Source organism: Amborella trichopoda, chromosome 7 (assembly GCF_054954075.1).
Source record: "Amborella trichopoda isolate Santa Cruz 75 chromosome 7, AtrichopodaSantaCruz75HAP2 v2.0, whole genome shotgun sequence".
NCBI lineage: Eukaryota > Viridiplantae > Streptophyta > Magnoliopsida > Amborellales > Amborellaceae > Amborella > Amborella trichopoda.
In genome coordinates this window covers 2,161,455-2,233,162 of record NC_142342.1, presented here as the reverse complement: position 1 = coordinate 2,233,162, position 71,708 = coordinate 2,161,455, and the positions used below count along the sequence as shown (strand labels likewise).

The window sequence follows — 71,708 nt, the reverse complement described above, 5'->3', positions numbered from 1 at the left end:
TGGGTCGGATCCAAGTCCAAGTTAGACTAGTCCAGCTAGGGTAACATGGACGTGAGCCAACCTGCTGCCACCCGTACCCCACATGTTCCTTGATGGAAATTCTTAAGGGGAATATGATCGCTTTAGACCCTTCCCGTTGCATGCACCCGTTGTTGGTTAGTTCAAAAGTGTTAAGGGTTGTATTCACACGTGTGTGTTAATCATTGACCAAGAGAAAGAGATATGGGGAGAAATAACATTAAAACTGCAAAATATGTCAAAAACCCAATAAAAACTAATCAAAACTTCAAATAATATAAAAAGTATTTTGAAAATTATGTTTAAAAGAAGAGTTTAGGGTAAGGAGCCTCTAAATGTTGTTGTCTGATCTCTAGCATATTTATAATTCAATATAATAAGATGATGCATATCAGTCTCTTCTCTCTTTATCTCAAAATTCACAGCTATGCACCATTCAAATTAAAAGAAAAAAAAAAATTAAATATCCATACGAGATTAATTATGTAACACTTGACTCATTTGCAACCATTTCACCTTAAAAATCATGTGTTTTATATGTATTTTTAATTAAACAAAAAATGTGGGAACATGCTAAATCATAAATCTCTTATAAATATTTTGATAAATTTCCCTTAAAACAAATGCAAAGAGCATAACACGCATCTTATCTAGTGCCCTAGGGAGCGAATATAAAAACTCAGGCTACATTCATATTTCGATATTATTTCTGGATCAGGTTTTTTCTTGAACCGGTTCATTCTCATGTTATAATCAAAGTTCGGTGCACGTGCCAAATGGATGGACACGTGCTTCACGACAAGTGAGGATTCAATCAAATTTACAAAAATCAAAATTTACTTTTTTTTAAAATTGTTAACTTGGACATAGTACACGTGCCCTTGTTCCATTTGTTGGGCGGCCAACATGGCATAAAAGGCACTTTTGTTTTTTAAGAGTGAGTACCACCTACGAAGTGCTCACTGTACATATAAGGCATATCTCTAAATTTTGTCATCACTTTGGTGTTGGTAAACCTTAGGATAACTTGTAAATCCAGATTCAACCCATTATGAAATTTAAAATTTCACAAATGGTGCATATCAAGTTTATCTATAAAGTAAAAAGTTTATGTAAGAATGCAACATTAAAATTTAGAATTAAGATGCACCTCATAAATCTATCATAAAAGGTTCTCGACATTGAGATGTATGACTATGAAAAGAAAAAATATATATCGAGTCTTAAAAATAGTGTATCTTGGAATACATTATTTAGGCCGTTGATTTTCAAGATTTTTAAGTGTTTATATATCTATTTAATTTGAATTGTTTTTAGAGTTTAAGATTTTATAATTAGAGATGAAAATAGATTCTCAAGCCATCTTAAGAATTTTCCACACCAATATGAATTTTTGGAAACCAACTGAAAATGATTATTTTCAAAATAACAAATTGAAAATTTGATCGGTTTCTATTCAATCTTGAGATATTACTTTTTCTAGTACATAAGAAATTCAATTGGAAAATTATTTGTGCCCAGGTTAATCTTTGAGTTGAAAAGGTTAGATCCCCAAAATTCGCGGTTTTAAAATTGCTCGTATGTTGGGTCTTACTCAAGGGAGTAAATGGACAGTATACTCCCACAGGAGTAAAAGAATTTTTTTTTTTTTTTGGGGGTCTCTTAGTTGTGGAGGTTGCATCCGTAAAAGTTTAGACGGTATCTTTAGGAGTGAACGGATGGATGATATGCTTCCGCGATATCTTACAATCATTTAACATTTAAATAGTTGTAGCCAATCATGATAACATTCACGTTTGTAACATGGTTCTAATGTGGTTACCGACACTCTAATGGTTTCAATCCGGATCAAGTGCATCGTGATAACATTCACGTTTGTAACATGGTTCTAATGTGGTTACCGACACTCTAATGGTTTCAATCCGGATCAAGTGCATTTCTCTCTATCTTTTGCGAAACACAATCTCATCCTACCTTTCTAAGGTTGGCTACGAAATCTTTGAGGACTTTTTGTTTAGGAGGAAGGTGACATTAGGGGCCAACTATGGAACCTTTGACAACTTTATTTTGGAAAAGCGGTATTTTTTAAACCTCCCTCCCTCCCTTACTCTCTCTCCAAACAAAAAAAAAAAACCTTTCAATTGAGAAGATGATGCATTGAGCCAGACTCCAAAGCTGGCTAAGGACCCAGCTCGAGCAACCGATCAACCCGGCCTGCTCAACTGGCCTGATCGGGCAGGTTCTGGCCATTCCAAATAGTGTTAAAAATAAAAAATAAAAAAATATGAAAAAATATTTAAAGCATATAACCAAAACACATCCAAATGAAGTTGAAAAGTAGTGAAAAATGAATTTTAAAAAATCGATTTGTGCCCAAAGGTATTTTTGAAAATTTTCAAAATATATAGAAAAATGTAAAATAAGTAGAGAAAATGACCTTTACCCCCCTCGCTGAAACTACCATCCCTATTAGCCCTTGGGTTTACAAAAATCCCTTGTATCCCCTCAAATTTAAAACTTTGAGACTGTTGGCCCCCTAATTGTATTTTTTTTTTCCTTTTTTCTTTTTTCTTTTTTTCTTTTTACAAATTTGATCTTTTTATTTTATGAAATGCTTCCTTCTCTTTCTCTTCCATTGCCTAAAACCAATCTTACCTTCGTGGATCCCACTCTATAAATTTAGACATGAAAAGAAATGAATTTTTTTTTAATATTATGACCTATTTTACAATTACATCAATATCTTTTGAACTTAAAAATGATTAATCAAGATATTTGGTATTATTGTTAATGGATTATTATTATTTATTTATTCGTTTATTAAAAAATTATCAAAATATCTATAAGATATGAAATATTTAACAATTCATACATTATTGTTGTTATTATTGTTATTAATTAATTATAATAACTATAATAAATATCATCAATAAAATTTGTAAGAATATGGATGGCTAATGTATGGGTTTGTCATTTTGTAACCAAATAAATCAAATTTGTAAAAAGAACAAAGAAAAACATAATTAGGGAGCTAATGCTCCTAAAGTTTTGTACTTGAGGGGGTGCAAGGGATCTTGGTTAGCCAAATGGGCTAATAAGAATGGAAATTTTAGAGAGGGTGTTAGAAGTCATTGTCCCAAATAAGTATTTATAATTAAAACACTTTTTAATCTTTGCAAACAAAAAACATTCAAAAACACATTACAAACAAATCCTTTTGTTTTTTTGGGATTTTATGTATATATATATATTTTTTAAAATATTTAGCCGGACAATGTAAATCAACCAAAATCAAATCGGCTAGCGCCTAATTCCAGTTTGACCGGCCAACTTTGCAAACACCGGATGACACAAGGAAGCCGAATATCTCTCTTCAAAAAAAAGAAAAACAAGAGAAAAAAAAACATTTCAATAACTTTATTTGGGAAGAGGATAACACAAAGAAGCCAAGATATCTCTCTCCTAAAAAAAAGAAAAAGAAAAAACTTTCAATAACTTTATTTGGGAAGAAAATGACACCAGTGGTCGACAAATCGAACCAAACTCAGAATCTGGCCACGGGCCAGGTTTGAGTAACCGGTAAACTAGCATGTTCAATTGGCCTAACCAGGTAAGTTCTGTCTAGTCCAAATGGTACTAAAAAATAAAAAAATCTAAAAAACTATGGAAAGTATATATATCAAGTATAATAAACAAAGCACTCCAAATGAAGTTGAAAAGTATTGAAAAATTAAATTTTAGAAAATGGATTTGTGTCCAAGAGCATTTTTTTATTTTTTTAAAAAATGATGGAAAAATGTAAAATGAGTATTGATGGCTAAAACACTTTTCAATCTTTGCAAATAAAAAACATTAAAAAACACATTACAAACAAATCCCTTGTGTTTTTTGAGATTTTATTTTTTTTGAATTTTTTAAAACATTCAGCCAGACCACCTAAACCAGCCAAAATCGAATCAACTAGTGCCTGATTCCAATTTGACCAGCCAACATTGCGAACGATGACACAGGAAGCCGAATCTCTCTCTCTAAAAAAAAGAAAAGCAAAACCTTTCAATAACTTTATTTGGGAAGATGATGACACCAGTAGTCGACAAATCAAACCAGAGTCGAAAGCTGGCCACGGGCTAGGTCTGAGTAACCGATAAACCAGCCTAACTGGGGAGGTCCTGACTGGTCCAAATAGAAATAAAAAATAAAAAATATATAAAAATTACATATAAAGCATAATAAACAAAGCACATCCAAGTGAAATTGAAAAGTAATAAAAAAAATGAATTTAAAAAAATTGATTTGTATCCAAAGGTATTTTTGAAATTTTTTAAAAAAGATGGAAAAATATGAAATAAATATTCATGGCTAAAACACTTTTCAATCTTTGCAAACAAAAAACATTCAAAAACACATTACAAACAAATCCCTTGTTTTTTGGGATTTTATATTTTTTTGAATTTTTTTAAAACATTCAATCGGACCACCTAAACCAGCCAAAAGCGAATCGGCTAGCGCCCAATTCCAGTTTGATCGGCCAACTTTGCGAGCAGTGGATTACACAAGAAAGCAGACATCCCTCTCTACCAAAAAAAAAAAAAAAAGGAAAACCTTTCAATAACTTTATTTGGGTAAAGGATGACATAAGGAAGCCAACATCTCTTTCTTTCTCTCTCAAACCTTTTGAAGGACTACTTTGAAAGACGATGACAGGGGAGCCAACATTCTATCTCTCTCTCTTGGGAAACCTCCTACTACTTCACTTTGGAAGAAAATGGAACTGGGAAGGGCCACATTACGTTTTAGTCACAATTCTAAAAGTAATTGTGCAATGATTTATGGCATTATTCATGAATGTTAAGTCTTTTCTGCTTTTTCGTTTTTCGTTTTCCAATACGTCTTTTTCGTTTTCTCCTTTTCCGTTTTCCAATATGTCTTTTCGTTTGTTATTTCTCATAAACCAATTCAAGCAAACTATATACTAACATGCTTTCTAATGGGGGTCCACTTTATGAAAGTGCTTTTTATGTGCATGATGCCCACTAAAAACCTTAAAATGCAGCTGCATATTAGCTGTATCAAAAATTTGAGACTTTTCTTTTATTGAGAAGACCGAAAATGCAATGGACCCTGGTATGCAGTAAGATATATTCCAAGTGAAGCAGCCAAAGACGAAAAAACGAGAAATTAAGTAATTAATAATAATCATGGTGCATGATATCATCATAGCTGACGAGAGTAATAAAGACTACGGCAATGGACACTACACTGTAGCTGCTAATTGTAGACACAGACTTTCAAATCATAGGTGGATCGTTTCATCACATCTATTGTCAAGCAAACATGGTAGCGGATATACTCGCCAAGAAGGGAATATCTCTCTCTGATGCCGTATTGTGGCGTTTTAGGCTTCCGGATTTTATTTCTGTCTTTATTTAATGATTTGGTAGAGTTAAAATGTGATATCTATTTTTTCCATTTTTAGTTAATAAAAACAAAACTCGATAGGAAGCCTTCTCCCCACTAACTTATGCAAGCAAAAACGTAAAAACTAGGACATGCTTAAGTTTTTTATTTATTTTATTTTTTTATTTATTTTATTTGATTAATTTATGGTTTCGCATGTACTAAGTCCTTGTCGAATTTTTACTTTTTTCTTCCTTAGTTGCTTTCTTTTATTTTTATTTTTTCTAAAGTAATAGTTTATTCACATCAACTGCTAAGCACTCAAGTCTAAACTTGATTCTTGAAAAGAGAAAAAAAAAGATAAAAAAATATCATAATCTCACTTCTTATTTTTCCATTCTATGCTTGGTCATGAGCTTTGGCAGAAATGAAGACTAAGAGCCTCATAAGGTAGGACATGGACCTTAGTAGGGTCTAGGGTTTTGAGCCTCTATAGGGATTAACCAAGACATAATCCTTAATCCCTACAAGGTTTAGGTCAGCATGGTTCACCGGGACCCTGATCTAGTGGTCAGGCATGACCAAGACCATCAAAGGAAGGGGAACCCCATGCTTATTGGTAGGGTCTCATGTGGCCATCTAGATTATTTCAAGTTTATAATGGTAGACTTGATGAGAGGGACACATCAAGTCCTAAATGAGCTAGACATAATTATGTTGTGCGTGGAAGCTCTAAATCCGATGGGTTGATTTTTAGCAAATAAAGTACGATAATTAAAACATGAAATACATACACAAGAACACAAATATTGATGTGGTTCACCCCAAAAGGGCTACATCCACGGGCACGGCAAACTAAAATCCACTATACCAATAAAAGTTACATCAAACATTTTGGAACAAACGTCGACAAAAACATAGTCGAGAAAACCCTTTTAAACGACTCTACCTTCTTTCTCTATACTTTTGGCAACCATTACCGACAACACCAGATAGAAACGTGAAAGCAACATTGACTTTCTCTTTAACTAAAAGGGAAACAACCCAAAATCTCAATGGGAACAACTTTTCTAGAAGAAACCAACCTCTCACTTTACAGCAATTTTTAGGAGGCACCATCAATGTTTCTCCTCATAGGAAGCTATCTTCTCTATTTCTCTTCATAGGAAGCTCTCTTCTCTATTTCTCTTCTATTTCTTTTCATAAGAAGCTGTCTTCTCTAAGAAGAAATTGCATCTTATGCGCAAGACGCTCTGCCTCCCTCGTTCTCTAGAGGAACCACCATTCCCATATAGTGATCAAAATATGGCACATGAATTATGTGCACTTCCATCCTATATATATAAGATTAGGAGTCCATAATAAATAAGAAATTTGCTATAGATCTTATATATATCTCAAAACCAGGAGATATATCCAAGAGTCTTAATCTTTTTGGATTTCTACTTCCTTTAAAAAACCTATCAATATCAATCTCACTCCCACATAATATGGAAATATCTCAATCCCACATAATATGGGAATATCTCACTCCTACGTAATATGGGAATATCTCAAACCCATATAATATGATAGTTTATAATGTGGGTGATTTTGGATAGTACCAAATCCAATAAATTAGTCATTTCCCAATAAAGGATCTGGTCTCCATATGGTCTCAAAATACCTCAAAACCCTATTGGAAAATGTAGTATATGGATTGGAAATATTTGTGAGAGCCTTAAAAGCCTTCTAGGTAATGTTGTTTGTGTTCTGCAAATCATTGTGATAGCACGCAAATCTACTTCTATCCCATGCTATATAATTTGAAGCTCTAAAAATGGCGTTGAATCTAACAGATCCGTGGACATCTGTAATGGGAGGTTCGAAAAATATACTGCAGGATAATAATTTTTAGCACATGCATCCATTTTTGTTTAGATCCTTGGTTGTCTTGCTCTATATGATCAATTTACATAGTTTCTTATGCTAGAATGGTATTTTTAGTGAGATATAATGTGCAACTTTATAAAGCGGCAACCTTGAACAAAAGGGGAAAAAAAAGGGGATGGGGAGAGAGAGTCCGCAAAATAATCTATCACCCCCGACAAAGAGACCATTTTCTTTTAGTATAAGGAGATCACAAACACTCTTATTCGGATTTTAAATCGGATGGTTGTAAGAGTATCACTAATTAAACTTAAAGTTAAGAAAAAAAAACATTCTCAAACTTCGGCGACATGCTTCATGCCATCTAATTGCTAGGAGTACTTGTCACCTCTTTTAACAAAGAATAATGATTTCATAATATACAATTTCATAAATAAATAAATAAGAAAAAAAGAGGTATTGGAGTTTGACATAAATAAGAGGTCATCATTTTCTTTATTTACTCCTACAATGCGCCTTTTTTAATCACACCCTTTGATTTTGAGAGAATCACAAAGAGATTTCGTTTGCATGCTTTTCAACCAATCTCCGTCCCAAGAAGAAAATTTGAATGAGGGTTCACAAGTTTCATTAAAAGAATGTTTTAAGATTGAGCAACTTTTCATGATTACAAAAACTATAGGATCAAGTGGACATTAGATTCAAATACAAAATGCTTGCAAGTTAGAGCCAAAGACTTTTCAAAAGTGTTAAATGAGATAAGGCACACGTGAGAGGACGTCATAATGTTATGACATGACAGAATCTCTCTAAACAAGGACGTCTCCCTCTCTCTCTCTCTCGTTCTAAGCTTAACTTCCCATAAGAAAAGAACGAAAAATAAGAGATTTAAATTATTGTATAAAATAATTATTTTAAAAGAAAGTAGTTTGATAGGGCTGCAGTTCTGTCAAAAGAAGTAAAACCCCGTATCATAATTCATAAAAAATTATAATGTAATTATTGGAAAACCTTTATATCGATCATCTCGGCTTGAACATATTAGTTGTAAAAATAATTTATGATTTTAAGCCTTCACATATATTGTAACAAATTATGTAGATCATCTATTTTACCCTAAAATTAAGTGTTCATAGATCCACAAAATGTATACCATTTTTTTAATTTCAAATTTTATTATCGGAGTTGGAAATTGATTTAAGTCCATCATGGAGTTTTTTGTTGTTGGAGGTGCTTTCCTGACAAGGATTTGAGACGTTTCATAAAGCCTAGGCCCTATAAAAGGGATTGAAAGATCCAATTTATTGTTGCAGACTTTTCAAATATCGTTTTGTTAAAGTATTTTCCCAAACATTGAAGTTATTCACGGTTGGGAAAATAAAAGTAGAAATATCCCAAAATATCTCTAATTATTCAGGGCTAGGATTATGAAATTTAAAAGTAGGCCCTTCCATTATAATGGGATCTTTTTTATCATTCTATTTGATTCTGAAAAATAATTTAAGCCCTTTAATGATATCTTCCCCGAAAATATAGAAGACTGACGATTTTTACAGCATTATTAACAAAATTTTATTTAAAAATTTATGAGCATTACGTCGTTTAGAGTTCAAACAGCCAATAGTGAGAGAGTTTCTTTTTCCATCAAAGAAAATTCATTACGCCACAAGCATCTTGACCACATAGCATTTACTTGTGCAAAGTTTCTAAGAGGAAAATACACATTCCACACTCCTTTAGTCTACAACCATACATATGAATGGTGCGTCATTTCTTTTAACATAATCTTCCACTTCAATTTCTTAATTCATGATGGATATGTAGATAGTTTTTTTTGTGTGAATCTCTCTCTCTCTCTCTTTTAGAGGGAAAAAAAGTAAAAAGTTGAGGAATTTATGTTAAAATAGTATGACATGTCAAAAAAGCTAGTCAAGTGTCAAACGGTATTTGCTATAATACTGATTAAAGAAGACTAAGGCACATTACTTTCATCTTAATTATAGACATAAGGTGCTACTAAGACTTCAATGAAAAAAATAGTGACCTTATTTGACTTAACATTAAATCAAATGAAGCCCCAATAATGAACTAGGGTAGTACCCTAAGAGACAATACTAACAAAGATCCATCAATTACTTCCAGGACAAAGCTATTGCGCCAGCAATACGACCAAAATGCGTAAGCAATTTACAATACAAATTAAAGTTGCATCTTAAAACCCTAGTTCTAGCACCGGAATTTACAATACAAAGTAAAGTTGCATCTTAAAACCCTAGTTCTAGCACTGGAAACTTTAGGTATGAAAATCTATTTTCACTTCTAATTATAAAATTTGAAGCTCTAAACAAGTGATAAATTTGGTTGATTTATGAACACTTAGATACACTATTGTTAAGGATTTTAAGATTTTTGACGTTGTAATAATATATTTTAAGGGTTTTCCATCACCTGAATTATAATTTCTTGCAAGATTTATCCTGCTCTTTTTTAAAGAAATAGAATTTGAAATAAATATATTAAAAAACATTTAGGTGTCACACCAATAGGTGATAATATAAAAGAGAGTAGAATTAGGTGGACTGGCTATGTGTGGTACAAACCCACTACAATACCTATTACGGTGTGCAAGTTAGCTTAAGTGGAAGGCTAATAAATGATAAGGAGTATCTCAAAAGGACATGATTAAAAATAGAGAGAAAAGATATAATGATTTATGGCTTCATTGAAAGTACAATCCTTAATAGAGTATAATAGTGGACTAAGACTCATGTAGCTGAATCCAATTAGTGTAAAAAAGGTTTTGACGATGATGATAATGGCCTTTCAATAACCTAGATTCAACTAGTATGAAAAAGGCTTTGACGATGATAATAATGACCTTTCAATAACCTTTTCAGGTTATAATCGATCTTAACTCCTACCCATAGTTTAGATTTCCTTTTATGATCCATCTTAACCACTACTCAATACTATATGGATTAGTAGGGACCCATTAAAGATTAAATCAAAACTATAGTTATTTGATTTGTGTCCTCTGATTTCAAAGGCCTACATTCTCTAAACAAAACTTGGACAGCTGTTAGGGTGTTCTTTTCTAGGGTTTTGTTGTTTTGGATATGCACAAAAAGCTTTGGGACCATGCCCCCATGTAAGAGGTGCAAAGGGTTGACAGGTTGGGGGACAGTTTCACACTAGAATCAAATTGGCAAAAAATATATTCAAAGGGCATTTCAAAAGTCAAGGAATCACACCAAATTCTTTAGTGGATTACAGAGAGAGAAAGGCCACTTGTCTAATTTAGGGGTTTGTTTATCAACCAATTTTGTCTACTTTTCACTCTCCAAGTGTGAAAACACGGTTAAAATGTCCACCCCAAACCATGGACTTCAGCATTTGTGTGCGTCAGAGGTGGTGAGAGTACGCTCCGTGATACAGTGTGTACTTGCAATAGTCCGCCAGGGAAAAGCTTTTTTCTGTCCCTCTAGGCTAGGCGTCTGGGAAATTTGAAGGGTCCCCGCGCACTCACTTTCTCTAGTGTACGAGTGAGAAACGACCGAGAGGTTATAAAACCATATTCGTCAATACCGGACCGACACGGTTGTGTGGCCAGTCCAACCGCTGGCCAGTGTCATGATTGGTATGGTAGAGAATAAATATCGGGTTGGATCAAATTTTGATTGAAGGTAATATTTTATTAGTTTTAATTAATTAGACAAGTCGGTTTTCAATTATTTACTTAAAAAAACAGATAATTTTTTTCTAATATGTTTATATTTTTTTAAACTATTACTTATATTTTTTAATATTTTTAAGGTCTGGTTAAAGATTTTTTTCTATATGATATAGATTCAACATTTTGTAGCCTAACCCTAAAAAGTAAGGCTTGGGCCACAAACTTTGATACGAGGGGCAAGCTAGGGGTGGCAACAGACCCAGACCTGAGTGGTAGACCCAATCTGAGTCTCGATATGGATCAAACACCATTTGGGTTCGGGTCTGAGTCCAGTTAGATCTCGATTCGAGTCTGTCAATATTTTTCGACTCCCAATATATAAAATATATTTAAATGTATAGATATTTTAATTTTTGGAACAATTCCAATCAGGTCTAGTTGAATTTGGGTCTGGGTCCCACATTATACTTTCAAGTTTAGGTCCCATATCATTTTTCAAGTCCAGGTCTAGTTCTGGCCAGGCCAACCCGTTGCCACCACTAGGGCAGGGCAAAATGCCAGAGTGCTAGCTTGAGCCCAAGCTGGTGCCACAGTATTGCCAACCTAGGCCGAGATAGAGCTTCCACAACTGCTAGGCTCTATCCAAGGTTGGCCGAGCCAAAGCACAGGATCTAGACTATCCAAGGTCAAGACAGTGGATGGGCCACTTGGTCGAGTAACCTGTGGCTCGGAATTGGGAAATACCATCTTATAATGTTACGATTACTATTAATATTTTTTTTAAAAGAATGTTCCGATTATTTTCCCTTTTTTGTGACACAGTTTTTATGCGAACCCGCATATTGTTAATATATGGGCTTGGCAATAAATATATTTTTTAAATATAATTTGATGTTAACATTTAGAGAATATATAATATTTAACAAGGTGATTATGAATATGGAAAAAAATAATTGAAAAATAAAAATAATAATTATATTAAGAAAACATTTGGACCGCTAGTTATACTCATCTTCAGATGGAACACCTATTTGCATCTATCTTAAAAATGGATACCTCTAGACCGCATATTGTAGAAATGCGATCCAGCCCGCATGAAACAATTTTCTTTTTGGTATTTGAAAAATTACGTTCCAGCAGTTCATCTACTCAAAAAACAAAAAGTACGGAGACCAACTTGAAAGCGGGCAAATTGACATGACTCAGGCTTGGTTTGGAATCGGGTAGGGGTGGACCCAAACCCGATTGGGTCCAAGGTACCCGGATTTAGACTAGGACCTAAATTGATTATGGGAGACATGGACTCGACTTGAAAATAAATTTTAGGGACAACCCGGTTCCAAGAGTCTATTTTTGTCTCTAACCATAAAAATTTAAACTCAAAAAGGTGTTCGAGTCGAACACATCTATAAAAACATGAAAATCTTAAAAATGGACAGTCAAAATAATGTATTGTGAGATGTATCATTTTAGGGACTTGAAACTTTCAAGAAATAAACTAAAATTTTTACTGGTCTGTTCACTTTGGCCATAATTAACTAAAATATGTCATAAATGTTTTTGGAGTAATTCAATGGAAAAGACATTTCACTCGTCTGTTCACTTTAGTGGGGTGATGTTAATAGGAATGAAAACCACAACGTGGTAACTAACGTGTTGGGGGGTACTAACAACATACAAATTTGGCAATGGTATGACTAGGAATCCATTCTCTTTCCCCAACAAAAACAAGTTTTCTGATTTATCCTTAATTTCAAGGTTGTTCAATTTTTTAATATGGGTTAACATAGAGTGAGGCTAATTTTGACTGCATTAATCCTGCTAACAGTGTTTTTGATCTCGATAAAGATTGTTTCAGATAGATTAATATTGTAATATTCAACGATTTACCCGAACACTAAAGCCAACATCAAATCTGTAAAATTCGATCCACAAAAACAAACAAACTTAATTTTTAAGGGGTTTTTTCCGGCATGGGCTTGATTAACAAGTTAAAATGGTTATTTATTATATCTCAAGTTCGATTTCTACCGCTGAACTAAAGGAAATCATGCAGAGATAGATAGGGGAAGGGAGGCAACATTTCAAGCTGCCCACAATTTCGAACAGACCAATAACTGTCAATTTTTAGTTGGGTAAATCTCCCTTTCTCGTATGGAAACATTCCTCTTATAAAATCATGCAAGTTTATTAATATGATTAAATAGAGATGTTACACTGCACGAATATTAGGAATTTTCAATAGTATAAAATCCATGTGTCCCAATGCTAGGTGGATTATCAAAAGTCAAATAAGGACCTAACCTCAATGAGTTTCACCTAACAAGAAGTTGGTAAAAATTTGGAAAAAGTCACATTCCAAAAATAAAAATAAAAAATAAAAAATTGGAAATAGTCTTAGTTGTACTAATTAAGAAAGTGGATTTTGGATTGGTCCAATTTCTCTAATTAAAAGAAAGTATCAATTAGGTGAGAACCCTTCCAAATACGCGGTTGTATACAACCATAGTCCAAGACAACTAACTTAAGCAACCATAGTTTATAACATTCTAAATTAATAAACAATTAAGCAGTTGATTAATTAATCCAAAAATGAATAGTTAAACTAAATGTTATTTTTCTCATGCTTATGATTTGTGAATAGGGGTTTTGTGTGGCCCCACCACACAAGTAGCGTTCGTGCATTGCAAGTGTGTTAGACGAGTCATTAATTCTATAAATTGGGAAATTAATCGTGTTAAGATTTCATAAATTGGCAGAGGTCCCTGGACGGACCACTGGGCTCGTTAGCATGCCGGGTTTGGCCCATTAACACGTATGCAATAAGTGTTAATGTCAATAATTTTGTAAATATGCAACTAATTAGTACATTTATATGCGATAAGGGACAACATAAATAATCATATAATTTTGTAAGTGTGTGGTTATGATGGTTTAACAATCTATCATTCAATATGGATTTTTTTTATTCTTGCGATACGTATCCATCCTTTAATTTTAGATTAACAATGTAGTATAGACTTAGATATATATATAAATATAAATAAATAAATATCACATAAATTATATTGTACTTTTTTGCAAAAATACAATATATGAAAGAGTATATTTTTTATTTTTTATTATTTATATAATATTGTATTTTTAATGCCTTTTTAGGCTCTAGAAACCATTTGTGTTGAATTTTGTATAATTTTATTATGATTTCTTAAATCCTTAAAACGGTTATTTTGTTTTTAATCCTGAATATAATTTCCTTTTTTTTTATTTGAATTGTTTTTAAATCTTCTACCCCTTCTTATATTTTTAATTGTGCATATAAATTCAAATTTATAACACTCAAATAGGTAGTATTTTAAATATCAACTCACATGACCACGTCTTAATAAGATTGCAACTTTAAAATGTAGAACTACGGATGCACCTTAAAAATCCATTGAAAAATATTGTTTTAATATTGAAAAACCCTCTAATTGATAATCTCAACATCAAGATCAATGACTATTTAAAAAAACAGGATTTTGAGTCCTAGAAATGGTGCATCTTATAGCACATTATTCTTGACTGTCTATTTTCAAGATTTTCATATATTAATAGATCTACCTGATTTTAATCATTTTTGGAGTTTAAAATTTTATAATTAGATATGAAGATAGATTTTGAGATAATCTTAAGAATATTTTACCTCAAAATTATATATTCTGATAAAATTTGAAGGTGCACAATAAATGGATTGTTTAAGGTTGCAACCTTATGGAAACCATACCCAATAACTAAAGGAAAAAGTATATATGAGGTTGCAACTTTAAAATGTAGAATTACACATGCACTTCAAAAACCCATTGGAAAATTTTATTTTAATGTTAAAAAACCTCTAATTGATCATCTCGACAACGAGATGCATGAATATCAAAAAAAAAAAAAAAGATTTTGAGTCCCAAAAACAATGTATCTTGTAATACATTATCTAGACCTTCCATTTTCAAGATTTTCATATGTCTATAAATCTATTTAATTTTAACCATTTTTAGAGTTTAAAATTTCATAATTAGATATGAAAATAGATTTTTAGATAATCCTAAGAAATTTTAATATCAAATATGCATGTCATGTTAAAATTTGGAGGTGCACCTTAATTGGATTGTTTAAGGTTGCAACGTTATAGAAACCACACCCATAACTAAATTGCTATAGGCAAGCCCTCTATTAAACTCGCACTAGTGAAAAATGACCAAAATACCCTTGTAAGTTTCAAGGGGTATTTTGGTCATTATATTTTATGGAAAAATTATTTTTAATATTTTTTATAGGTGCTTCCCAATGAGAAGATGACATGTACCAAATTTCATATTCATACAATTTGTATAAAAAAAATAAAAATAAAATAGTTTGAGACGTCAGATCTTATATCAAACGGTGAGTGGCTCTCTTGATCAAAATTGAATGGCTTGATGGTAGGGGAAGCATAAGTCTTCTATGTTGTAGGAGAAGTATAGAAACATTTTCCAATTTTTATATGTAGTATCAAATTATATAATTAAATTTGATATTTTTTATTTCTTAGTACTTTCCATGCGTGATTTGCCATAGTTTCGTATTTTTTATGTTATTTTTGGAAAGTTACCATAATATTTGTGCATCATTTGAAAATTTTACGTATTTCACAACGTCAGGCCCCTCTGTACTTTTTTTTTTTGTCATTTGGTGTAATTATTAAAAGAGTAATAAACATATGAGACCTTCCCACACCCATGTGTATAGGACTCTAAAGGATCGCCATTAAATTTAACACAAATATCTAGAAAAGTCAAATCTCATACCATGTAATAACTTTTCTAGAGAACTATGCCAAATTTCATGGTGATCTTTTGGGGTCCTACACACATAAGTGTAGGAGGGTCTCATAGGATCAATACTCTTATTAAAAATATCTATTTTTCTAAAACATTTAAAAAACCCAAATTCTTTGAAATCTACAACTCCATACCTTTTGGCTTATATCAATTTGGAAAAATAAACAATCTCAATATATAAATAAATGGCAATAGGAATTTCATATAATATACGATAAATATGTATTTCCCTTATAACTTATCCAACTCATCACAATCTAACGAAATAAACATTGTCCTACACCAAATGGTGTTCCCAAATGGGATGTTTAGGATCCTAATGGAATGTCAAATAAAAAATTAAATAAGATGCCTAAAAAAGAATGAGAAGGGGATCATGCAAGTGTGCACCTTATGTCTAAAAATAAGTCCAATAGAAAAATAGTTAAAATACAAAACCATGACTTTATTCTTTATCCACCTAATGAAATAAGGAAAAGTATATAAAGAGATTACTTATTTTTTATATAAATAATTTTAAAAATTTTATTTTAGACTTTATGCTCAACTTTATTTCCTTTTTTGAACATTTATACATGGGTATTCATCGTGATTTAGCACCCCATTCCCTATCCTGACATTTTAAGCTATTCTTATGCAAATGACTTGTTTCTTCTTAGAGTTCTGAATTGATAATTTTGCTTTTACGTCATCCATGACATTATCAGAAAATTTTTAGAAACTAGATATCTTGAAATGCATTGGGTTTTATTGAAATTCATTAAAATTATTAGAAAATTTCAAGATAATAAAATAAATTAGTTATAATATAATTGTCCCTTGTGATCTCCAGGTAACACCTCAACAGATACGGGTAGCAACGGTTTGGGTTGGGTCTAGGTCCGATTGGACCCGACTAAAAAATAATAATAAAATATATGTTTCAATATATTTACATATTATATTAAATATATACATGTATTATTTAAATATTATAAATCAAAATACATAATTATAATTATTTAAAGGGTGTGGTTTCTATAATGTTGAAACCTTAAACAATCCCATTATGGCACACCTCCAAATTTTATCATAACATGTAATTTTGTTGTAAACAATTCTTAGGATTATCTTAAAATCTATTTTTATATCTAATTAAAAAATTTTAAACTTCAAAAATAATTAAAATCAAGTAGATCTAGAAACATATGAAAATCTTGAAAATAGATGGTCTAGATAATGTGTTGCAAGATGCACAATTTCTAAGACTCAAATTTTTTTTTTTTTTTTCATATACATGCATCTGAATATCGAGATGTTCAATTAGATTGTTTTTAAAGATTAAAACAACCATTCCGATATATTTTTGAGGTGCATCTGTAATTCTATATTTTAAGGTTGCAACCTTATATAAACTTTTTTCTTATTTAAATACTCTAAAATATTATACATTAGATATTATTTAAATAATAACACTATTCTGGTAAGATCCACTTGGATTTAGATCCAGAGCCGAATAGTTTTAAAGTTCGACGTTTGGACTTGGAATCCGTCGGATCCAATTTTTTAACCCAACCCAGGTCCGGTCGTCGGGACCCAGGGCCATTACCACCCCAATTAATAATAGCAGCGGTTCCCCTCCTTTCCTCTCTCTCTCTCTCAAACGTTGTTGGGCTTTTGGCTGCAACCAACATTGCCCTCCTAACAACGTTAATCTCCTCATCTTTCTCTCTCTTCCCCCACTCTCTCTCTAACCTTATTGTGCTCAGTGTGGGCCTCTCTTTCTCTCTCTAACCTGCTTGAGCTCACTGCCTACAAAAAAACGTCAGCATTTTAATGCGAGTTGGTCTTACACACAATTGACACAACTCTCAGCATTCTCCCTCTCTCAGTCTCAATGATTTGAGAGAGACTCGATGGAGCCAAATACACGCCCCAAATCCATCATTGTGCCAACTTTTTAACATGAAATTTATCAAGAATTTGAACTTCAGAGGATTTTTATGCGAATTAAGGAGAAAGGTCAAAAATAGGGGCAGGCTTTTGTTGACAACTTTTTGTCTCTTTTTATTGGTTGTGAGCTTTTCTTGACGACGGTTAAGGACCATGAAGTTTATTTGTTTTGTTTTGTAACACTAATAACTTCTTTTGTATACAATTATACAAAATAGTTGTTTTCTCTTTGATAGTTTAAAAATGGGTTATGTTCGGGTACTATGTGTATCCTAACACAATCCTTTGAAAATTAGTTATTTGCAAAATAACTATATCTTGATATGTTAATATATAATAGTTTTTTGCTAATTTCTTTGTTTTCATAATAATGGTTGTTTAATAGAAATCTTATATTAATATATAAGATTTTAATTCTAATAATTTACTGATATATTAATATATAAGATTTTTTGCTAATATTTTTTTTTTGTTTGTTTTCTTTATGATATCTCTGGTTGTTGTTTTTAGGGTTCAAAGCAAAGGTTATTTTTCCTTTCTTATATTATAGGGCTTCGTTTTTAAATTAATTTTCTCCTTTTTATTTCCTAAAAATAAATAGAATTGGGAAAAATTTATATAAGGTTGCGCTTTTAATTGTCAAGTAATATTACAGTGATCTATATTGTCTATTTTATTTAAATGATGTAGATATCGTACTATATTAAAAGACATGTCATATTTTGATGTTGTCTTTTGAGACATGTCAAATCAGTACCATCCAACTAAATAGACAATTTAAAACATCATAAGACTTTATATAATAAAGTGTAGTCTACTCCGGTTAGAAGTTACTGTCCCTTTTTTTTTTTTTTTCATTAAAACATTTTTTCTTTACAATCAATTTTGATATAAAATTTAGGGTTTCATAAATAAAAAAGATGTGAACTAGAAAAATAAAGGAAAATCATATATACTTAATTAAAAATCTCAAAAACTAAATTAAAAAAAAAAATAAAAGAAAAAGAAGGTTGTAAGGACTCGGTGGTCTAAGATTTATGAGTATCTAAGGGGGGCAATGGACGGGCTCCCCCCGCCTGCCCAAGGCCTGGTCCAGGAATGGAATATTGGCATGTGCTCTAACTTGGACCATGGGTCATGAGCTGGCCTGCCCCGCCCATACTTTTTTCGTTTTCTTATTTATATAATTGGCCTTGCTCGGCCCAGCCCAAACCATCGATGACGATAGGTTGGCAATCCTGTAAAATTGTCCACAATGAGTTCTTTACCATGAGCACAAGGACTTATCAGGAGATCACCCATCCTAGTACTACTTTTGTTAAAGCGCGTTTAACGTCGGAGCTTAGATGGGATGCGGTGCATTAGTACTAGTATAACCGCACCTTGTAAAGTTTATTTTTAATACAAAATATCATAAGATCATTAAAATTCAAGATCTAATGGATTAAATAGCAATTAAACATAAGGATAATCAAAAGTAATGTGCTAGCTTTGTTAGGACTTTAACCAAACCCCACATGGGCATGGTTGGTGTAGGTTGATCGGACCTAGTTTGGTTTGGGCTGAACCTATATTTGTTCAGATCCAAGACTCGTGCAAGTACATATTAGTTACGTTCGGACCAAACCTAGGTCCAGTCGACCTGACCTGATCATTATCTCAAACCTTGCAACCTTAGCAATGGGCCGGCCAACTAGCCTAATACAGTTGGCATGGCTGTGGGTAGGGTTGAGAATGCGTGGGATCGGATCTGGATCCATGGGGATTCAGATTTGGATAATCCAAATCCAAATCTAAATATGATCGGATCTAAAATATTTGGATCCAAAAAGTATACGGGATTTGGATCGAGACATCAGATCCAAAAAATTTATTTTATATATTATTTTATATCTACAAAATAATATATAATAAAAAATACTATATAATATATAGTATATTAATAATCGGGTCGAAATCGGATCAGATATACTTGTATCCACATTCTATCTGGATTACTATTCAGATCCATATTGGATCCATATATTGACTCAAATAGCTCCCAAAGACAGAAAAGGCAACATTATCCAAAATTTTGATCAATATCTTGCCTCTTTCTTTGACCTTTCGTGGCCCTCAAAAAGAAAAGAAAAAAAGAAACCGTCGCAATAAAAGCACATTTCAAACGCTCACTTGTATTGTTCCTAAGCACTCCACATGACGCCTTCCTTTCTCTCTTCCTCTCACTAAAAGCCCCACTTTCTCTCTACACACACACACACACTCTCTCTCTCTCCTCTTTTTAAAATCCCAACACACGTTCTTTGACCGAGGACGCAATTACCACGTCTAAAAATGCCCGCAACTTGTATCCACTTTAAAAAGAAGAGGCCGACGCCGTGTTTCTCTCTCTGTACTCCCTATACCCTTTAACGGCTTAAAATATATCCCTCGAGCCATCTTCCTAGAAAACCCACCGTGGGCCTTAAATAATAGCCCACGTTGATAAAATCCACGTCAGGGATTGTAATTTAATATTACTTTCTCGCCTTGTGCCTTTAAATACCACACTGCGAGGGAGAGGGATTTTCAGGCCTCGGGGTTTAGAGAGAGAAAGATGGGGAGAGCTCCTTGTTGTGAGAAGATGGGTCTCAAGAAAGGACCATGGACACCAGAAGAAGATCAAGTTTTAATTGCTTATATACAAAAATATGGCCATGGAAACTGGAGAGCTCTTCCTAAACAAGCTGGTAATTCTCATTTTCTTTCAGAAGTGGGCTGCAATCCCCAAACCTTCAAAAACCCAAATGGGAGTTTCAGCTTTAGAGAGAGAGAGAGATGAATCAAGAGGGTGTTGGTTTTCTCAATTCTCGCTACATGTAGAGAGAGAGAGAGAGAGAGAGAGAGTAATTGTCTTCTCCTGTACTTCATGAGAGAGATTAAAATGTGTTCTCTTTTTACTTTCTGAGGGGAGAGAGAGCAAATGTCTTCTCTTTTTAATTCATTTGTTTGGAACTTGGAACCCGAAGATTTTATGTTATTTGAGGATTTGATTATGATTCTTACAGTTTCTTATGGTGTATGAATAGGTCTCTTGAGGTGTGGAAAGAGTTGTCGACTGAGATGGACAAATTATTTGAGACCAGATATTAAAAGGGGGAATTTCAGCAGAGACGAGGAGGAAACCATTATTAAACTACACGAATTGCTTGGCAACAGGTAATTCTCCAATTTCCATTTTTTTTTAATTTCCTCACTCCTTAGCCGAACAAACATAAACACACTCAAAATTTCAAGTGTGAATGCTCTCTACGTAATCTTTCTCTCTCTGTCTCATTTAAGAATTTTAATTTCCTCACTCCTTACCCGAACGTATACTCTCTCTCAATAATTCAATATATGAATGTTTCTTCTGCTAAAGATTATTTACTTTTTCATTTTTTTTATTCGCAAGCTTCCTTTCTCCTCCATAAACACAAACCCTATCTCAAATTTTATTCTAAATTTCCATCACATTAAGCACAAGTTTGGTTTGTGTGAAAATATTTTTATATGAAAAAAATATTTCATATAGAGCATTTTTCATGTAAAAACATTTTCACATCAATCAAACGTGTCATTCACTTTACTCTTTTTGAAAGTTCAAAAAACTTTACTCTTGGTCTCTCTCTCAACATCACCATTTAACCTCTTTGGCTATCAAACTTAATAATTCTCTCTCTCTCTCTCTCTCTCTCTCTCGTAATTATCACTCAATTTCAACATATAATCTCCTTAGTTTTCTCGCACAGTAGCCCTCTTCCCTGTCCGTAACTATCAAACTCAGTAATTCGCTTTCCCTGTCTTAGTTCTCAATAAACTTCGATTTATAATCTCCTTAGGTACCAGACAATAATTCTCTCTCTCTCTCTCTCTCTCTTTTAATTATCAGATGGTCTGCAATTGCTGCAAGACTGCCAGGAAGGACAGACAATGAAATCAAAAACGTGTGGCACACTCACCTCAAAAAGCGTCTACCAAAAACCGAGTCCTCCGAAAACAAGAAACTCTATCTGGAAATTCCAAAGGCCGACGCCCAGCTACAGAGTGAAAATCTACAGAGAGAAACCCAAGTCATGGCCACCCAACAAAGTTTCCAATACTCTAACCAAAACCCAGTTTCCCCCCAACAATCTTCGAGCACCGATTCCTCCATTCTCACATCCGAAAACTGCGGCGAATACTGGCCCGAAACTTCGATTGGGATCGATGATTTCCTGGTAGATGATCCCCGTGTCTCAATTTCCGGCAACCTCGAGAAGTTTTCCGGCTACTACACCAACTTCTCCGAAGACTATTCTAACGTTTCCGGCGACCACGCCGTGCAATTATCGGTCGCTCCAGTATCCGTAGGGGGGGCTGCATGGCCGTACAGTACGGAACAGGACGACGGGATGGACTTTTGGGTTAATGTTTTGATGGGAGCTGAACACGTGTCCCTAATACCGGAATTTTAACCGGTTATCGCCGGCGTTTTCTCATTTTTCCCGGGGAATTCAAATTTTGGGGGGTTTTGGACGTTTGTGGAATTTAGAGAGAAAAAGAAGAAAGAGAAAGAAGAAGTTTCCTGGCAAAATCGAAAAGTAAATATAAATATTATAAAATTAAAAAAAAAAATTCAAATTTTTAATTTGGATTTTAGCCCGTGTCCAAGAGCGGAAGGCGGATAGAAGTGAGAGAGAGTCAAGAGTGGTGACAAATTTTAATTTTAATTTTAAATTTTTTTTTTTTTTAAAGTTTGTAAAGAAAAGTCATAGACTTTAACATGAGAGAGAAGTAAGTCTTAAACTTTAGAGGAAGGCCAAGGCCAACAAAGCAAAGTGGGCCGGTGCCACACAGATTTGAAATGACTTATTTTTCTGTACTTCTAACTAAATCTTAATCTCATCACGACTTTGTCTATCTACAATGTCTTTCTCTCTCTATCATCACTCTCTATTTCCTCCCTTTTTCTCTGTCATGATTCTCTCTTCCCCTCTGTTTATCTATTATTCTTTTTTTTAGAAAAATAGTTTGAGAGGGCTGCAATTTTATCAAAATAAGTAAATCTTCACCTCGTTACTCATCAAAGATTGCAAAGACAAGCACAGGAAAATCGTTATATCGATCTCAACGTGAGTGTTATAGTTGTGAAAAAAAATTAAGATTTCAAGCTCTAAAAGTAATTTATATTATTAAAAAAAAATATCTAAGCTATATATTTTACTATAAAAATAATTGTTCACAAATCCACAAGATTTGTACTAGTTTTTAAGTTTCAAATTTTATTATCGGTGTTGAAAATTGATTTTAAAGCCATTATAAAGATTTTCGTCACCAAAAATACTTTCTAGATGAGGAGTTGAGGTGAGGCTTTATTTTGTTTTCATAATGCCTATTCTTTATAGAAACCTCATCCTTTTGACATTCTTCCTCTCTTTTATGAATGTTGCACATCACTCTCTCTCTATCTTGACTCTTTCTTTCCCCCCCCCTCTCTCTCATGAGTCTCTTTCGCTTAATCTCGCTCTTACGTGAATCTCGTTCTTATGTGTATCTTTCGTCTCCATTCATTACTCTCGTTGGGCTTCACTGGCTCCATCAATTCCATTTATTTTTATCAGGTTGAGATAGAGATATATGGATATGAAGAAGAAAAGTATTTGAAGTTCTAAAAATAATGTATTATAACAAATTATTTGGACCATCTACTCTCAAGAGTTTATAAATCAGATCTATATGTACCATTTTAAAATTTTCAAAATTCATTAAGTACGGATAAAAGTAAAATGTAAAGCCATCATAAGATTTAGATATTGGAACTACACACACTTTACTTCTATAGTATAAAGCGGGCGCCTTAGACAAACCTCACCCATTATATATATATATATATGTGTGTGTGTGTGCATATAAAAAATTATGCTAGCCTATAAACTAGATTGTACAAGTTCTCTTAAGGTGTTGGTGCATTTTTTGGAGTCATTTACATAGAATGGCCCCCAAAAAGCTTGATGAATAATTCAAAGAAATTGATTTGAAGCACATCTAACTATATTTAGCTTAAAAGCAAAGCAAAAGGCACACCTTACACTAAATTCACTCCTTTTGAAAAATTAGTTTTTGGTAGGCTTGCATGTACGTATCTTTGTACATATTTATATTAGTGATCACATACAATAAATATGTAATTTGGAACAGTAACCCACAACTTCCAAAGCTATTGGATGTAGAATGCAATGGGTTATTTCATCATCGTCAAAACTTTTAAAGTATAATGGTTTATTTCATTATCGTCAAAACCTTTTCTCCGTTAATTGAAGTAAAAAATTTAGTGCTCTCGTTGTAGACATCTCCTTTCCTCCATTCCTCTCTACACTCACCATCTGTAATATCGATGGTAGTAGTCTATTCTCTCTTAAATATTAATCTCACCCATAACTTCTCATCCATAACTTTGCTGTCATGGAAGCATACTGTCTGTTTGTTATTCGGGTCACTGTCATATTGTCTATTTAATCTCTCGGGTAACAAAAATCTGGACTAAGAGTATGGATTTAACGTTTTAAACCTAGCAACCAACCTCATAAAAAATTAAAAATTTTACCTGAATATGTGAGTGTCTGAAAAAGCCAATGCGAAAATATTGAATATGTACCACCGAAAAATTTTAAAAATACATAATTAATTTTTCTTGTTTTTAGAAAATAATTGTGATTCTTAAGTGGATCACAAAATTTTAAATCGAAAACATCTCCTAAGCACTTAGGGAATAAGTTGACAGCATGCACCCTCAAGAGCACTATGTACACACCACTCATTTATATCCCCTTTCTGTCTCTCGTGGTTCTATTATCGATCACATCCTTAGCCATGTCTAGTGTTCAACGGACTCTGCGAGTGCCTGTAGCATCTCATTTCACTACGTTATGAGTGGGACTCGCCGAGTCCCTAGAAGCGTCTTAAAATGTCTCAAAATTTTGGGAAAGTTCAGGATTAAGAAGAGGGAATTCACAAAATATGGAAATATCATAAACATAGGATTAGGGATAAATTTAAATGGTGGATAAACCTAGGGTTGCAAAAAACATACAAGAAAACATATTATGCCAAACCCTAGTTTGGAAAAAGGAAAGAAAAAATGAAAACGCATAAATATGTGGTTTTTGAAATTTTTGTTGAATTTGATGCTTGGATTCGATAGAGGATGCAAAAGTATGCCTCGGATGAATTCCAAGAGAGATTTGAGTTCAAATGTATAAGGAAATATAAGGAGGGGGTTCACATTTACGGGGTATTTTTTTTCTATTATTATTATTTTTAGGGTAAAAAGCTCTACCCATAACCGTGTTACTAGTGTCGTGATAATCAAGGTTCTTTGGAACATTACTCTAGGAATAATACCGTGATGGTTCAACGCGTTATTTTATAGACCAACACGGGGACTATCACAATACTAATGGTCCATAATCCGTGGCGATCCATAAAATAGGGCATTGAACCATCATGGTACTATTAGTTGAGAGGTAGTGTATAAAACAACTTGAGGTGTGAGAGTTGGATACGGGGTCATCATAGTTCTAATAAAACCATATAGTGTATTTCTGATAAAAATTATGGAAAGTTAAAAAATGGGAATAAATATAGTTTTCAAAAAATATAAGTATTTTGAAAATTTATTAAAAAAAAATTGTTTCATATGGGTTGGACCCCATTTTTACATATGCAGTATAGAAAGTGTAAAGCATCCATCTTAAATATGAATACAAGTAGGTGTTCCATCTAAAAACAATGGAAACTAACGATCGAAATATTTTATTATTAGAATTATTATTTTAAATTTTTTAAATTTATTTATTTATTAATATTCATGATCTCCATTTTAGAGATTACATATCTTAAAAATTAAGTTTTAAGATCCAAACTAAAAACAGATTTATTAAGAGGCCCGTATTTCTACATATGCGGGATTATATGCATAAAAACCGGGTCCTTTATTAAAAAAATAAATTTTAATCATTACTCAACAAAAAAAGTTAAAAAGCAAGTTGAAAGATCTAGCTTATATAATCAACAGGTGTTCCACTTTGAGCCAATCCTTTCAGTTGCTTTGGAAGATTTTGGACAGCTTCTTACGCTAGGACTAGGTGAACTGAAATGATGAGTTATTGGTTAGAGAGTGGGTCTCTAATGTTTGGCACGAGCAAAAGAGAGTGCACTCCAAAAAAATTGAGGTCCTAAATAAAGCACGATTAATTTGCTTCCAAGAACTTTTTGAGGTACAATTCAAGGAAGATGTAGCATATCATTTGTGTCATGAAAAGTAAGACCGAATGGATAGTCCTACACAAAGTCACCACCAAATGTCGCATACCACTTTTCTCTCGAGGATCATTCATGTCTTTCTTTCTCTAGGATGATTCCTCTCTCTCTCTTTTATGGGTGGCAAATCGGATCTGATTGGACCGACCCAAAAATAAAAAATATATTTTAATATATTTAAATATTATATAAAATATATACATATATTATTTTAATATTGTAACTAAAAATATGCCATTATATTCATTCAAATATTATTATATTTAAATAGTATTTAAATAATAATACTATTTAGATTGGGTCCACATGGACTCGGATGACACGAATAGTATTCAGGTCTAGTGTTTGAACCTAGACCCGACCCATTAGGCCCGAATATCTCTCTCCCGAATACTATTCGTGTCATCCGAGTCCATTATATTGTATATGTATGGATGTGAAAATAAAAAAGATTTTATGTCTTAATGTGCAACATTTTTAGAACTTTAAATTGTCATCAATAGTGACAAAAATAGATATTTAGGTCATCAAAGAGGTTTTCGGCACTAAGACTGCATCTTTAGTAGTGTTTGAAAGTGTGCCTTACTTTGGTTGTTTGAAAGTTAATGCCTTATATAAACCACACCTATAAACAAATATTTGAAATAAATGCATACCGTCTTATTTATTTATGTTGGGTTTATGTGGCCTTTAAAGGCTTTATGAGTGCTTGTAAAATGAAATGATATAGTAGAACATGAACTCAGTGGGAGTGTGGTCCATCGTAGATCATACTAAGCAAATGATAGTTTGCTGATACCGATCTGTGTTTAACGATCTAAGCCAGTCGGTTAGGAAAAACCCATTTTACCTGGGCATGAAGAACAAACCGATGAGGGTTTATGGGTTAGCCCTTGATGAGGTCGGAGAACATGCCCGGATGAGTGAGTCGAGGGACTGTGTAACCCTTGTGTGTGATGGTGGCCTACTGAGATGGGGGCCAAAACTTCATCATGTTCCATCACCGGCATACATATTGATAGATCGTTCGGAAAAACCAAATATTCACCTTTGGGTGAAGCGTATGCATGTGCGAGAGATATCCCTATGTGTCATAGAGCCGTGGTCGCATCAAGTCGTGGTGATCTTGACTCGTCTCTAGGGGAGGACCTGTAATCCACACACTGGGATTGCGACCCCTTGATTCATCGACCTAACTTTGGTGACCCGCTAATGAGCCCCTGCTTGGACTGTGGGTCATGGGAAATACTGGGTCGATTCGATAAAGCTACTGTGGTTTGTAGTCCACAGTTGAAGGTGGAGTACCCCGTTATTACATATTGGATTCCTAAAACCATATGGATCATTTTCCCATCATATTAATTTAATTGTGTTCTTTTTATTATTGAAATGATTTTAGTTTTATTATTTGAATTTTTATGAATTTCTCAATATTTTATTTGTGAATTTTGGACTTATAAAAATACAATTATTGTTCTTATAAAGTTATAAAAATTCAAATATATATTTTAAATTGCTTTATTCAATTTTAAAAATAATTTTTTATATAATATTCCATGTGGGCCCATAGTACACATGAGCCACCATGGGGCATGTGGGTGGCGGCCCACATGTGCCACAAAAGGGTGGCACACCCCACCCTCTTTGAATTCACTTGTTTGTTTTTAAGATAAATTCTCTTGTTTGCTTTTAAGATAATGTTAGTTTGATTTGACCCTCTTTGGATTCACTTGTTTGTTTTTAAGATAAATTTTCTTGTTTGCTTTTAAGATAATGTTAGTTTGATTTGTGGCATGTGGGCAAATCTTTAGAAGGGATATATTGATCATGGCTTTATCTATTTTGTAGCAAGTTTGTTTTAAAGAGATATGGTCAATTTGAATTGATATGGATCTTATCTTATCTATATTTGGTAGTATTTATCTACTTGATATTATTTGACATATCCTTATGGAATATGTGACATGGGTCGTGCAATTTCATAGAATGCATGATATTTCTTTTATTTAAATATATTGATGGGAAAATGGTTTAGGAAAGGGGGATAATGGTCCATGCACATTCCATAATGTTGATGACCCATCTATGGAATGGATGACTCAAATCTCTCACGCCATAAGTCATCCTAGATCGATGGTCTATTTAATCTCACAAGAAGAGGCAAGTTAAGGAAAACCCTAAGAGACCCTAATCTTATTGAAAGCCGATAAAAATGGATTGTCTCTACCCAAAAATCTCTATACCTTATCTCTTGTACCTAATTCCCATCTTTTTTTCTATCTCAAACTAGATTGCTAAGAGAATTCACCTAGGGTTTGAGTTTGTGAGGGTTTTAGGGTTTAGCAAAAAGAGAATCCATCTCTCTCAAACTAGGTTGCTAAGAGAATTCCCCTAGGGTTTGAGTTTGTGATCAAAGGTTTCGCCGAAATTTGCTTTCTTGATTCGAGATTGAAGCTAGGCCGTTGATCTCTCACCATCGGATGGTGGTGACTCAGTGTGGGGTATAATAAGCCTGGTTGAGGTAATCTCACATACTCTTCTTTTTATTTTATTGCAATCTTATCTTTTTTTCTTAAGCATAGTGCATCAAGTTGTTAAGATCTTTGTTTTATTGTTACGTTGATTTTATTTTGAAATTTATCTTATTATAATAAAGACCACCTATAAGTGATCTTTTGCCAAAAAAAAAAAAAAAGTATTCCTTGGTAAAAGATCACATAGGTCTATCTTTCAATTTAACGTGTCCTAAATTTAACCCCTAGCCAACCTATTGGCCCATTATTTGTGACCTTGGTTATAGACTGTTTTGGGTTCAGCCTGCTCATTTTTTTTTAAGAAAACCAAACATTATTATATTTTATCTTTTGTCGAGAAAAATGTTCAAAGAGAGTTTAAAAGATTGCCTAAGTTTTATTCTTTTTCATTAGTTTCCCCAAATGAATTAAGAATTTTAGTCTTGATTTATTAGTTGATTAAATACATTATGAACTACAACTGCGTTTCTTAAGGTAAGTATAAATGACCGCCCTTCCCTCACACACATATAAACTAATGGCCATATATACACCTTATTTTTAACTCCATTTTTTAAGTTGAATTCGAATGAATCACATTTTTTCACTCAATGAGTTTTTAGAGTTCTATTTCTTTGAGTTGGTTTTCGGGTTCCACTTTTTTTGAGAAAACCAAATTTAAAACTGATGTTTTGGTTTGCCGATATATTCTCTTTACGTACAGAACACTGCTGAATACGCATCGAACTTGCATTCGAATTAGGTTGAACCCGAAAGTTGTTCCATTGCATGTTCTTTAGAACAAAATGAAATTACATTTTAATTAAAAAAAAAAAAAAAGAAGAAGAAAAAATTGCTTGTTTAAACAATGTATTTTTCTTTGCAATTTCCAAACTTAATATATGGTTTATTTAAAAATTATATTGTTAGCACTTAAAAACATACTGGTGGGGTTTAACCATATTTATTTATTTGACCAATGGGGTTTAATCATTTTTAAATTTATTCACTTGTAAAAAATAAAATGCTTTGTACTTTTTTATGATTTATTATTTATGTATTTATGAGAAAATATCATATAGGATCCTCCCCCATCTATGTGTGTAGGGCCCCAAAGGATCACCATTAAATTTGACACGGATCTTTAAAAAGTCAAGTCCCATACGATCCGTGCCAAATTTAATGGTCGTCTTTTGAGGTCCTACACTCATAGGTGGGGGAAAGTCTTATAGGATCATTACTCTTTATTTATTTATTTTGTCTTTCAAAAATCATATATCTCTCGGCTTTTTTAAAAAATAAAAAGCAAATTGGCCAGTGCTTTACATAGTTAGACAAACATAGTAGTTTACTGGCAAACCAAAATATCAAATATTAATTCGGTTTTGCTCGAAGAAATAGGCAAAAAATTTGACCTAAAGAGGATGTGCGCCAAAGGACTGTTGAATGAAAAAAAGAAAAGAAAAAGGATTTGTCTAAAAATGGAGTAAAAAACGCACACGTATATATATGCATTGTTTTTAGTAGAAGAGGTTATCTCTAAACCATCAAATTTGAGCCTATCTCAAAAATTTCCCTAGAAGAGGTTGTTTTGATGCTCAAATATCTTCAAATTGATCATCTCGACGTCAAGAAGCATGGACATGAGAAAAAAATGTATTTCAAGTTTTAAAAATAGTGTATTTTATAACACATTTTTGGACCGTCAATTTTCAGTTTTCACAGATCTGTCGATATACACTATTTTTGAAGCTTTAAACTCTATAAATAAATATAAAAATATATTTTAAGGCTATCACAAAGATTTCAAATATTGAAACCACATTTTCCAATACTATTTGAAGGTAGGCTCTAATTTGATTGTTTAGAGCCTAAGCTCTATACAAACTGCACCCTATTTTAAATATCTCTCATTTTTTATGTTTTAGGCTCATTATTTCCAAACTATCCCCAGTTTGGAACTTATTTTGAACTGGTGTCTTTTTTTTTTCCTGAGTGACATATCTATTCAGAACCTGAAGTTTGGAACTAATTTTTTTGAAAACTAAATGAGTTTGAACTTGATGTTCCAAACCACTTATTCATTTACAATTGTTCTTAGTCCAGAGTTTGAAGTTTCAAACTAAAGACACATGTTGGTTTTTGAGTAGGAGACCAGTTCATAACATCAAAGTTCAGAACTACTTAGTTTTCAAAAGTCGCTCTAGAATTTTAAGTTCCAAACCAATATGTCACTTAAATAATAATAAGAAATTCATAACTTGAAGGTTTGAATCAGGGTATTTTGGAAAATAAATAATGAAAAGACAACATATGAGAATCATGTCCACTCTATAAGGGGAGATCAAAGTCAACCTTAGTTATCAAATGTCAAATTAATCTTTGAGTAGCTCATAAAGTTCAAGAAACTTTTATTTGAACTTAACGCCCGTCCAGTAATATACGCTTAGTCTTCCAATTTTAAATTTAAAAGAATCAATGGTGATAGTGATTTTTTTGTACCAAAGATAAATAGCCTTGTGTATGTTTTTTATATGAAAAAAATTAAAAATAAAAATATTATAACATATATAAGACATTGACAAAATTTTTATAAAATACCATGTTGTATTTATAATTATGAGAGTCACCACGGCATCATCAGTTTTTTTGTGAAGAAGAGCAATGGAAATGAGCTTCTTTTCTAACCCTACTCCGAATGTTGTATAAAGACAAATGGGGGTGGGGTCACATCATAAATAGTAATTAATGACTTTCTCTCCATTTTTTGAAAACTACAAGCATATTCTTTAAGGAACCATGGTAGTTGCTTAACACATGGGCGCATTTAAAATAATAGTCAAAATGCATGAGGATTTTCACAAACAAAATCGTGTCATGCAGCCCTTGTGAAAGAGATGGCAAACGAGAGGGATGCTTATATATTTTGTATTGTATATAATAAAAATTTCGCGAATTCTAATTACTTTGGAAAAAGTATTGAATATTTTTACTTTTCTAGACAGTTGTTCGAACGACCAAAAGTGTGAAAACCATAATCTTCGGTTTAGGGCCGGCCGGCAATTGGCGACAGGCTTGGACCAACCTGATCTGGATTGTGCTGAAGAGGACCTAGCCCAGTTTGGGATGGCCCTAGCCCTAGCATGAGCCTAGCACAAGCTTGGCTTTGGGCCATATGGTGTGGTACAGCCCTATTGGCCCGACCCAGACTCAAGCCATATTGTGTGGCGTAGAACCTAGTTTCTTAGGCTGCCACACAACCCATTGCCGACCATAGTTTCTTAGGCTGCCGCCCAGGCCATTGCCGACCATAGTTGGATTGTGTCTTTTCTCCTTCATAATTTCAAAAAGATCTTATCAAACTTTCAAATGAGTGACACAACCCAGCCACCTTAAGGATGATTGTAACTTTTTGTCTCAAAAGTAATTCTTCTTCTTGTGCTTTCACTAAAGGTGCGGTTTGTATAAACCAGTGTTTAAAAAAATGCCCCGATTCGGCTTGGGAATCGCAATGGACGGATCGAATCGGCAAAAAAACCGGGAATTGTCCGGTTCTAAAGAGAACCGGACGATTCTACACAGTGACTCGCCAATTCACTGTACATCATCAGCGAGTCCCGTACGGATTTTTTTTTTTTTTGTAATCCATGATAGATTGTTTTGTAATACTTGATCGATTTTTTTGTAATCCATGATCGAATTGTTTTTTTTTGTAATCCATGATCGAATTTTTTGTTTTTTTTGTTTTTTTTGTAACCCATGATAGAATTTTTTGTAATCCATGATCGAATTTTTTGTAATCCATGATTAATATGTTTGTTTTTTTTTCTTGTAATCCATGATCGAATTTTTTGTTTTTTTTTTTGTTTTTGTAACCCATGATAGAATTTTTTGTAATCCATGATCGAATGTTTTGTAATCCATGATCGAAATGTCTGTTTTTTTTTTGTAATCCATGATCGAAATGTTTGCTTTTTTTTTTTGTAATCCATGATCGAATTTTTTGTTTTTTGTTTTTTTTGTAACCCATGATAGAGTTTTTTGTAATCCATGATTGAATTTTTTGTAATCCATGATCGCATTGTTTTTTTCTTTTTTTGTAATCCACGATCGAATTTTTTGTTTTTTTTTGTTTGTTTGTTTTTGTAATCCATGATCGAATTTTATGTAATCCATGATCGAATTTTATGTAATCCATGATCGAATTTTTTGTAATCCATGATCGAATTTTATGTAATCCATGATCGAATTTTTTGTAATTCATGATAGAATTTTTTGAAAATTTTTTATTTTTTATTTTTAATCCATGATCGAATTTTTTTTGTAATCCATGATAGAATTTTTTGAAAATTTGTAATTTTTTTTTTTAATCCATGATCGATTTTTTTGAAAATTTGTTAATTTTTTTTTTAATCCATATTATTAAAGAGAAAATGAGAGAGATGATGATTCTGAGGCCACCCTATCCCAGCCATATTATTCACATGTCGAGTCCCAACAGCAACAGTGTAGGGATGAGCATGACAGTGCAGGTGAGCATGAAGGATGGATAATCTTCGGGGATTTTAGATTGGGAACACAAAAAGACACTAACACTCAGGGATTTAGGAATAGTCAGACGCCTGCTAATATCGATGATTCGTTTTTAGATCGAATCAATGAATTGTGAAACAAATTCAATCAATGGCACCAGCATGACCAAGACGAACAATAACGTCATCTATCATTTTATTTTTAGATCATATGTTACTAATTGTATGCTTTATTGTAGTCTATGTATGTTGATATACTTATTCCATGATAATTCTATGTTTATCCTTTTGTGTGATGTAAATTAAATGCTGAATGGTGGTTCATGCAGGGACAGAACATATCAATATTCGCATATTCATTCAGAAACATGAAAATTCTTAATGGGGTACCCTCATTTCTTATTGAATTCCTGAAAAACAATATTTATAATGAATTTTAATAATTTTTTTGGATTTTTTTTAAGCTTTATTCTGACCGATTCACCCGATTCCCGATTCGGATCGCCGATTCGCTGATCCGAATCGGTTTTTTGGGTGCCCGATCCGGGTCACCGAGTTTTTTAAACCATTGGTATAAACAATAAGAGTAAAGCGCACCTTCAAATAGTATCCAAAAAATGTGGTTTTAATACTAAAAATCTTTTTGATAGCCTTAAAATATATCTTCATCTTTAATTATAAAATTTAAAAATTAAAATATAATGTAGATTGAACAGATATATAAAAACTTGAAAATTTTGAAATTGACAGTCAAAAAATGCCTTACAAAAAACTTGAAATCTATTTTTTTTCTCATGTCCATTCATCTTGATGTCGATTTCAATTTGAGAATATTTGAGCATCAAAACAATCCCTTCTAATGAATTTTTTGTAGTAGGCTCTAATTTGTAGTAGGCTCTAATTTGATTGTGTAGAGCCTCGGTTCTATATAACCTTTTCCTACACTAAATTCTGTATGCATGTGCCAATACTGAGGCAGAAGCGCAAGAAAATACATAGAGGGCATGACAATGGTTCGATTGTACGAAGTACACCTTTTAGCATGGTTCTAGGGGTGGCAATGGATCCAAACCCAGCTTGGGATGGGTAGACCCAATTCGGTCCGAGTATGGATTAAAAAATTGGACCCGGCGGTCGGTTTGGGTCCAAATCTTGGACCCGGATACTATTCGGGTCTGTGTTCGGTAATATTTCTTGGGTCCCAATATATGAAAAATTTAACATAGTTGAATACATAGATATTTCAATTTTTTTGCCGGGTCCGGGTCTCACACCATATTTTTGTGTCTACTGGGTCTGGTTCGGTTCTGGTGAAGTTGGGTTTATCAGACCCGACCTGAATACATAGATATTTCAATTTTTTTACCGGGTCCGGATCTCACACCATATTTTTGTGTCTACTGGGTCTGATTCGGTTCTGGTGAAGTTGGGTTTATCGGACCCGACCTGTTGCCACCCCTACGGGGCTGATTGGCGAATGAATCTATCAATTTAAGAATTTAGCATCAATCTATAAGTCGAAATACCACGCTTGCCAACCCATAACAAGTAAGAAACTTGAAATAGGGGACAGACTTGTTGGCATTGAGATCAATAGATGGAGGTGCACGATCGGGTATAGGTCTACTAAGAGAGGTAAACGTCTTTAAGAGAGAGAGAGAGATGGGCACATCACAGATTTCCATTAGAGTTTCATCAATTTGGCTCCTCTTATAATGCTATATTATGGTCTGATCCGTCGGGTTGGGTTAGATCCAAAGCTCGATATCCCATAGAAAAAGAAAAAAAAAAAAATGAAGTCATATGTGTATATATACACACATATAGAACATTCATGGCCAAGTAGAGGAACTGGGAATGCTGTAATTAGTGTTTGATTACTCGAACGAGCTAGCTTAAACTCTCCCAAGAAGCTTGGGCTTGCCAAATGAGTAACCCATAATTGGGTGTCTAACTTGGGATCTTGAAAGAAGATATTAAAATATTATAAAAATTTTAAAAAAGGAAGTTTATTAGTAATATTTTTTTGTGTTCTCTACTATTTTGGCAAAGATTGAAAAGTGTTTTGGTCATGAATATTTATTATCTTTTTTTGAATTATTTCTAAAATACCTTTCATCACAAATTGATTTTGTCGAAATCCATTTTTTCACAATTTTTTTTAACCTCGTTTAGATGTGTTTTGTTTAATTTTATTTCAAAGATATTTTTTTATTTTTAATTTATTATTATTTTTAATTTTTTGAACACTTTATGGCCTTGTCCGAGACTCAGCCCAATTGAGGCCAAGTTACTTGGGCTCGCGCCTAGGCCAAGCATCTGGCCCGAGCCACTCTTTCTAACCTTGATTGTAATAGAAAATTGATTGTAACAGAAAATAATATCTGGTAACTATTTCTCTTAGAAACCCGAATGAACGTGTAGTGTTGTAAATTCAGGTTTTTATGATAAATTTGTAGTTATCTCATTTAAGAGGAAAAATAGATGGGATTGTATACAATGAGACCATTTACTTTTGGTATTGGGAGGTCACAATTACTTACAACTATTCGATGTGAAATACGATAACTTGGGTGTATCACGAAGTTCGAAAAAAATTCTTTTAAACTTTGAGCGTGGTCAATGAAAAAAATGGAGCCACCCAATTTCACAACTAATGGTCAAGATTAATTGTAACGTAAATCGTCTCATTATATACTTTCCCAAAAAAGAAATCTTCGCCTTTGGAACCGGATCAAAATCCAAGTGTCTATACTTTGTGTTGATGAGCGAACCATTAATGGAGTGCCATCTACTTAATTCTAATACAAAGTCCATGTCGCAGGTATTTGTAGCTTCATCATACCATAGCAAGGAAAAACACTTTGGCGGCACATCAGGTACTTAAAAAACTGGAGTAATTTACATTCGGACCGTAAAATTTTAAGTGAAATACAAAATGCAAAGTTCGGTCAACCTTTTCTATAGTTTTTTTTAAAATTGCCCCTGGTTAACCCGAATTTTAAATTTCTATTTTTTTACATTAGTAGGGCAGTGCCCCAAGCTTTAAGACGCTTCCCTATTAACGAAAAAAAAAAAAGAAAATCAAAATTCTAGTTGACTAAAAGGCAATTTTGAAAAAATAAAAAAGGTGGGTAGGCTGATCTTGTTTGTAATATTTGCATATAAGTAGAGTATATTTCACCTAAAATTTTGGTTCTATACATAAATTACTCTAAAAATTACAGGGGCAATGGTTTTTACTTGGGGACTCCATTTCAGGGCCATGGTTATTGCTTGGGGACTTCATTTCTTTTTAAGCTTTTAGATTTGTCTCCGCATGGAAGAGTGATATCTCCTTCAGTCACCTAATTGAAAAAACATGGAGGATTTGTCCAAATTGAAAAGATTAAGGGTGGATCTTAAAAATTTGAATAAAGATCTATTTGGCAATATTACCTATAAGATTAATTTGAATAAAGTGTGTGATGAATTATCTGTTATACATGGGAATCTTGCTAATAATCCGAGCAATCTTCTTATGCAGGAGGCCGAAGAAAAGGAACATCCTAATCAGCTTAAATTCTGGATGGAATATTAAGTAAAACAATGGTGATGCCAATACCAAATTCTTCCGTTCGATCTACATATGTGACAAGGAGAAATGACAGCGTTATTGTTGTTAAAGATGGATATTAGAATTCAATTTCTAATGAAGAGGAAGTTAACGCTCACATGCTGGAACCTTATCAGACTCCCCATGCCTTCTTGCGAACCACACAATGCTCCAATTCACAGAGTCAACTACTTATTCGTGAGGTAGCTATGGATGAATTGAAAGAAAACATTTGGGACATGAGAAATGAAAGCGCTCTTGGCCCTGATAGTTTTAATTTGATTTTTTCAAATTGAGTTGGGATTCTATTAAAAAGGATCTGTTCAGGATTTCTCATAATTTTTTCAAAAAAAGAAAATAATACAGCTGAATTTTGGGCTTTGGAGAGGGGAAGCATTGAGATTGAGAGTGACTGTAAACTTGTGGTTGGTTCGATGCAAAATTTTGTGATAGTTCCATGGAAATATCACATTTATATTTGGCTGCTTCAAGATTACTGGTGGAACTTTAGATACATCTATCGTGAGGCCAATCAAGTCGCTGATTTATTGGCCAAAAATGGAGCTATAGCTTCAGGTGTGCCAACAAGACTACCCGATTTTATCTCTTTCCATTGATGTCATAAATATTCCTCATCAAAGGATATTCTTTTCCACTCGATGCATTTTAGTTTTTATGTTACTGAACATGGGTAGGGGATCGACTTCATCAGTGACTTACCCAATATGTGTGTGTATGAAATTATTGGAAGAGTAAACAGGCGCAAGAGCCTGCTGACTCGCAAATATCCATCCTAAAGATAGACGTTCGGTAAAGTATACAGCCTGTTGACTCACAAATGTCCATCCTAAAGATGGATGTTCAGTAAAGTATTCTGCATATAAACAACATATGAACGGTTTGAAAAGTATCTCTTTTAAAGGGAAAAGTATCTACTTTACTGACCGTTCATATGTTTTTGGGATTGTTCATTAGAATGAGAAGAGTGTTTAGTTAAAAATTTGGGTCAATCAAATGACCTTAACATAGTTCATTAGAATGAGAAGAGTGCTTATTGAGAGTGACTCAAAGCTTCTTGTTGATTCTATGAATCATTGTCGCAAGGCTTCTTAGAGATTGCACATAATTTTGGAGAATTGTAAATCCAAGCTTGCATCTTTTACGGATCAACAATGGAACATTCAACATACTTATAGGGAGATCGATGACTGCAGACTCCTAGCCAAAGTAGCGGTTTCTATGAATGATGCAATGGTGTGGTATTCTTGTCCCCCATATTTTATTACGCCTTTCATTTTATCTAATGTTGCTAGTGTCTCCTTGCCAAAGATTGTATAAGATATGTTCATATAACATCTTTTTGGTTTCTTAATCAAATGGGTAGGAGCCGATATCCCACATATTCACCCAAAAAAATAAAAAAACGTGGATCCACCAGGTCAACAGGTTGATCTAACCTGATTCCCGCCCGTAATGGATTGTTAGACTTCTCTAATTTTTCTCGTTTAAATTCTACAGCTACTTTTGGGATTTGGCAAATTCAAATTTGTGACAACATTGAAACAAGAAGAAGAGTATATGAGAAAGGAATTGAAGGCAAAAGGCTCTTATGTAGCTGAATAAATCATGAAAGCTTCAAATTAAAATATTAGGAAGACATTAATTTTCCAAACAAATGAATAACAAAGAAACCAAAGATATCACAAACAAGCAAACAAGAGATGCATGGTACACCTCAAACAAAATTCGACACAGATGAAAGAATATCAAAGCTTCAGGACCACAATAAATCCCTAGTTGTTATCCATCCAGAACTGAGACTGGAGTTGATTCACCACCTTGTTATCAACTTGGAATGCCTTAGCCAGTACATTACTGTTGATTGCCGGCTTCGATCCGAAAACCGCATTAGCAATAGTGATCACCCCTGGATTCTGGCTGCTCAAGGCTGCAATGGCCACCGCATTCTTATACCCCACATTTTGCTGGAAATGAATGAGGCCTTCAGGGAAAACAAACACGTCTCCCTTTTGAAGTGTCTTGGTGATCAAGCGGTTGTCGGGATTGCTTGTCACAAAACCGACGTAAAGGGAGCCTTCAAGTACCGTTAAGATCTCGGTGGCACGAGGGTGGGTGTGGGGAGGGTTCTGACCACCAGGAGCGTAGTCTATGCGGACCATGGAGATGCCAAGAGTGTTGAGGCCTGCTATCTGTGCTACGTTAACTTGGGTAACCCTCGAGCCTAGTGCGTTGGCCGTGTTGCCGGGCTTGTCGAGCCCAGCAAAGAAGAAGTCATTTGCTTGTGCCAACTGTGGATCCTTGCACACCTTGCCATTCACAAACACTGCATGAACAGAAAAAATCAGTGGAAATTACCTTAGAAAAACTCATATTTCAAAACTACGAAACCGTAAACCCCAATATGAAAGAAGGTGGTATGGCTTTTGGAAACTAATATGACAACTCAACGATGAAAGCGATAATGAAATTAGGGGTCTCAGTATATAAAAGTCATTCTTCTTCGGAGCTATATATGTAAGGCGGCAACCATACTTGCGTAAATAGGATTACATATTTCTACACCATCTATTTTAATTAAAATAGTATAGATTTTGCATGTCTTATTAGACATTAACAAATCTATACAATTCAACTAAAAATAAACGGTGTTGGCTATTGCAACCTTATCACTACAATTACGATAGCCTACTCATATAAACTATTTCCTTATCGTAATTTGTAAGGGCACTCACATTGGCTTGCATTGTCAGCCACACAGAAGTCTTGCAGGGGACTCGGATCAGATGCATAGGTGAGGGAGGCAGTGAGAGAAAGGAAGACGACCAAAAACAGCTTCATTTTCTCTATCTAAAACAACTTTGAAATTGAATTAAGAAGAAGTAGTTGTAGATGTGAAGATTTAGATCAAGAGGAGTTCATATTTATAATGCGACTCTGGGTGTTTGGTCTTCAAGTTGGGTCTTAGATTATTGGATTTTTAATGCTTAGTTGTTGAAGAGGTCTTTGGGGGAAGGGCAGGCCATTGGGCCATTTCAAATAACGCGTTTGAATCCATTTACTTCTATTGCTTAATCCAAGCACTATCTTATCCATTGACAAAGTTTTATCCCAAATATTTTTATATATTTTTTAATGCTAACGATTTGCTGCTCCCACATGAGCATATTGTGAATTTTCTCCCATGGGCAAAAAGCTCCTATTGTATTTTTCATTTTTTTTTTTAGAAGCTAAAACTTAGGGATGTAATCTCTAGAACCTATTAACCAACTTCAAAGAAAAGGAACATTTAAATAGGTTTGTCAACATGCCTAAAATAAATTAACATCCCAAAAATTTAAATTAAAAAGGTATTTTGCCCGAGGGATTAGTTATATAGTGTTATACTCAAGCAGGATCATAATATATAGGCCCTATTTGTTTGTTTTAATTTAAAAGTATTCCTAGGGTGTATAAGAAAAGAAGAGACAAATGAGAGAAACAAAGTAGGAAAAAAGGCATGCCGCTCAGCCACGATCGAGCGAGGAAAGTCAAATGTAATCCTTAGTTGCCTTTATTATACCAAGTCTGAATTGAGGACTTACAACTTACAAATTCGGCCGTGGGAGAGGATAATATTTAGAGGGAGAGAGAGAGAGAGAGAGAGAGAGAGAGAGAGAGAGAGAGAGAGAGAGAATTGTTTATCTAGTTTGAAGAAAACAAATAATGTATTGAGTTTTACATGGTCTTGCTTTAAAAACACACGCTTGCGTGTATTGAATTAGCCCTCAAAGGGAGATGAGATTAAAGACTCATTCAATCCTACTCTACCATGGCTCTTCTAAATTGATTCTTTACGCACATTCCAATGCCTTATAACTATGAAACACATCACATAACTCTAAACCATCATCCTCTTTTATCACCCTAAACTTTATCTTATCATTCATATATTGTTTTTGAGAGGAAATATGAAGTCTTTTTTCCTTGTCCTCTCCTTCTTTGCCTTGGTGGCTTCTCTTGCCTTGGCATCTGATCCTAGTCCCCTCCAAGATTTTTGTGTTGCAGATAATGCAAGCAAAGGTAACTCTTATACTAGTGTTTTTGCTTTATTGATTTATTTTATTTCAATTTTTTCATTGATAAAAGAAAGCCATCTAATTACTGTCTTACTCCTTTTTCTTTTGGTACTTTTCTTTTTTTATGTATTTGTTAGTTATTACCGAACATCATATAGTTTCACCTATAGGATTAGTCTGCAAATTTTACATATTCTTTTTTGAAAGTACTAAAATTTCTAAATTCTTTTATTTTATTTTATTTGTTTTCAAGTGTAGTGTCATAAAACAATGCATATACTTCACCTCACCTGATAGTGTAATGTGACTTATGTTTCTATTTCATGCAGTGTTCGTTAATGGCAAGGTGTGCAAGGATCCAAAGTTGGCACAAGCAAATGACTTCTTTTTCTCCGGGCTCAACAAGCCCGGCAACACGGCCAACCCACTAGGCTCAAGGGTAACCCCCGTGAATGTGGCCCAAATACCTGGCCTCAACACTCTCGGCATCTCGTTGGTCCGCATAGACTATGCTCGTGGCGGCCAAAACCCTCCCCACACCCACCCTCGTGCCACCGAGATACTAACTGTCCTAGAAGGCTCCCTTTACGTCGGTTTTGTGACTAGTAACCCTGACAACCGCTTGATCACCAAGACACTTCAAAAGGGAGACGTGTTTGTTTTCCCTGAAGGCCTCATTCATTTCCAGCAAAATGTTGGCTCCAAGAATGCAGTGGCTATAGCGGCCTTGAGCAGCCAGAATCCGGGTGTGATCACCATTGCCAACGCGGTTTTCGGATCAAAACCAGCCATCTCCAATGATGTCTTGGCTAAGGCTTTCCAAGTTGACAAGAAGGTGGTGAACCGGCTCCAATCCCAGTTCTGGATGGACAACAACTAGGAATTCATTGTGCCCCCAATTCAAAACTATTTGTGATTGAATAACGTGATTTGAATGATTGTCTTTGAATAAGATTCTTTGAATATATTTCTTTAATTAAGATGAATTAAATAAAGCGGAATTTTTCCTCAAATATATACTCTAGCGTTTTTACTTGATAGAATATTGTTTTGGGATTGTATACTATGGGCGGCAGCCTAAGAAACTATTGTCAGCAATGGGTTGGGTGGCAGTAGGCCACCATCACACATAAGGGTTACACAGTCCCTCGGCTCACTCATACGGGTATGTTTTCCGACTTCATGAAGGCCTAACTCATAACCCTCATCGGTTTGTTGTTCATGCCCAGGTAACATGGTTTTTTTCCAACCGACTAGCCTAGATTGTTAAACACGGATCGGTATCAGCAAACCATCATTTGCTTAGTATGGTCTACGATGGACCACACTCCTACTGAGTTCATATTTTACTATATCATTTTATTTTACAAGCACTCATAAAGCCTTTAAAAGCCACATAAACCCAACATAAATAAATAGGACAAGGCCCTATTAAGTTGCCAGATATGCATTTATTTCAAATATTTTTTATAGGTGTGGTTCATATAAGGTATAACTTTCAAACAACCAAAGTAAGGCACACTTTCAAACCCTACTAAAGATGCAGTCGTAGTGCTGGAAACCTCTTTGATGACCTAAAAATCTATTTTTGTCATTATTGATGACAATTTAAAGTTAAAAAAATGTTGTAAATTAAGACAAAATCTTTTTTATTTTCACATCCATACATATACAATCTTTTTTATTTTCACATCTCTGGTTGGGTCTGTCCATTGCTACCCCTATATCTCTCTCTCCTTAGCACATGTTTACAATCGTGAAATACTACCCCTATATCTCTCTCCCCTTTCAGATGTTTACAATCGTGAAATACATAGAAACCTTATACAATAGAAGAGGTTTATATAAGGGGTGCGGTTTGTATAGAGCCGAGGCACTAAACAATCACAATAAAGCACATCTTCAAATAGTATTAAAAAATATAATTTCAATACAAGAAATCTTGGTGATAACCTTAAATATAATTTCATCTTTAATTATAAAATTTAGGAAAAATATCTCCTTATCCCTTATTTTTAACTTCCATATCTCATGAGACCCGAGAATTGAAAATATTAGTTGTAAGCAAAAAGTCTATATCTTTTCTATCTTACAACCCCCTAGACCCTTTTGGCCATAATTTTTTACTCAAACAAATACTAAAATGACACCCTATTCAAACTCCATCTCTCTCTCTCACTAAAACTCCATCTCTCTCTCTCTTTGCTTCTTGGTGAGTTTACCAGCCAAGAGGTTTAGCTTGAGCTTGAACATGAGCACACCTTCTTATGTGTGAGAGCGAGATAGAGTTTTAGAGAGAGAAGGAGTTTGGATTTTAGAGAGAGTGAGTTTTAGAGAGAGAGGGAGTTTTAGAGAGAGGGAGATGGAGTTTTAGGGAGAGAGATAGAGTTTTGAGAGAGAGACGATGATGTGAGAGAGAGAGATGGAGTTTGGGTTTTAAAGAGAGAGAGAGACGATGATGTGTGAGAGAGATGGAGTTTTAAAGAGAGAGAGATAGCATAAGTTGTTGGGGTCAATAATACATGGTCAAAAGGGTTTAGGGGGTTAGAAGATAGAAAAAAAAGAGTCATTTTGCTTACAAGTAATATTTTTAATTCTTGGGTATGATTTTCAATTTTAGGATCTGATGAGATATGAAAGTTAAAAATAGGGAATAATGAGATATGTTTCCTAAAATTTAAAGCTTAAAAAATAGTGTATATCAATCAGATCTATGAAAACTTGAAAATCTTGATAATTGACGGTCTAAAAATGTGTTATAAGATGCATTATTTCTAAAATTTAAAATCCATTTTTTTCCTCATGTCCATCACCTTGATGTCGAGATGATCAATTTAAGAATATTTGGGAATCAAAACAACCAATTTTAGTGAAATTTTTGAGATGGGCTCTAATTTGATTATTTAGAGCTCGGCTCTATATAAACTTTTTCCTTGTATAAGTAGTCAAACTTTATGATATAGAAGTAAGACGTACCTTGATAAACCATTGAAAAACATAATTTTGCTGTTGCAAAAACCTCTCATTGATCATCTCGTTCTCGAGATGTATGGATGTAAAAATAAAAAAGAATTTATATCCTAATAGTGGTGCATATTGTATATGCATGGATATGAAAATAAAAAAGATTTTATGTCTTAATCTGCAACATTTTTAGAACTTTAAATTGTCATCAATAGTGACAAAAATAGATATTTAGGTCATCAAAGAGGTTTCCAGCACTAAGACTGCATCTTTAGTAGGGTTTGAAAGTGCGCCTTACTTTGGTTGTTTGAAAGTTAATGCCTTATATAAACCACACCTATAAACAAATATTTGAAAAAAATGCATATCCAGCAACTTAATCGGGCCTTGTCCTATTTATTTATGTTGGGTTTATGTGACCTTTAAAGGCCTTATGAGTGCTTGTAAAATGAAATGATATAGTTGAACATGAACTCAGTGGGAGTATGGTCCATCGTAGATCATACTAAGCAAATGATGGTCTGCTGATACCGATATGTGTTTAACGATCTAGGCTAGTAGGTTGGAAAAAACCCATGTTACCTAGGCATGAAGAACAAACCGATGAGAATTTATTGGTTAGCCCTTGAAGAGGTCGAAGAACATGCCCGGATGAGTGAGCCGAGGGACTGTGTGACCCTTGTGTGTGATAGTGGCCTACTGAGATGGGGCCAAAACTTCATCCATGTTCCATCACAAGGCATGCATATTGATAAATCGTTCGGAAAAATCAAATATCCACCTTTGGGTGAAGTGAATGCATGTGCGAGAGATACCCCTATGTGTCAGAGAGCTGTGGTCGCATCAAGTCGTGGTGATCTTGACTCGTCTCTAGGGGAGGACCTGTAATCCACAGACTGGGATTGCGACCTCTTGATTCATTGACCTGACTTTGGTGACCCGCTAATGAGCCCCTGCTTGGACTGTGGGTCATGGGAAATACTCGGTCGATTCGATAAAGCTAATGTAGTCTGCAGTCCACAGTTGAAAGTGGAGTACCCCGTTATTACATATTGGATTCCTAAAACCATATGGATCATTTTCCCGTCATATTAATTTAATTGTGTTCCTTTTATTATTGAAATGATTTTAGTTTTATTATTTGAATTTTTATGAATCTTTCAATATTTTATTTGTGAATTTTGGACTTATAAAAATACAATTATTATTCTTATAAAATTAGAAAAATTCAAATATATATTTTAAATTGTTTTATTCAATTTAAAAAATAATTTTTTTATAATATTCCAGGTGGGCCCATAGTGCACATGGGCCACCCATGTGGCATGTGGGTGGGGGCCCACATGTGCCACAAAAGGGTGGCACACCCCACCCTCTTTGGATTCTCTTGTTTGTTTTTAAGATAAATTCTCTTGTTTGCTTTTAAGATAATATTAGTTTGATTTGTGGCATGTGGGCAAATTTTTGGAAGGGATATATTGATCATCGCTTTATCTATTTTGTAGCAAGTTTGTTTTAAAGAGATATGGTCAATTTGAATTGATACGGATCTTATCTTATTTATATTTGGTAGTATTTATTTGACATATCCTTATGGAATATGTGACATGGATCGTGCAATTTTATAGAATGCATGATATTTATTTTATTTAAATATATTGATGGGAAAATGGTTTAGGAAAGGGGGATAATGGTTCATGCACATTCCATAATGTTGAAGACCCATCTATGGAATGGATGACTCAGATCTCTCACCCCTTAAGTCACCCTTGATCGACGGTTTATGTTTAATATCACAAGAAGAGGCAAGTTAAGGAAAACCCTAAGAAACCCTAATCGTATTGAAAGCCTGTAAAAAAGGATTGTCTCTATCCAAAAATCTCTACACCTTATCTCTTGTACTTAATTCTCATCTTTCTCTCTATCTCAAACTAGATTGCTAAGAGAATTTACCTAGGGTTTGAGTTTATGAGGGTTTTAGGGTTTAGCAAAAAGAGAATCCATCTCACTCAAACTAGGTTGTTAAGAGAATTCACCTAGGGTTTGATTTTGTGATCAAAAGTTTAGTCAAAATTTACTTTCCTGGTTCGAGATTGAAGCTAAACCGTTGATCTCTCGCTATCAGATGGTGGTGACTCGGTGTGGGGTATAATAAGCCTAGTTGAGGTAATCTCGGGCACTCTTTTTTTTTGTTTATTGCAATCTTATCTTTTATTCTCAAGCATAGTGCATGGTTGTTTCAATGGCATCAAGTTGTTAAGATCTTTGTTTTATTGTTACGTTGATTTTATTTTGAAATTTATCTTATTATAATAAAGACCACCTCTAAGTGATCTTTTACCAAAAAAAAAAAAAAGTATTCCTCGAAAAAAGATCACAAAGGTCTATCTTTCAATTTAACATGTCCTAAATTTAAGCCCTAGCCAGCCCATTGGCCCATTATTTGTGACCTTGGTCCTAGACTGTTTTGGGTTCAGCCTGCTCATTTTTTTTTAAGAAAACCAAACATTATTATATTTTATCATTTGTCGAGAAAAATGTTCAAAGAGAGTTTAAAAGATTGCCTAAGTTTTATTTTTTTTCATTAGTTTCCCCAAATGAATTAAGAATTTTAGTCTTGATTTATTAGTTGATTAAATACATTGTGAACTAAAACTGCCTTTCTTAAGGTAAGTATAAATGACCGCCCTACCCTCACACACATATAAACTAATACCCATATATACACCTTATTTTTAACTCCATTTTTTTAAGTTGAATACGAATGAATCACATTTTTTCACTCAATGAGTTTTTAGAGTTCTATTTCTTTGAGTTGGTTTTCGGGTTCCACTTTTTTTTGAGAAAACCAAATTTAAAACTGATGTTTTGGTTTGCCGATATATTCTCTTTACATACAGAACACTGCTGAATACGCATCGAACTTGCATTCGAATTAGGTTGAACCCGAAAGTTGTTCCATTGCATGTTCTTTAGAACAAAATGAAATTACATTTTAATTAGAAAAAAAAAAGGAAGAAGAAGAAATTGCTTGTTTAAACAATGTATTTTTCTTTGCAATTTTCAAACTTAATAAATGGTTTATTTAAAAATTATATTGTTAGCACTTAAAAACATACTGGTGGGGTTTAACCATATTTATTTATTTGACCAATGGGGTTTAATCATTTTTAAATTTATTCACTTGTGAAAAATAAAATGCTTTGTACTTTTTTATGATTTATTATTTATGTATTTATGAGAAAATATCCTATAGGTTCCTCTCCCACCCATGTGTGTAGGGCTCCAAAGGATCACCATTAAATTTGACACGGATCTCTAAAAAGTAAAGTCCCATACGATCCGTGCCAAATTTAATGGTTATCCTTTGAGTTCCTACACTCATAGGTGAGAGAGAGTCTTATAGGATCATTACTCTTTTTTTATTTATTTTGTCTTTCAAAAATCATATATCTCTCGGCTTTTTTAAAAAATAAAAAGCAAATTGGCCAGTGCTTTGCATAGTTAGACAAACATAATAGTTTACTGGAAAACCAAAATATCAAATATTAATTCGGTTTTGCTCGAAGAAATAGGCAAAAAATTTGACCTAAAGAGGATGTGCGCCAAAGGACTGTTGAATGAAAAAAAGAAAAGAAAAAGGGTTTGTCTAAAATGGAGTAAAAAACGCACACGTATATATATGCATTTTTTTTAGTAAATCAGTGAGGAGTGGCCAGTTAATACAAATTAACTTTAAAGAAAAACAAAAAATTCTAGGCATTTAAATTTTTCATGTGATAATAACCATATATGTGAATGAAACAAAAATGTCCATTTTTTACCTTTTAGGAAAGGAAGATTTAACCTTTTGGTTTTTTTTTTTTGCCACAAAACATATAGTGTTATTGGATATGTTAACAGTTAAGCTTTACATCTTAAAAAAAAAAGAAAATCTCCGAAAATCCCTGTTTAAATGGGATCACATCATCCAACCACTAGATCACAACCATGACTTTCTATTCAATTTCTCGTAAATGATAAAATGTTTCACGAAGAAAGATTTCATTTCTCATCCTGACTTACCAGGCTCAGAGGCCATTCGTATTCATGTCTCTTAGAAGAACAGTATCAGTTGTCATTTAAAACATGCCACACGTAAGGTAATGCACAAAATGCATGATGCCTTCTAAAGAAACATGCACAAAATTGAGTCGTGGAGCACGTAGGCATTGCCACACAAAAAAGGGCAATTTAATTGTAATTGTGCAATAATGGATGTTCCAAACAGGATAGCTAGGGAAAATTTCAATGAAATCAATAAAATTATAAATTATTAGAAACTAGATAACATTAATTATCTACAATGGAATGCCATTCCTGAGTACTTTATAAAGATTATAAAGGAGGGAAATTTCGTAAACATGCTATACATTTTATGATATTTTAAAGGGAAAAGTTTACATAGAGCAGAGACTCTAAACCATCAAATTTGAGCCTATCTCAAAAATTTCTCTAGAAGAGGTTGTTTTGATGCTGAAATATCTTCAAATTGATCATCTCGACATCAAGAAGCATGGACATGAGAAAAAAGTATATTTCAAGTTTTAAAAATAGTGTATTTTGTAACACATTTTTGGACCGTCAATTTTCAAGATTTTCAAGTTTTCACAGATCTGTCGATCTATACTATTTTTGAACTTTTAAACTCTATAAATAAATATAAAAATATATTTTAAGGCTATCACAAAGATTTCAAATATTGAAACCACATTTTTCGATACTATTTGAAGGTAGGCTCTAATTTGATTGTTTAGAGCCTAGGCTCTATACAAACTGCACCCTATTTTAAATATCTCTCATTTCTTATGTTTTACGCTCATTGTTTCCAAACTATCCCCAGTTTGGAACTTATTTTGAACTGGTGTCTTTTTCTTTCCTGAGTGACATATCTATTCAGAACCTGAAGTTTGGAACTAATTTTTTTGAAAAGTAAATGAGTTTGAACTTGATGTTCCAAACCACTTATTCATGTACAGTTGTTTTTAGTCCAGAGTTTGAAGTTTCAAACTAAAGACACATGCTGTTTTTTGAGTAGGAGACCAGTTCATGATATCAAAGTTAAGAACTACTTAGTTTTCAAAAAGTCGCTAAGGAATTTTAAGTTCCAAACCAGTATGTCACTTAAATAATAATAAGAAATTCAGAACTTGAAGGTTTGGATCAGGGTATTTTGGAAAATAATTAATGAAAAGATAGCACAAGAGAATCATATATGAAAATGATTGTGCACTCTAAAACCATTTACGTCTAGTATTGGGAGATCAAAGTCAACTTTAGTTACCAAATGTCAAATCAATCTTTGAGTAGCTCATAAAGCTCAAGAAACTTTCATTTGAACTTATCGTCCGATTAGTAATACACACTTAGTCTTCCAATTTTAAGTCTAAAAGAACCAATAGTTGATTGTGACTTTTTTATATCAAAGATAAATAGACTCTTGTATGTTTTTTTATATGAAAAAAATAAAAATTAAAGATATTATAACATATATAGGACATTGACAAAAGTTTTATAAAATACCATGTTGTATTTATAATTATGAGAGTCACCACGGCATCATCAGTTTTTTTGTGAAGAAGAGCCATGGAAATGAACTTCTTTTCTAACCCTACTCCGAATGTTGTATAGAGACAAATGGGGGTGGGGTCACATCATAAATAGTAGTTAATGACTTTCTCTCCATTTTTTGAAAACTACAAGCATATTCTTTACGGAACCATTGTAGTTGTTTAACACATGGGCGCATTTAAAATAATAGTCAAAATGCATGAGGATTTTCACAAACATAATCGTGTCATGCAGCCCTTGTGAAAGAGATGGCAAACGAGGAAGCTTATATATTTGGTATTGTATACAATTTTTTTTAACTTCATTTAGATGTGTTTTGTTTAATTTTATTTTAAAGATATTTTTTTATTTTTAATTTATTATTATTTTTAATTTTTTGAACACTTTTTGGCCTTGTCCGAGACTCAGCCCAATTGAAGCCAAGTTACTTGGGCTCGCGCCTAGGACAAGCATCTGGCCCGAGCCACTCTTTCTAACCCTGATTGTAATAGAAAATAATATCTGGTAACTATTTCTTATAGAAACCCGAATGAACGTGTAGTGTTGTAAACTCAGGTTTTTATGATAAATTTGTAGTTATCTCATTTAAGAGGAAAAATAGATGGGATTGTATACAATGAGACCATTTACTTTTGGTATTGAGAGGTCACAATTACTTACAACCATTCAATGTGAAATACGATAGCTTAGGTGTATCACGAAATTCGAAAAAAATTCTTTTAAACTTTGAGCGTGGTCAATGAAAAAAATGCAGCCACCCAATTTCACAACTAATGGTCAAGATTAATCGTCTCATTATATACTTTCCCAAAAAAAAAAATCTTCGCCTTTGGAACCCGATCAAAATCCAAGTGTCTATACTTTATGTTGATGAGCGAACCATTAATGGAGTGCCATCTAATTAATTCTAATACAAAGTCCATGTCGAAGGTATTTGTAGCTTCATCATACCATAGCAAGGGAAAACACTTTGGCGGCAGATCAGGTACTTAAAAAACTGGAGTAATTTACATTCGGACCTTAAAATTTTAAGTGAAATACAAAATGCAAAGTTCGGTCAACCTTTTTTTTATATTTTTTTTTAAAATTGCTCCGGGTAAACTTTTTATTTTTTTACATTAGTAGGGCAGTGCCCCAAGCTTTAAGACGCTTCCTTATTAACGAAAGAAAAAAAAAAAAAATCAAAATTCTGGTCGACTAAAAGGCAATTTTGAAAAAAAAAAAAAGTGGGTAGGCTGATCTTCTTTGTAATGTTCCCATATAAGTAGAGTATATTTCACCTAAAATTTTGGTTCTATACATAAATTACTCTAAAAATTACAGGGGCACTGGTTTTTACTTGGGGACTCCATTTCAGGGTCATGGTTATTGCTTGGGGACTTCATTTCTTTTTAAGCTTTTAGATTTGTCTCCGCATGGAAGAGTGATATCTCCTTCAGTCACCTAATTGAAAAAACTTGGAGAATTTGTCCAAATTGAAAAGATTAAGGGTGGATCTTAAAAATTTGAATAAAGATCTATTTGGCAATATTACCTGTAAGATTAATTTGAATGAAGTGTGTGATGAATTATCTGTTATACATGGGAATCTTGCTAATAATCCGAGCAATCTTCTTATGCAGGAGGCCGAAGAAAAGGAACATCCAAATCAGCTTAAATTCTGGATGGAATATTAAGTAAAACAATGGTGATGCCAATACCAAATTCTTCCGTTCGATCTACATATGTGACAAGGAGAAATGACAGCGTTATTGTTGTTAAAGATGGACATTAGAATTCAATTTCTAATGAAGAGGAAGTTAAAGCTCACATGCTGGAACCTTATCAGACCCCCCATGCCTTCTTGCGAACCACACAATGCTCCAATTCAACAAAAGAAAATAATACAGCTGAATTTTGGGCTTTGGAGAGGGGAAGCATTGAGATTGAGAGTGACTGCAAACTTGTGGTTGATTCGATGCAAAATTTTGTGATAGTTCCATGGAAATATCACATTTATATTTGGCTGCTTCAAGATTACAGGTGGAACTTTAGAAACATCTATCGTGAGGCCAATCAAGTCGCTGATTTATTGGCCAAAAATGGAGCTATAGCTTCAGGTGCGCCAACAAGACTACCAGATTTTATCTCTTTCCATTGATGTCATAAATATTCCGCATCAAAGGATATTCTTTTCCACTCGATTCATTTTAGTTTTTATGTGAATGAACATGGGTAGGGGATCGACTTCATCAGGGACTTACCCAATATGTGTGTGTATGAAATTATTGCAGGAGTAAACAGGCGCAAGAGCCTGCTGACTCGCAAATATCCATCCTAAAGATAGACGTTCGGTAAAGTATACAGCCTGTTGACTCACAAATGTCCATCCTAAAGATGGGTGTTCAGTAAAGTATTCTGCCTACAAACAACATATGAACGGTTACCAAAACAAATACCAAAAAAATTATGTATTTATTTTTAAAATTCTAGTTTTCTTTTCATATCATGATCATCTTGGCTTAGATGATGAATCTATAAAACAATTAGATAAAAAATCCATCTTTAAAATCAAGTTTAGAAGGAGACTGCATTTGTACATATGAGTCGGATGACTCATAGAAATCCCATCCTACCATCTTATATATATATATAGGCAATGATTTCATGCAACCGTTGTATAGTAATATGATGCAACAACTTTAAAAAAACAATCTTATGACCATTTGTTTGATCCAAATTTTGGAATATACACTTTTTTCTTTCGAATGAACAAATCATAAAAACAGAAAACATTAAAAGCACAATCTAGAAAGTATTTGGAAAGAAAAAATATCCATATGAGGCCTAGATTTAACCATCTCACCAAAATGGACGACCTGTGTTAACTAGGTTAAAAAAAAACACTTTCTAGGTTGTGTTTGTAAATTTGTCTTTTTGGGATTGTTCATTAGAATTAGAAGAGTGTTTAGTTAAAAATTTGGGTCAATCAAATGACCTTAACATAGTTCATTAAAATGAGAAGAGTGCTTATTGAGAGTGACTCCAAGCTTCTTGTTGATTCTATGAATCATTGTCGCAAGGCTTCTTAGAGATTGCGCATAATTTTGGAGAATTGTAAATCCAAGCTTGCATCTTTTACGGATCAACAATGGAACATTCAACATACTTATAGGGAGATCGATGACTGCAGACTCCTAGCCAAAGTAGCGGTTTCTATGAATGATGCAATGGTGTGGTATTCTTGTCCCCCATATTTTATTACGCCTTTCATTTTATCTAATGTTGCTAGTGTCCCCTTGCCAAAGATTGTATAAGATATGTTCATATAATATCTATTTGGTTTCTTAATCAAATGGGTAGGAGCCGATATCCCACTAATTCACCCAAAAAAATAAAAAAACGTGGATCCACCACGTCAACAGGTTGATCTAACCTGATTCCCGCCCGTAATGGATAGTTAGACTTCTCTAATTTTTCTCGTTTGAATTCTACAGCTACTTTTGGGATTTGGCAAATTCAAATTTGTGACAACATTGAAACAAGAATAAGAGTATATGAGAAAGGAATTGAAGGCAAAAGGCTCTTATGTAGCTGAATAAATCATGAAAGCTTCAAATTAAAATATTAGGAAGACATTAATTTTCCAAACAAATGAATAACAAAGAAACCAAAGATATCACAAACAAGCAAATAAGAGATGCATGGTACACCTCAAAAAAAATTCGACACAGATGAAAGAATATCAAAGCTTCAGGGCCACAATAAATCCCTAGTTGTTATCCATCCAGAACTGAGACTGGAGTTGATTCACCACCTTGTTATCAACTTGGAATGCCTTAGCCAGTACATTACTGTTGATCGCCGGCTTCGATCCGAAAACCGCATTAGCAATAGTGATCACCCCTGGATTCTGGCTGCTCAAGGCTGCAATGGCCACCGCATTCTTATACCCCACATTTTGCTGGAAATGAATGAGGCCTTCAGGGAAAACAAACACGTCTCCCTTTTGAAGTGTCTTGGTGATCAAGCGGTTGTCGGGATTACTTGTCACAAAACCGACGTAAAGGGAGCCTTCAAGTATCGTTAAGATCTCGGTGGCACGAGGGTGGGTGTGGGGAGGGTTCTGACCACCAGGAGCGTAGTCTATGCGGACCATGGAGATGCCAAGAGTGTTGAGGCCTGCTATCTGTGCTACGTTAACTTGGGTAACCCTCGAGCCTAGTGCGTTGGCCGTGTTGCCGGGTTTGTCGAGCCCAGCAAAGAAGAAGTCATTTGCTTGTGCCAACTTTGGATCCTTGCACACCTTGCCATTCACAAACACTGCATGAACAGAAAAAATCAGTGGAAATTACCTTAGAAAAACTCATATTTCAAAACTACGAAACCGTAAAGCCCAATATGAAAGAAGGTGGTATGGCTTTTGGAAACTAATATGACAACTCAACGATGAAAGCGATAATGAAATTAGGGGTCTCAGTACATAAAAGTCATTCTTCTTCGGAGCTATATATGTAAGGCGGCAACCATACTTGCGTAAATAAGATTACATATTTCTACACCATCTATTTTAGTTAAAATAGTATAGATTTTGCATGTCTTATTAGACATTAACAAATCTATACCATTCAACTAAAAATAAACGGTGTTGGCTATTGCAACCTTATTACTACAATTATGTTAGCCTCCTCATATAAACTTTTTCCTTATCGTAAATTTGTAAAGGCACTCACATTGGCTTGCATTGTCAGCCACACAGAAGTCTTGCAGGGGACTCGGATCAGATGCATAGGTGAGGGAGGCAGTGAGAGAAAGGAAGATGATCAAAAACAGCTTCATTTTCTCTATCTAAAACAACTTTGAAATTGAATTAAGAAGTAGTTGTAGATGTGAAGATTTAGATCAAGAGGAGTTCATATTTATAATGGGACTCTGGGTGTTTGGTCTTCAAGTTGGGTCTTAGATTATTGGATTTTTAACGGTTAGTTATTGAAGAGGTCTTTGGGGAAAGGGCAGGCCATTGGGCCATTTCAAATAACGCGTTTGAATCCATTTACTTCTATTACTTAATCAAAACACTATCTTATCCATTGAAAAGTTTTATCCCAAATATTTTTATATATTTTTTAATGCTAACGATTTGCTGCTCCCACATGAGCATATTGTGAATTTTCTCCCATGGGCAAAAAGCTCCTATTGTATTTTTCTTTTTTTTTTTTAGAAGCTAAAACTTAGGGATGTAATTTCTAGAACCTATTAACCAACTTCAAAGAAAAGGAACATTTAAATAGGTTTGTCAACATGCCTAAAAGAAATTAACATCCCAAAAATTTAAATTAAAAAGGTATTTTGCCCGAGGGATTAGTTATATAGTGTTATACTCAAGCAGGATCATAATATATAGGCCCTATTTGTTTGTTTTAATTTAAAAGTATTCCTAGGGTGTATAAGAAAAGAAGAGACAAATGAGAGAAACAAAGTAGAAAAAAAGGCATGCCGCTCAGCCACGATCGAGCGAGGAAAGAGAAAGACTTGGTTTAGTCAAATTTAATCCTTAGTTGCCTTTATTATACCAAGTCTGAATTGAGGACTTACAACTTACAAATTCAGCCGTGGGAGAGGATAATATTGAGAGAGAGAGAGAGAGAGAGAGAGAGAGAGAGAGAGAGAGAATTGTTTATCTAGTTTGAAGAAAACAAATAATGTATTGAGTTTTACGTGGTCTTGCACAACCTTGCGAGTATTGAATTAGCCTTCAAAGGGAGATGAGATTAAAGACTCATTCAATTCTACTCTACCATGGCTCTTCTAATTTGATTCTTTACACACATTCCAATGCCTTATAACTATGAAACACATCACATAACTCTAAACCATCATCCTCTTTTATCACCCTAAACTTTATCTTATCATTCATATATTGTTTTTGAGAGGAAATATGAAGTCTTTTTTCCTTGTCCTCTCCTTCTTTGCCTTGGTGGCTTCTTTTGCCTTGGCATCTGATCCTAGTCCCCTCCAAGATTTTTGTGTTGCAGATAATGCAAGCAAAGGTAACTCTTATACTAGTGTTTTTACTTTATTGATTTATTTTATTTCAATTTTTTCATTGATAAAAGAAAGCCATCTAATTACTATCTTACTCCTTTTTCTTTTGGTACTTTTTTTTTTTAATGTATTTGTTAGTTATTACCGAACATCATATAGTTTCACCTATAGGATTAGTCTGCAAATTTTACACTTTCTTTTTGGAAAGTACTAAAATTTCTAAATTCTTTTATTTTATTTTATTTGTTTTCAAGTGTAGTGTCATAAAACAATGCATATATTTTACCTCACCTGATAGTGTAATGTGACGTATGTTTCTATTTCATGCAGTGTTCGTTAATGGCAAGGTGTGCAAGGATCCAAAGTTGGCACAAGCAAATGACTTCTTTTTCTGCGGGCTCAACAAGCCCGGCAACACGGCCAACCCACTGGGCTCAAGGGTAACCCCCGTGAATGTGGCCCAAATACCTGGCCTCAACACTCTCGGCATCTCGTTGGTCCGCATAGACTATGCTCGTGGCGGCCAAAACCCTCCCCACACCCACCCTCGTGCCACCGAGATACTAACTGTCCTAGAAGGCTCCCTTTACGTCGGTTTTGTGACTAGTAACCCTGACAACCGCTTGATCACCAAGACAATTCAAAAGGGAGACGTGTTTGTTTTCCCTGAAGGCCTCATTCATTTCCAGCAAAATGTTGGCTCTAAGAATGCAGTGGCTATAGCGGCCTTGAGCAGCCAGAATCCGGGTGTGATCACTATTGCCAACGCCGTTTTCGGATCAAAACCAGCCATCTCCAATGATGTCTTGGCTAAGGCTTTCCAAGTTGACAAGAAGGTGGTGAACCGGCTCCAATCCCAGTTCTGGATGGACAACAACTAGGAATTCATTGTGCCCCCAATTCAAAACTATTTGTGATTGAATAACATGATTTGAATGATTGTCTTTGAATAAGATTCTTTGAATATATTTCTTTGATTAAGATGAATTAAATAAAGCGGAATTTTTCCTCAAATATATACTCTAGCGTTTTTACTTGATATAATATTGTTTTGGGATTGTATACTATGGGCGGCAGCCTAAGAAACTATTGTCGGCAATGGGTTGGGTGGCAGTAGGCCACCATCACACATAAGGGTTACACAGTCCCTCGGCTCACTCATACGGGTATGTTCTCCAACTTCATCAAGGGCTAACTCATAAACCCTCATCGGTTTGTTGTTCATGCCCAAGTAACATGGGTTTTTTCCAACCGACTAGCTTAGATTGTTAAACACGGATCGGTATCAGCAAAACGTCATTTGCTTAGTATGGTCTACGATGAACCACACTCCTACTGAGTTCATATTTTACTATATCATTTTATTTTACAAGCACTCATAAAGCCTTTAAAAGCCACATAAACCCAACATAAATAAATAGGACAAGGCCCTATTAAGTTGCCAGATATGCATTTATTTCAAATATTTTTTATAGGTGTGGTTTATATAAGGTATAACTTTCAAACAACTAAGGTAAGGCACACTTTCAAACCCTACCAAAGATGCAGTCGTAGTGCTGGAAACCTCTTTGATGACCTAAAAATCTATTTTTGTCACTATTGATGACAATTTAAAGTTAAAAAAATGTTGTAAATTAAGACAAAATCTTTTTTATTTTCACGTCCATACATATACAATCTTTTTTATTTTCACATCTCCGGTTGGCTCTGTCCATTGCTACCCCTATATCTCTCTCTCCTTAGCCCATGTTTACAATCGTGAAATACTACCCCTATATCTCTCTCCCCTTAGCACATGTTTACAATCGTGAAATACATAGAAACCTTATACAGTAGAAGAGGTTTATATAAGGGGTGCGGTTTGTATAGAGCCGAGGCTCTAAACAATCACAATAAAGCACATCTTCAAATAGTATTAAAAAATATAATTTCAATACAAGAAATCTTGGTGATAACCTTAAATATAATTTCATCTTTAATTATAAAATTTAGGAAAAATATCTCCTTATCCCTTATTTTTAACTTCCATATCTCATGAGACCCGAGAATTGAAAATATTAGTTGTAAGCAAAAAGCCTATATCTTTTTTATCTTACAACCCCCTAGATCCTTTTGGCCATAATTTTTTACTCAAACAAATACTAAAATGACACCCTATTCAAACTCCATCTCTCTCTCTCACTAAAACTCCATCTCTCTCTCTCACTAAAACTCCATCTCTCTCTCTCTCTTCGCTTCTTGGTGAGTTTACCAGCCAAGAGGTTTAGCTTGAGCTTGAACATGAGCACACCTTCTTATGTGTGAGAGCGAGATAGAGTTTTAGAGAGAGAAGGAGTTTGGATTTTAGAGAGAGTGAGTTTGAGAGAGAGAGGGAGTTTTAGAGAGAGGGAGATGGAGTTTGAGTTTTAGGGAGAGAGATAGAGTTTTGAGAGAGAGACGATGATGTGAGAGAGAGAGATGGAGTTTGGGTTTTAGAGAGAGAGAGAGACGATGATATGTGAGAGAGATGGAGTTTCAAAGAGAGAGAGATAGCATAAGTTGTTGGGGTCAATAATACATGGTCAAAAGGGTTTAGGGGGTTAGAAGATAGAAATAAAGGAGCCATTTTGCTTACAAGTAATATTTTTAATTCTTGGGTCTGATTTTCAATTTTAGGATCTGATGAGATATGAAAGTTAAAAATAGGGAATAATGAGATATTTTTCCTAAAATTTAAAGCTTAAAAAATAGTGTATATCAATTAGATCTATGAAAACTTAAAAATCTTGATAATTGACGGTCTAAAAATGTGTTATAAGATGCATTATTTCTAAAATTTGAAATCCATTTTTTTCCTCATGTCCATCAATCTTGATGTCGAGATGATCAATTTGAGAATATTTGGGAATCAAAACAACCTATTTTAGTGAAATTTTTGAGGTGGGCTCTAATTTGATTATTTAGAGCTCGACTCTATATAAACTTTTTCCTTGTATAAGTAGTCAAACTTTATGATATAGAAGTAAGACGTACCTTGATAAACCATTGAAAAACATAATTTTGCTGTTGCAAAAACCTCTTATTGATCATCTCGTTCTCGAGATGTACGGATGTAAAAATAAAAAAGAATTTATATCCTAATAGTGGTGCATATTGTATATGTATGGATATGAAAATAAAAAAGATTTTATGTCTAAATCTGTAACATTTTTAGAACTTTAAATTGTCATCAATAGTGACAAAAATAGATATTTAGGTCATCAAAGAGGTTTCCAGCACTAAGACTGCATCTTTAGTAGGGTTTGAAAGTGCGCCTTACTTTGGTTGTTTGAAAGTTAATGCCTTATATAAACCACACCTCTAAACAAATATTTTAAATAAATGCATATCCGGCAACTTAATCGGGCCTTGTCCTATTTATTTATGTTGGGTTTATGTGACCTTTAAAGGCCTTATGAGTGCTTGTAAAATGAAATGATATAGTTGAACATGAACTCAGTGGGAGAATGGTCCATCGTAGATCATACTAAGCAAATGATGGTTTGCTGATACCGATATGTGTTTAACGATCTAGGCTAGTCGGTTGGAAAAAACCCATGTTACCTAAGCATGAAGAACAAACCGATGAGAATTTATGGGTTAGCCCTTGACGAGGTCGAAGAACATGCCCGGATGAGTGAGCCGAGGGAATGTGTGACCCTTGTGTGTGATAGCGGCCTACTGAGATGGGGCCAAAAGTTCATCCATGTTCCATCACAAGGCATGCATATTGATAAATCGTTCGGAAAAATCAAATATCCACCTTTGGGTGAAGTGAATGCATGTGCGAGAGATACCCCTATGCGTCAGAGAGCTGTGGTCGCATCAAGTCGTGGTGATCTTGACTCGTCTCTAGGGGAGGACCTGTAATCCACAGACTGAAATATACTGGGTCAATTCACAACTGAGTCGATTCGATAAAGCCAATGTAGTCTGTAGTCCACAGTTGAAAGTAGAGTACCCCGTTATTACATATTGAATTCCTAAAACCATATGGATCATTTTCCCATCATATTAATTTAATTGTGTTCCTTTTATTATTGAAATGATTTTAGTTTTATTATTTGAATTTTTATGAATCTCTCAATATTTTATTTGTGAATTTTGGACTTATAAAAATATAATTATTGTTCTTATAAAGTTATAAAAATTCAAATATATATTTTAAATTGTTTTATTCAATTTAAAAAATAATTTTTTTATAATATTCCATGTGGGCCCATAGTGCACGTGGGCCACCCATGTGGCATGTGGGTGGGGGCCCACATGTGCCACAAAAGGGTGGCACACCCCACCCTCTTTGGATTCTCTTGTTTGTTTTTAAGATAAATTCTCTTGTTTGCTTTTAAGATAATATTAGTTTTATTTGTAGTATGTGGGCAAATTTTTGGAAGGGATATATTGATCATGGCTTTATCTATTTTGTAGCAAATTTGTTTTAAAGAGATATGGTCAATTTGAATTGATATGGATCTTATCTTGTTTATATTTGGTAGTATTTATTTAACATATCCTTATGAAATATGTGACATGGATCGTGCAATTTTATAGAATGCATGATATTTATTTTATTTAAATATATTGATGGGAAAATGGTTTAGGAAAGGGGGATAATGGTTCATGTACATTCCATAATGTTGAAGACCCATCTATGAAATGGATGACTCAGATCTCTCACCCCCTAAGTCACCCTTGATCGACGGTCTATGTTTAATCTCACAAGAAGAGGCAAGTTAAGGAAAACCCTAAGAAACCCTAATCGAATTGAAAGCCTGTAAAAAGGGATTGTCTCTATCCAAAAATCTCTACACTTTATCTTTTGTATTTAATTCCCATCTTTCTCTCTATCTCAAACTAGATTGCTAAGAGAATTTACCTAGGGTTTGAGTTTCTGAGGGTTTTAGGGTTTAGCAAAAAGAGAATCCATCTTACTCAAACTAGGTTGTTAAGAGAATTCACCTAGGGTTTGAGTTTGTGATCAAAAGTTTAGCCAAAATTTGCTTTCCTGGTTCGAGATTGAAGCTAGACCGTTGATCTCTCGCTATCAGATGGTGGTGACTCGGTGTGGGGTATAATAAGCCTAGTTGAGGTAATCTCGGGCACTCTTCTTTTTTGTTTATTGCAATCTTATCTTTTATTCTCAAGCATAGTGCATAGTTGTTTTAATGACATCAAGTTGTTAAGATCTTTGTTTTATTGTTACGTCGATTTTATTTTGAAATTTATCTTATTATAATAAAGACCACCTCTAAGTGATCTTTTACCAAAAAAAAAAAAAAAGTATTCCTCGAAAAAAGATCACAAAGGTCTATCTTTCAATTTAACATGTCCTAAATTTAAGCCCTAGCCAGCCCATTGGCCCATTATTTGTGACCTTGGTCCTAGACTGTTTTGGGTTCAGCCTGCTCATTTTTTTTTAAGAAAACCAAACATTATTATATTTTATCATTTGTCTAGAAAAATGTTCAAAGAGAGTTTAAAAGATTGCCTAAGTTTTATTTTTTTTCATTAGTTTCCCCAAATGAATTAAGAATTTTAGTCTTGATTTATTAGTTGATTAAATACATTATGAACTAAAACTGCCTTTCTTAAGGTAAGTATAAATGACCGCCCTACCCTCACACACATATAAACTAATACCCATATATACACCTTATTTTTAACTCCATTTTTTAAGTTGAATACGAATGAATCACATTTTTTCACTCAATGAGTTTTTAGAGTTCTATTTCTTTGAGTTTGTTTTCGGGTTCCACTTTTTTTTTTAGAAAACCAAATTTAAAGCTGATGTTTTGGTTTGCCGATATATCCTCTTTACATACAGAACACCGCTGAATACGCACCGAATTTGCAATCAAATTAGGTTGTACCCGAAAGTTGTTCCATTGCAAGTTCTTTAGAACAAAACGAAATTACATTTTAATTAGAAAAAAAAAAGGAAGAAGAAGAAATTGCTTGTTTAAACAATGTATTTTTCTTTGCAATTTCCATACTTAATATATGGTTTATTTAAAAATTATATTGTTAGCACTTAAAAACATACTGGTGGGGTTTAACCATATTTATTTATTTGACCAATGGGGTTTAATCATTTTTAAATTTATTCACTTGTAAAAAATAAAATGCTTTGTACTTTTTTATGATTTATTAGTTATGTATTTATGAGAAAATATCCTATAGGATCCTCTCCCACCCATATGTGTAGGGCTCCAAAGGATCACCATTAAATTTGACACGGATCTTTAAAAAGTCAAGTCCCATACGATCCGTGCCAAATTTAATGGTGATCCTTTGAGGTCCTACACTCATAGGTGAGGGAGAGTCTTATAGGATCATTACTCTTTATTTATTTATTTTGTCTTTCAAAAATCATATATCTCTCGGCTTTTTTAAAAAATAAAAAGCAAATTGGCCAGTGCTTTACATAGTTAGGCAAACATAATAGTTTACTGGCAAACCAAAATATCAAATATTAATTCGGTTTTGCTCGAAGAAATAGGCAAAAAAATTGACCTAAAGAGGATGTGCGCCAAAGGACTGTTGAATGAAAAAAAGAAAAGAAAAAGGATTTGTCTAAAAATGGAGTACAAAACGCATACGTATATATATGCATTTTTTTTAGTAAATCAGTGAGGAGTGGCCAGTTAATACAAATTAACTTTAAAGAAAAACAAAAAATTCTAGGCATTTAAATTTTTCATGTGATAATAACCATATATGTGAATAAAACAAAAATGTCCATTTTTTACCTTTTAGGAAAGGAAGATTTAACCTTTTGGTTTTTTTTTTTTGCCACAAAACATATAGTGGTATTGGATATGTTAACAGTTAAGCTTGACATCTTAAAAAAAAAAAAAAAATCTCCGAAAATCCCTGTTTAAATGGGATCACATCATCCAACCACTAGATCACAACCATGACTTTCTATTCAATTTCTAGTAAATGATAAAATGTTTCACGAAGAAAGATTTCATTTCTCATCCTGACTTACCAGGCTTAGAGGCCATTCGTATTCATGTCTTTTAGAAGAACAGTATCAGTTGTCATTTAAAACATGCCACACGTAAGGTAATGCACAAAATGCATGATGCCTTCTAAAGAAACATGCACAAAATTGAGTCGTGGAGCACGTAGGCATTGCCACACAAAAGAGGGCAATTTAATTGTAATTGTGCAATAATGGATGTTCCAAACAGGATAGCTAGGGAAAATTTCAATGAAATCAATAAAATTATAAATTATTAGAAACTAGATAACATTAATTATCTACAATAGGTTGCCATCCCTGAGTACTTTATAAAGATTATAAAGGAGGGAAATTTCGTAAACATGCTATACATTTTATGATATTTTAAAGGGAAAAGTTTACATAAAGCAGAGGCTCTAAACCATCAAATTTGAGCCTATCTCAAAAATTTCACTAGAAGAGGTTGTTTTGATGCTCAAATATCTTCAAATTGATCATCTCGACATCAAGAAGCATGGACATGAGAAAAAAGTATATTTCAAGTTTTAAAAATAGTGTATTTTGTAACACATTTTTGGACCGTCAATTTTCAAGATTTTCAAGTTTTCACAGATCTGTCCATCTATACTATTTTTGAAGCTTTAAACTCTATAAATAAATATAAAAATATATTTTAAGGCTATCACAAAGATTTCAAATATTGAAACCACATTTTTCGATACTATTTGAAGGTAGGCTCTAATTTGATTGTTTAGAGCCTAGGCTCTATACAAACTACACCCTATTTTAAATATCTCTCATTTTTTATGTTTTACGCTCATTGTTTCCAAACTATCCCCAGTTTGGAACTTATTTTGAACTGGTGTCTTTTTCTTTCCTGAGTGACATATTTATTCAGAACCTGAAGTTTGGAACTAATTTTTTTGAAAACTAAATGAGTTTGAACTTGATGTTCCAAACCACTTATTCATTTACAATTGTTCTTAGTCCAGAGTTTGAAGTTTCAAACTAAAGACACATGTTGGTTTTTGAGTAGGAGACCAGTTCATAATATCAAAGTTCAGGACTACTTAGTTTTCAAAAAGTCGCTCTGGAATTTTAAGTTCCAAACCAGTATGTCACTTAAATAATAATAAGAAATTCATAACTTGAAGGTTTGAATGAAGGTATTTTGGAAAATAAATAATGAAAAGACAGCATATGAGAATCATGTGCACTCTATAAGGGGAGATCAAAGTGAACCTTAGTTACCAAATGTCAAATCAATCTTTGAGTAGCTCATAAAGTTCAAGGAGCGTTCATTTGAACTTAACGCCCGTCTAGTAATACACGCTTAGTCTTCCAATTTTAAGTCTAAAAGAACCAATAGTTGATTGTGACTTTTTTATATCAAAGATAAATAGACTCTTCTTTGTTTTTTTATATGAAAAAAATAAAAATTTAAAATATTATAACATATATAAGACATTGACAAAAGTTTTATAAAATACCATGTTGTATTTATAATTATGAGAGTCACCACGGCATCATCAGTTTTTTTGTGAAGAAGAGCCATGGAAATGAACTTCTTTTCTAACCCTACTCCGAATGTTGTATAGAGACAAATGGGGGTGGGGTCACATCATAAATAGTAGTTAATGACTTTCTCTCCATTTTTTGAAAACTACAAGCATATTCTTTACGGAACCATTGTAGTTGTTTAACACATGGGCGCATTTAAAATAATAGTCAAAATGCATGAGGATTTTCACGAACAAAATCGTGTCATGCAGCCCTTGTGAAAGAGATGGCAAACGAGGAAGCTTATATATTTGGTATTGTATACTATTTTTTTTAATTTTATTTGGATGTGTTTTGTTTAATTTTATTTTAAAGATATTTTTTTATTTTTAATTTATTATTATTTTTAATTTTTTGAACACTTTTTGGCCTTGTCCGATACTCAGCCCAATTGAGGCCAAGTTACTTGGACTCGCGCCTAGGCCAAGCATCTGGCCCGAGCCACTCTTTCTAACCCTGATTGTAATAGAAAATAATATCTGGTAACTATTTCTTATAGAAACCCGAATGAACGTGTAGTGTTGTAAACTCAGGTTTTTATGATAAATTTGTAGTTATCTCATTTAAGAGGAAAAATCGATGGGATTGTATACAATGAGACCATTTACTTTTGGTATTGGGAGGTCACAATTACTTACAACCATTCAATGTGAAATACGATAGCTTGGGTGTATCACGAAATTCGAAAAAATTTCTTTTAAACTTTGAGCGTGGTCAATGAAAAAAATGCAGCCACCCAATTTTACAACTAATTGTCAAGATTAATCGTCTCATTATATACTTTCCCAAAAAAGAAATCTTCTCCTTTGGAACCCGATCAAAATCCAAGTGTCTATACTTTGTGTTGATGAGCGAACCATTAATGGAGTGCCATCTAATTAATTCTAATACAAAGTCCATGTCGAAGGTATTTGTAGCTTCATCATACCAAAGCAAGGGAAAACACTTTGGCGGCAGATCAGGTACTTAAAAAACTGGAGTAATTTACATTCGGACCTTAAAATTTTAAGTGAAATACAAAATGTAAAGTTTGGTCAACCCTTTTTTTTTATATTTTTTTAAAAATTGCCCTGGGTAAACTTTTTATTTTTTTACATTAGTAGGGCAGTGCCCCAAGCTTTAAGACGCTTCCCTATGAACGAAAGAAAAAAAAAAAAATCAAAATTCTGGTCGACTAAAAAGCAATTTTGAAAAAAAAAAAAAAAGTGGGTAGGCTGATCTTCTTTGTAATGTTCCCATATAAGTAGAGTATATTTCACCTAAAATTTTGGTTCTATACATAAATTACTCTAAAAATTACAGGGGCACTGGTTTTTACTTGGGGACTCCATTTCAGGGTCATGGTTATTGCTTGGGGACTTCATTTCTTTTTAAGCTTTTAGATTTGTCTCCGCATGGAAGAGTGATATCTCCTTCAGTCACCTAATTGAAAAAACTTGGAGGATTTGTCCAAATTGAAAAGATTAAGGGTGGATCTTAAAAATTTGAATAAAGATCTATTTGGCAATATTACCTGTAAGATTAATTTGAATGAAGTGTGTGATGAATTATCTGTTATACATGGGAATCTTGCTAATAATCCGAGCAATCTTCTTATGCAGGAGGCCAAAGAAAAGGAACATCCTAATCAGCTTAAATTCTGGATGGAATATTAAGTAAAACAATGGTGATGCCAATACCAAATTCTTCCGTTCGATCTACATATGTGACAAGGAGAAATGACAGCGTTATTGTTGTTAAAGATGGACATTAGAATTCAATTTCTAATGAAGAGGAAGTTAAAGCTCACATGCTGGAACCTTATCAGACCCCCCATGCCTTCTTGCGAACCACACAATGCTCCAATTCAACAAAAGAAATAATACAGCTGAATTTTGGGCTTTGGAGAGGGGAAGCATTGAGATTGAGAGTGACTGCAAACTTGTGGTTGATTCGATGCAAAATTTTGTGATAGTTCCATGGAAATATCACATTTATATTTGGCTGCTTCAAGATTACTGGTGGAACTTTAGAAACATCTATCGTGAGGCCAATCAAGTGGCTGATTTATTGGCCAAAAATGGAGCTATAGCTTCAGGTGCGCCAACAAGACTACCCGATTTTATCTCTTTCCATTGATGTCATAAATATTCCTCATCAAAGGATATTCTTTTCCACTCGATGCATTTTAGTTTTTATGTTAATGAACATGGGTAGGGGATCGACTTCATCAGTGACTTACCCAATATGTGTGTGTATGAAATTATTGCAAGAGTAAACAGGCGCAAGAGCCTGCTGACTCGCAAATATCCATCCTAAAGATAGACGTTCAGTAAAGTATACTGTCTGCTGAGATATGTCTATACTACATTATTAAGCAAGAATTAAGGGGTGGACACACGTCGCAAAAATAAGTAAGGTCCCTAATTGTATATAGGTTGTAGGACAAATTCGCAACTCTAAGAGAAGAGAGAGAGAGAGAATGGGCTCAGTTTTCTGAAAGACAAAAGTAAGTGTGGGGAGAGAGACAGAAAGTACGTATATTTTAGGGTAATAAAGGGAAGAGATAGAGTATGCATAAATCTTAAGGGGAAGGAGAGATAGTAATCTCCTAAATTACCATATTATCCTCATCTAAATGTAGCACATCTTCTAAAATAGGGAACAGTGAGCAAGCGAGGAGAGGGAGAGTATAATGTCCATCCTAAAGATGGATGTTCAGTAAAGTATTCTGCCTATGAACAACATATGAACGGTTGCCAAAACCAATACCAAAACAATTATATTTTTATTTTTAAAATTTTAGATTTCTTTTCATATCATGATCATCTTGGCTTAGATGATGAATCTATAAAACAATTAGATAAAAAATCCATCTTTAAAATCAAGTTTAAAGGGAGACCGCATTTGTACATATGAGTCGGATGACTGGTAGAAACCCCATCCTACCATCTTTTATATATATATATATATATATATATATATATATATATATATAGGTGCAATAATTTGATGCAACCATTGTATAGTAATATGATGCAACAACCTTAAAAAAACCATTTTATGACCAATTGTTTGATCCAAATTTTGGAATAAACACTCTTTTCATTTTAATGAACAATCACAAAAAAAGGAAAAATTGAAAACACAACCTAGAAAGTATTTGGAAAGAAAAAATATCCATCTGAGGCCTAGATTTAACCATCTCACCAAAATGGACGACCTGTGTTAACTAGGTTAAAAAAAAACACTTTCTAGGTTGTGTTTGCAAATTTGTCTTTTTGTGATTGTTCATTAGAATGAGAAGAGTGTTAGTTAAAAATTTGGGTCAATCAAATGGCCTTAACATAGTTCATTAGAATGAGAAGAGTGTTTTATTGAGAATGACTCCAAGTTTCTTGTTGATTCTATGAATCATTGTCACATGGCTTCTTAGAGATTGCGCATAATTTTGAAGAAATGTAAATCCAAGCTTGCATTTTTTACAGATCAACAATGGAACATTCAACATACTTATAGGGAGATCGATGACTGCAGACTCCTAGCCAAAGTAGGGATTTCTATGAATGATGCAATGGTGTCGTATTCTTGTCTCCCATATTTTATTACGCCTTTCATTTTATCTGATGTTGCTAGTGTCCCCATGCCAAAGATTGTTTAAGATATGTTCATATAATATCTTTTTTGTTTCTTAATCAAATGGGTAGGAGCCGATATCCCACTTATTCACCCAAAAAAATAAAAAAAAAGTGGATCCACTAGGTCAACAGGTTGATCTAACCTGATTCCCACCCGTAATGGATAGTTAGACTTCTATAATTTTTCTAGTTTAAATTCTACAGCTACTTTTGGGATTTGGCAAATATAAATTTGTGACACAACATTGAAACAAGAATAAGAGTATATGAGAAAGGAATTGAAGGGAAAAGGCTCTTATATAGCTCAATAAATCATGAAAGCTTCAAATTAAAATATTAGGAAGACATTAATTTTCCACACAAATGAATAACAAAGAAACCAAATATATCACAAAACAAGCAAACAAGAGATGCATGGTACACCTCAAACAACATTCGACACAGATGAAAGAATATCAAAGCTTCAGGACCACAATAAATCCCTAGTTGTTATCCATCCAGAACTGAGACTGGAGTTGATTCACCACCTTGTTATCAACTTGGAATGCCTTAGCCAGTACATTACTGTTGATCGCTGGCTTCGATCCGAAAACTGCATTAGCAATAGTGATCACCCCTGGATTCTGGCTGCTCAAGGCCGCAATGGCCACCGCATTATTATACCCCACATTTTGCTGGAAATGAATGAGGCCTTCAGGGAAAACAAACACGTCTCCCTTTTGAAGTGTCTTGGTGATCAAGCGGTTGTCGGGATTACTTGTCACAAAACCGACGTAAAGGGAGCCTTCAAGTACCGTTAAGATCTCGGTGGCACGAGGGTGGGTGTGGGGAGGGTTCTGACCACCAGGAGCGTAGTCTATGCGGACCATGGAGATGCCAAGAGTGTTGAGGCCTGCTATCTGTGCTACGTTAACTTGGGTAACCCTCGAGTCTAGTGCGTTGGCCGTGTTGCCGGGCTTGTCGAGCCCAGCAAAGAAGAAGTCATTTGCTTGTGCCAACTTTGGATCCTTGCACACCTTGCCATTCACAAACACTGCATGAACAGAAAAAATCAGTGGACATTACCTTAGAAAAACTCGTATTTCAAAACTACGAAACCGTAAACCCCAATATGAAAGAAGGTGGTATGGCTTTTGGAAACTAATATGACACAACTCAACGATGAAAGCGATAATGGAATTATACTTAGATCTAAACCTGTGCTTGCAGAAAGGAAAAAGTATTAGGGATGTTTAAAACGTTTATCTATGATAAAAAAGGTCAAAAGCATCCCTAGCCTTAGAAGTGAAATTTGCCGGCAAAGGGTCGACCGTACATCTTATTTGAAATTTGACAAAATTTTGCGATCCATAACATAAGGTATTTGTGACAATTGTATACAAAGGTAGGGGTCTCAGTATATGAAAGTCATTCTTCTTCGGAGCTATATATGTAAGGCGGCAACCGTACTTGCGTAAGTAAGACTACATATTTCTACACCATCTATTTTAATTAAAATAGTATAGATTTTGTACGTCTTATTAGACAATTAACAAATCTACACCATTCAACTAAAAATAAACGGTGTTGGCTATTACAACCTTACCACTACAATTACGTTAGCCTCATTATATAAACTATTTCCTTATCGTAAATTCGTAAAGGCACTCACATTGGCTTGCATTGTCAGCCACACAGAAGTCTTGCAGGGGACTCGGATCAGATGCATAGGTGAGGGAGGCAGTGAGAGAAAGGAAGACGACCAAAAACAGCTTCATTTTTTCCATCTAAAACAACTTTGAAATTGAATTAAGAAGAAGTAGTTGTAGATGTGAAGATTTAGATCAAGAGGAGTACATATTTATAATGGGACTCTGGGTGTTTGGTCTTCAAGTTGGGTCTTAGATTATTGGATTTTTAATGGTTAGTTATTGAAGAGGTCTTCGGGGGAAGGGCAGGCCATTGGGCCATTTCAAATAACGCGTTTGAATCCATTTATTTCTATTACTTAATCCAAACACCATCTTATCCATTGACGAAGTTTTGTCCCAAATATTTTTATATATTTTTTAATGCTAACGATTTGCTGCTTCCACATGGGCATATTGTGAATTTGCTCCCATGGGCAAAAAGCTCATATGGCTTTTTTTTTTTAGAACCTAAAACTTAGGGATGTAATCTCTAGAACCTATTAACCAACTTAAAAGAAAAGGAACATTTAAATAGGTTTGTCAACATGCCTAAAAAAAATTAACATCCCAAAAAATTAAATTAAAAAGGTATTTTGCCCGACGGATTAGTTATATAGTGTTATACTCCAGCAGGATCATAATATGTAGGCCCTATTTGTATGTTTTAATTTAAAAGTATACCTAGGGTGTATATATAGGAAATGAGCATTAAGAAAGGAAGAGACAAATGAGAGAAACAAAGTAGGAAAAAAGGCATGCCGCTCAGCCACGATCGAGCGAGGAAAGTCAAATGTAATCCTTAGTTGCCTTTATTATACCAAGTCTGAATTGGGGACTTACAACTTACAAATTCAGCCGTGGGAGAGGATAATATTTAGAGAGAGAGAGAATTGTTTATCTAGTTTGAAGAAAACAAATAATGTATTGAGTTTTACGTGGTCTTGCACAAGCTTGCGTGTATTGAATTAGCCCTCAAAGGGAGATGAGATTAAAGACTCATTCAATCCTACTCTACCATGGCTCTTCTAAATTGATTCTTTACACACATTCCAATGCCTTATAAATATGAAACACATCACATAACTCTAAACCATCATCCTCTTTTATCACCCTAAACTTTACCTTATCATTCATATATTGTTTTTGAGAGGAAATATGAAGTCTTTTTTCCTTGTCCTCTCCTTCTTTGCCTTGGTGGCTTCTCTTGCCTTGGCATCTGATCCTAGTCCCCTCCAAGATTTTTGTGTTGCAGATAATGCAAGCAAAGGTAACTCTTATACTAGTGTTTTTACTTTATTGATTTATTTTATTTCAATTTTTTCATTGATAAAAGAAAGCCATCTAATTACTGTCTTACTCCTTTTTCTTTTGGTACTATTTTTTATGCATTTGTTAGTTATTACCGAACATCATATAGTTTAACCTATAGGATTAGTCTGCAAATTTTACATTTTCTTTTTGGAAAGTACTAAAATTTCTAAATTCTTATATTTTATTTTATTTGTTTTCAAATGTAGTGTCATAAAACAATGCATATATTTTACCTCACCTGATAGTGTAATGTGACTTATGTTTCTATTTCATGCAGTGTTTGTTAATGGCAAGGTGTGCAAGGATCCAAAGTTGGCACAAGCAAATGACTTCTTTTTCTCTGGGCTCAACAAGCCCGGCAACACGGCCAACCCACTAGGCTCAAGGGTAACCCCCGTGAATGTGGCCCAAATACCTGGCCTCAACACTCTCGGCATCTCGTTGGTCCGCATAGACTATGCTCGTGGCGGCCAAAACCCTCCCCACACCCACCCTCGTGCCACCGAGATACTAACTGTACTAGAAGGCTCCCTTTACGTCGGTTTTGTGACTAGTAACCCTGACAACCGCTTGATCACCAAGACACTTCAAAAGGGAGACGTGTTTGTTTTCCCTGAAGGCCTCATTCATTTCCAGCAAAATGTTGGCTCTAAGAATGCAGTGGCTATAGCGGCCTTGAGCAGCCAGAATCCGGGTGTGATCACTATTGCCAACGCGGTTTTCGGATCGAAACCAGCCATCTCCAATGATGTCTTGGCTAAGGCTTTCCAAGTTGACAAGAAGGTGGTGAACCGGCTCCAATCCCAGTTCTGGATGGACAACAACTAGGAATTCATTGTGCCCCCAATTCAAAAAACTATTTGTGATTGAATAACATGATTTGAATGAATGTCGTTGAATAAAATTCTTTGAATAGATTTCTTTTATTAAGATGAATTGAATAAAGCGGATTTTTATATACTCTAGCTTTTTTACTTGATAGAATATTGTTTTGGGATTGTATACTATGGACCATTGATTTTTGTTCTGAATAATATTGTTTTGGGATTGTATATATGTCACGCCCTAAGAATTTACAATACTGATATTCTTGAGATGTGACAGTCAAAACATATATACATCTCTTGATAGGACAAATTTACAATGGCCAATTCTTACAGAGTAACAAAAGAAAGTTTAAGCACAACTAC

General features: G+C 34.0%; 7 protein-coding genes across 7 annotated transcripts; 4 read left to right on the top strand and 3 right to left on the bottom strand.

Moving 5' to 3' along the window:
* The first annotated feature begins 20,312 nt into the window (after positions 1–20,312).
* Positions 20,313–22,664, top strand: LOC110008390 (hypothetical protein). The gene is made up of 3 exons (XM_088872096.1): positions 20,313–20,471; positions 20,811–20,940; positions 21,653–22,664. Exons 1-3 carry the CDS (start codon positions 20,339–20,341, stop codon positions 22,215–22,217), a joined length of 828 nt encoding a protein of 275 aa, XP_088728222.1. The 5' UTR covers positions 20,313–20,338; the 3' UTR covers positions 22,218–22,664.
* Positions 22,665–38,313: 15,649 nt separating this feature from the next.
* Positions 38,314–39,626, bottom strand: LOC148781174 (putative germin-like protein 2-1). The gene is made up of 2 exons (XM_006857208.4): positions 39,455–39,626; positions 38,314–39,045 (listed from the first exon to the last, which is right to left on the bottom strand). Exons 1-2 carry the CDS (start codon positions 39,558–39,560, stop codon positions 38,495–38,497), a joined length of 657 nt encoding a protein of 218 aa, XP_006857270.1. The 5' UTR covers positions 39,561–39,626; the 3' UTR covers positions 38,314–38,494.
* A 951-nt stretch (positions 39,627–40,577) lies between these two features.
* LOC148781173 (putative germin-like protein 2-1) lies at positions 40,578–41,790 on the top strand. Its single transcript, XM_088872095.1, has 2 exons — positions 40,578–40,781; positions 41,107–41,790. Exons 1-2 carry the CDS (start codon positions 40,670–40,672, stop codon positions 41,655–41,657), a joined length of 663 nt encoding a protein of 220 aa, XP_088728221.1. The 5' UTR covers positions 40,578–40,669; the 3' UTR covers positions 41,658–41,790.
* Positions 41,791–52,921: 11,131 nt separating this feature from the next.
* LOC18446564 (putative germin-like protein 2-1) lies at positions 52,922–54,214 on the bottom strand. The gene is made up of 2 exons (XM_006856676.4): positions 54,064–54,214; positions 52,922–53,653 (listed from the first exon to the last, which is right to left on the bottom strand). The coding sequence occupies exons 1-2, from the start codon at positions 54,167–54,169 to the stop codon at positions 53,103–53,105; spliced, it is 657 nt and encodes a 218-aa protein (XP_006856738.4). The 5' UTR covers positions 54,170–54,214; the 3' UTR covers positions 52,922–53,102.
* A 958-nt stretch (positions 54,215–55,172) lies between these two features.
* Positions 55,173–56,389, top strand: LOC148781172 (putative germin-like protein 2-1). Its single transcript, XM_088872094.1, has 2 exons — positions 55,173–55,380; positions 55,706–56,389. The coding sequence occupies exons 1-2, from the start codon at positions 55,269–55,271 to the stop codon at positions 56,254–56,256; spliced, it is 663 nt and encodes a 220-aa protein (XP_088728220.1). The 5' UTR covers positions 55,173–55,268; the 3' UTR covers positions 56,257–56,389.
* Positions 56,390–67,837: 11,448 nt separating this feature from the next.
* On the bottom strand, positions 67,838–69,669 carry LOC18431141 (putative germin-like protein 2-1). The gene is made up of 2 exons (XM_020665336.2): positions 69,189–69,669; positions 67,838–68,570 (listed from the first exon to the last, which is right to left on the bottom strand). Exons 1-2 carry the CDS (start codon positions 69,301–69,303, stop codon positions 68,020–68,022), a joined length of 666 nt encoding a protein of 221 aa, XP_020520995.2. The 5' UTR covers positions 69,304–69,669; the 3' UTR covers positions 67,838–68,019.
* A 630-nt stretch (positions 69,670–70,299) lies between these two features.
* Positions 70,300–71,476, top strand: LOC148781171 (putative germin-like protein 2-1). The gene is made up of 2 exons (XM_088872093.1): positions 70,300–70,474; positions 70,796–71,476. Exons 1-2 carry the CDS (start codon positions 70,363–70,365, stop codon positions 71,344–71,346), a joined length of 663 nt encoding a protein of 220 aa, XP_088728219.1. The 5' UTR covers positions 70,300–70,362; the 3' UTR covers positions 71,347–71,476.
* The last annotated feature ends 232 nt before the right edge of the window (positions 71,477–71,708 follow it).

Excerpts from the sequence above, each read along its gene's own strand:
- LOC110008390 (XM_088872096.1), top strand. The coding sequence starts at position 20,339 with ATGGGGAGAGCTCCTTGTTGTGAGAAGATGGGTCTCAAGAAAGGACCA. Across the intron at positions 20,472-20,810 it reads AGCTCTTCCTAAACAAGCTG|GTCTCTTGAGGTGTGGAAAG; the intron begins GTAATTCTCATT and ends GTGTATGAATAG. Across the intron at positions 20,941-21,652 it reads CACGAATTGCTTGGCAACAG|ATGGTCTGCAATTGCTGCAA; the intron begins GTAATTCTCCAA and ends TTTAATTATCAG.
- LOC148781174 (XM_006857208.4), bottom strand. The coding sequence starts at position 39,560 with ATGAAGCTGTTTTTGGTCGTCTTCCTTTCTCTCACTGCCTCCCTCACC. Across the intron at positions 39,046-39,454 it reads GGCTGACAATGCAAGCCAAT|TGTTTGTGAATGGCAAGGTG; the intron begins GTGAGTGCCCTT and ends CTGTTCATGCAG.
- LOC148781173 (XM_088872095.1), top strand. The coding sequence starts at position 40,670 with ATGAAGTCTTTTTTCCTTGTCCTCTCCTTCTTTGCCTTGGTGGCTTCT. Across the intron at positions 40,782-41,106 it reads TGCAGATAATGCAAGCAAAG|TGTTCGTTAATGGCAAGGTG; the intron begins GTAACTCTTATA and ends TATTTCATGCAG.
- LOC18446564 (XM_006856676.4), bottom strand. The coding sequence starts at position 54,169 with ATGAAGCTGTTTTTGATCATCTTCCTTTCTCTCACTGCCTCCCTCACC. Across the intron at positions 53,654-54,063 it reads GGCTGACAATGCAAGCCAAT|TGTTTGTGAATGGCAAGGTG; the intron begins GTGAGTGCCTTT and ends CTGTTCATGCAG.
- LOC148781172 (XM_088872094.1), top strand. The coding sequence starts at position 55,269 with ATGAAGTCTTTTTTCCTTGTCCTCTCCTTCTTTGCCTTGGTGGCTTCT. Across the intron at positions 55,381-55,705 it reads TGCAGATAATGCAAGCAAAG|TGTTCGTTAATGGCAAGGTG; the intron begins GTAACTCTTATA and ends TATTTCATGCAG.
- LOC18431141 (XM_020665336.2), bottom strand. The coding sequence starts at position 69,303 with ATGGAAAAAATGAAGCTGTTTTTGGTCGTCTTCCTTTCTCTCACTGCC. Across the intron at positions 68,571-69,188 it reads GGCTGACAATGCAAGCCAAT|TGTTTGTGAATGGCAAGGTG; the intron begins GTGAGTGCCTTT and ends CTGTTCATGCAG.
- LOC148781171 (XM_088872093.1), top strand. The coding sequence starts at position 70,363 with ATGAAGTCTTTTTTCCTTGTCCTCTCCTTCTTTGCCTTGGTGGCTTCT. Across the intron at positions 70,475-70,795 it reads TGCAGATAATGCAAGCAAAG|TGTTTGTTAATGGCAAGGTG; the intron begins GTAACTCTTATA and ends TATTTCATGCAG.